General features: G+C 40.3%; 2 protein-coding genes across 18 annotated transcripts; both read left to right on the top strand.

The window, feature by feature from the left end:
- Nucleotides 1-33,330: 33,330 nt before the first annotated feature.
- ARMCX4 (armadillo repeat containing X-linked 4) lies at nt 33,331-62,493 on the top strand. Of its 7 annotated transcripts, none has more exons than XR_014136742.1 (6): nt 33,331-33,618; nt 34,184-34,257; nt 35,076-35,165; nt 35,504-35,587; nt 46,996-47,176; nt 62,417-62,493. XR_014136742.1 is itself a non-coding variant. In XM_081792850.1 (6 exons), the coding sequence occupies exon 6, from the start codon at nt 36,458-36,460 to the stop codon at nt 44,558-44,560; it is 8,103 nt and encodes a 2,700-aa protein (XP_081648976.1). In that variant the 5' UTR covers nt 33,331-33,618; nt 34,184-34,257; nt 35,076-35,165; nt 35,504-35,587; nt 35,868-35,958; nt 36,314-36,457; the 3' UTR covers nt 44,561-44,907. The 7 variants fall into 7 exon arrangements, 5 of the variants coding, with proteins under 5 accessions (XP_081648976.1, XP_081648978.1, XP_081648975.1 ...); XR_014136741.1 differs by having other exon boundaries at nt 57,420-62,493; XM_081792850.1 differs by lacking the exons at nt 46,996-47,176; nt 62,417-62,493 and adding exons at nt 35,868-35,958; nt 36,314-44,907.
- Nucleotides 62,494-67,300: 4,807 nt separating this feature from the next.
- ARMCX1 (armadillo repeat containing X-linked 1) lies at nt 67,301-71,488 on the top strand. Of its 11 annotated transcripts, none has more exons than XM_081792861.1 (4): nt 67,301-67,520; nt 67,825-67,880; nt 69,229-69,331; nt 69,583-71,488. In XM_081792861.1, the coding sequence occupies exon 4, from the start codon at nt 69,708-69,710 to the stop codon at nt 71,082-71,084; it is 1,377 nt and encodes a 458-aa protein (XP_081648987.1). In that variant the 5' UTR covers nt 67,301-67,520; nt 67,825-67,880; nt 69,229-69,331; nt 69,583-69,707; the 3' UTR covers nt 71,085-71,488. The 11 variants fall into 11 exon arrangements, with proteins under 11 accessions (XP_081648987.1, XP_081648983.1, XP_081648986.1 ...); XM_081792857.1 differs by having other exon boundaries at nt 67,825-67,892; XM_081792860.1 differs by having other exon boundaries at nt 67,822-67,880.
- Nucleotides 71,489-72,089: the final 601 nt, after the last annotated feature.

The following is a 72,089-nucleotide window of genomic DNA, read 5'->3' as shown; positions in this document are numbered from 1 at the left end:
CTTGAGAGAGAGTGAGAGAGACAGCATGTGTGTGCACACAAGCAGGGGAGGGGCAGAGAGAGAGGGAGAGGGAGAATTCCAAGCAGGCTTCGGTAGCCTGATGCTGGGCTAGATGTGGGGTTCCAACTCATGAACCTTGAGAACATGACCCGAGCCAAAATCATGAGTTGGAAGCTTAACCAACTGAGTCATCCAGGTGCCCCAACAGCCCCCCCCCCCCCGCTTTTTTACAGAGAAAACTGGAAAGTAAGCAATTGTGAACTGTCTGCCACAAAGTACCATTCTGTAGCAAATATAAGACTACATCATTTCAGGGGTGTCTGGTTCAGCAATTAATGTTTCAATATTTTATCTTATTTAGAAATGACCTTGATATTTAATGAACATCCATCATTTAAATTAACATAGTATAGCTTTAGGGTTTCAAGTTATCAAAAAGATTTTTTTTTTTTTTTATTTATTTTTGGGACAGAGAGAGACAGAGCATGAACGGGGGAGGGGCAGAGAGAGAGGGAGACACAGAATCGGAAACAGGCTCCAGGCTCCGAGCCATCAGCCCAGAGCCTGACGCGGGGCTCGAACTCACAGACCGCGAGATCGTGACCTGGCTGAAGTCGGACGCTTAACCGACTGCGCCACCCAGGCGCCCCATCAAAAAGATTTTTGAACCTACTTTTAAGTAGATATAAAACATAATTATTGTCGAAAAGTTCATTGATAAACTGTTATCCCACTTATATTTAATTTACTTGTTCTTAACAATTATGGCATGAACTGGTTATGAAAATTTCATGAGGGGGCTCCTGAGTAGCTCAGTCGGTTGAGCATCTGAATCTTGGTTTCTGGTCAGGTCATGATCTCATGGTTTGTGAGTTCGAGGCCTGTGTTGGGCTCTGTGCTGACAGCATGGAGCCTGCTTGGGATTCTCTCTCTCGACCTCTCTCTCTGACCCTCCCCTATTCGCATTCACTCTTTCTCTCTCTCAAAATAAATTAAAAAAATAAAGATAAAAAATAAAAAAATCATGAGACATTAAACAAAATTAGCCATCATATTCAGTTATTTTTCTCATTGACAAGTATCAAAAAATATAGAATCAAAGATCCTGAAAAGTTAAACATATGGTTCTTCCATTCTTTTTTCTTTTTTTTTACTGGCATGCTTGACATGTATCAAGTGATTGATATTTATTTTACATTTTGTTGTTAGTTTGGGTTTGTAGTTTTATAATTTTTAACATTCAGTAACAATAACATAAGCTTGTTTGAGGAGTAAACCTAGGTAGAAAAATTTTTATGTCTGCATTATATTTCATGCTGACAATTCTTAAGACATACTTATTTTGATTCTACCAATAATTGTATTGTATTTTAAAAATGTTTTATTATTATTTTATTTTAGAGAGAGAGTGAGAGTATGAGTGAGGGAAAGAGGCAGCGGAGAGAGAAAGAGAATCTTAAGCAGGATCCATGCTCAGTGCAGAGCCTGACACAGAGCTCGATCCCACGACCTTGGAATCATGACCTAAGCCAAAATCAAGAGTCGGATGCTCAAACAACTGAGACACCCTTGTGCCTGTGATTTTACCAATAATTTTAAAACTAGCTTTATTTACCAAAGATTGTCTTAGGTCATGTGAACTTTAAAAACACATTTGGGTTAGTTTCTATATTTCAGAGAGTTTGGAGAATACTTAATTTATATAAATGCTCATTTATCACTAAGCCAATTTGAATAGAAGTCCTTTAAGTGATTTTATAAATTATTTTGGTAATATCATTCAGAGGTAGAAAAATAACACTTATACACAACATTATATACATACATACATACATACATACATACACAGACACAAATAGAGATCTTATATCTTTCACTCTAAAATTTTAGCCATCAGTCAGTTAAATATAGGAATACAAACTCATTGGTTTATATAAAATAATTACCTCTCATCTTTTCTCCACATTATGTTTTTATTTAAATAGTGTTTCTGGGCGCCCTGGGTGTCTCAGTCAGTTGAGCATCTGACTTCAGTTCAGGTCATGATATCATTCATGGTTTGTGCAATTGAGCCCCCCATCGAACTCACTGCTGTCAGCACAGAGCCTTCTTCAGATCATCTGTCCCCCCGCCATCTCTCTGCCTCTCCCTGCTCATGCTCTCTCTCTCAGAAATAAAGAAAAAAAATTTAAAAAAATAGTGTTTCTGGCAAATGGGACAAGTTAAGGTCACCCATTTACTAATATTTTGGAGTAGAGACTTATGATTTTCTTTTGCCCTTATGTGTAACCTTTGGAGGCTGTGGACCAAATTTTAGGCAAGTGACTGAGGAGACATCTAGTACCTGTCTAGATGTCTCTACAGCCATCTGAGTAGACAAAAGACCTAGTTATGTTTCCAAATAATCTTTTTTTTCCCTTTCAACTTCAGGTGGTTGCTTTTGGGGGTCCTTGAATTCCTTGGGAGACCTCAATAGAGTTAGGGCCCTAAAGTTCAGGTGGCTGTGGGGAGCCAAAGTGGGAAAGTAAAAGGTAAAAGTCTGATAGAGTGGACACAGGGATGCAGGAGGTAAGAGTTTAAGGAAGACATAACAAAGGATTCAAGGGAACTAGAAGAAAGATCAAAAGTGAAATCAGGAAGGAAGAGCAGAGGTGATAGGAAGGAAAAGGTTTTAGAGGAGGCAGTTTGGAGGAGATCTTAAGTTTCTCAAAGAGTCTTTGCAGTTTCAAATTATCTTAATAAAAGCATGCCAATAAGAAAAGAAGCAGGCAGAGTTGGAAGAGCATATTGTGAGCAGGGTTTCAAGAAGCGAGTTTTCAGTCAGCTGAGAAGCTCCCATATTTTTACCTAGTGATAACTCACAAAGAAGCTTAGGTTTTTAACCCCACCTCTATATAGTCTGTAACTCCAACCCAGCTTCTGGAGCATATCCAGAATCTTAAGTTTCAAAATTTGTCCTTACTGTGCTTTACTGGGTTAAAAATGCCTAATGTGTTTCTTCCCACTGAATCAGGAGTCAGACTCACCAATGGATCCCTAATTAATCATTCAGGAGTGAAGACAAAGGCATAAAATGTATGTACCTGGATTTGTGAGTGAGAAATCCGTGGGTCCAATGATGACTCTGGTTCTATGTAAGTCTTGGCACCAGATTGGTAAAAAAAAAAAAAAAAAAAAAAAAAAAAAAAAAAAAAAAATTATTGTGATACTTGTTAAAATTGCAAACAGGGGAGGTAGGGAAGATGGTGGCGTAGGAGGATGCTGGGCTCACCACACATCCTGCTGATCACTTGGATTCCACCTACACCTGCCTAACTAACCCATAAAACCACCAGAAGACTAGCAGAACGGAGTCTCCAGAGCCAAGCGCAAACGAGAGGCCCACGGAAGAGGGTAGGAAGGGCGGAGAGGCGGTGCGCGCTGCATGGACTGGCGGGAGGGAGCTGGGGCGGAGGGGCAGCCTGCCAGCCAAGCAGAGCCCCCGAGTCTGGCTTGCAAAAGCGGAGGGGCCAGACGGAGTGTGTTCTGACAGCAAGCGGGACTTAGCATTTGGGAGGTCATAAGTTAACAGCCCTGCTCGGAAAGCGGGCTGGAGGACAAAGGGAGGGAGAGTTTCTGAGCCCCAGGACGACAGAGCTCAGCTTGTTGGGGAACAAAGGCGCTCTCCAGCGCCATCTCCCTCGCCCATCCCCCAGCCAAAATCCCAAAGGGAACCAGCTCCTGCCAGGGAACTTACTTGCTCCACGCAAACACCCAACGCTGTGCTTCTGCAGAGCCACCCCTCCGGCAGCAGGTCTGACTCCCTCCCGCTGCCACAGGGCCCCTCCTGAAGTGGATCACCTAAGGAGAAGCGAGCTAAGCCTGCCCCTCCTGCCCCCATGCACCTTGCCTACCCACCCCAGCTAATACGCCAGATCCCCAGCACCACAAGCCTGGCAGTGTGCAAGTAGCCCAGACAGGCCACGCCACCCCACAGTGACTCCTGCCCCTAGGAGAGGGGAAGAGAAGGCACACACCAGTCTGACTGTGGCCCCACCTGTGGGCTGGGGGCAGACATCAGGTCTGACTGCAGCCCCGCCCACCAACTCCAGTTATACACCACAGCACAGGGGAAGTGCCCTGCAGGTCCTCACCACTCCAGGGACTCTCCAAAATGAACAAACGGAAGATTTCCCCTCAAAAGAATCTCCAGGAAATAACAACAGCTAATGAACTGATCAAAAAGGATTTAAATGATATAACAGAAAGTGAATTTAGAATAATAGTCATAAAATTAATTGCTGGGCTTGAAAACAGTATAGAGGACAGCAGAAAATCTCTTGCCACAGAGATCAAGGGACTAAGGAACAGTCACGAGGAGCTGAAAAGCGCTTTAAACGAAATGCAGAACAAAATGGAAACGACGGCTCGGATTGAAGAGGCAGAGGAGAGAATAGGTGAACTAGAAGATAAAGTTATGGAAAAAGAGGAAGCTGAGAGAAAGAGAGATAAAAAAAATCCAGGAGTATGAGGGGAAAATTAGAGAACTAAGTGATACACTAAAAAGAAATAATATACGCATAATTGGTATCCCAGAGAAGGAAGAGAGAGGGAAAGGTGCTGAAGGGGTACTTGAAGAAATAATAGCTGAGAACTTCCCTGAACTGGGGAAGGAAAAAGGCATTGAAATCCAAGCGGCACAGAGAACTCCCTTCAGATGTAACTTGAATCAATCTTCTGCACGACATACCATAGTGAAACTGGCAAAATACAAGGATAAAGAGAAAATTCTGAAAGCAGCAAGGGATAAACGTGCCCTAACTTAGAAAGGGAGACCTATAAGACTCGTGACTGATCTCTCTTTTGAAACTTGGCAGGCCAGAAAGGATTGGCACAAGATCTTCAATGTATTGAACAGAAAAAATATGCAGCCGAGAATCCTTTATCCAGCAAGTCTGTCATTTAGAATAGAAGGAGAGATAAAGGTCTTCCTAAACAAACAAAAACTGAAGGAATTTGTCACCACTAAACCAGCCCTACAAGAGATCCTAAGGGGGATCCTGTGAGACAAAGTACCAGAGACATCGCTACAAGCATAAAACATACAGACATCACAATGACTCTAAACCCGTATCTTTCTATAATAACACTGAATGTAAATGGACTAAATGCGCCAACCAAAAGACATAGGGTATCAGAATGGATAAAAAAACAAGACCCATCTATTTGCTGTCTACAAGAGACTCATTTTAGACCTGAAGACACCTTCATATTGAAAGTGAGGGGAAGGAAAACTATTGGTCATGCTACTGGAAGTCAAAAGAAAGCTGGAGTAGCCATACTTATATCAGACAAACTAAACTTTAAGTTAAAGGTTGTAACAAGAGATGAAGAAGGGCATTATATAATAATTACAGGGTCTATCCATCAGGAAGAGCTAACAATTATAAATGTCTATGCGCCGAATACCGGAGCCCCCAAATATATAAAACAATTACTCACGAACATAAGCAACCTTATTGATAAGAATGTGGTAATTGCAGGGGACTTTAACACTCCACTTACAGCAATGGATAGATCATCTAGACACACAGTCAATAAAGAAACAAGGGCCCTGAATGACACATTGAATCAGATGGACTTGACAGATATATTTAGAACTCTGCATCCCAAAGCAACAGAATATACTTTCTTCTCGAGTGCACATGGAACATTCTCCAAGATAGATCATATCCTGGGTCACAAAACAGCCCTTCATAAGTATACAAGAATTGAAATTATACCATGCATACTTTCAGACCACAATGCCATGAAGCTTGAAATCAACCACAGGAAAAAGTCTGGAAAACCTCCAAAAGCATGGAGGCTAAAGAACACCCTACTAAAGAATGAGTGGGTCAACCAGGCAATTAGAGAAGAAATTAAAAAATATATGGAGACAAACGAAAATGAAAATACAACAATCCAAACGCTTTGGGACGCAGCGAAGGCAGTCCTGAGAGGAAAATACATTGCAATCCAGGCCTATCTCAAGAAACAAGAAAAATCCCAAATACAAAATCTAACAGCACACCTAATGGAACTAGAAGCAGAACAGCAAAAACACCCCAAACCCAGCAGAAGAAGAGAAATCATAAAGATCAGAGCAGAAATAAACAATATAGAATCTAAAAAAACTGTAGAGCAGATCAACGAAACCAAGAGTTGGTTTTTTGAAAAAATAAACAAAATTGACAAACCTTTAGCCAGGCTTCTCAAAAAGAAAAGGGAGATGACCCAAATAGATAAAATCATGAATGAAAATGGAATTATGACAACCAATCCCTCAGAGATACAAACAATTATCAGGGAATACTATGAAAAATTATATGCCAACAAATTGGACAACCTGGAAGAAATGGACAAATTCCTAAACACCCACATGCTTCCAAAACTCAATCAGGAGGAAATAGAAAGCTTGAACAGACCCATAACCAGTGAAGAAATTGAATCGGTTATCAAAAATCTCCCAACAAATAAGAGTCCAGGACCAGATGGCTTCCCAGGGGAGTTCTACCAGACGTTTAAAGCAGAGATAATACCTATCCTTCTCAAGCTATTCCAAGAAATAGAAAGGGAAGGAAAACTTCCAGACTCATTCTATGAAGCCAGTATTACTTTGATTCCTAAACCAGACAGAGACCCAGTAAAAAAAGAGAACTACAGGCCAATATCCCTGATGAATATGGATGCAAAAATTCCCAATAAGATACTAGCAAATCGAATTCAACGGCATATAAAAAGAATTATTCACCATGATCAAGTGGGGATTCATTCCTGGGATGCCGGGCTGGTTCAACATTCACAAATCAATCAACGTGATACATCACATTAATAAAAAAAAAGAGAAGAACCATATGATCCTGTCAATCGATGCAGAAAAGGCCTTTGACAAAATCCAGCACCCTTTCTTAATAAAAACCCTTGAGAAAGTCGGGATAGAAGGAACATACTTAAAGATCATCAAAGCCATTTATGAAAAGCCCACAGCTAACATCATCCTCAATGGGAAAAAACTGATAGCTTTTTCCCTGAGATCAGGAACACGACAGGGATGCCCACTCTAACCACTGTTGTTTAATATAGTGTTGGAAGTTCTAGCATCAGCAATCAGACAACAAAAGGAAATCAAAGGCATCCAAATTGGCAAAGATGAAGTCAAGCTTTCGCTTTTTGCAGATGACATGATATTATACATGGAAAATCCGATAGACTCCACCAAAAGTCTGCTAGAACTGATACATGAATTCAACAAAGTTGCAGGATACAAAATCAATGTACAGAAATCAGTTGCATTCTTATACACTAACAATGAAGCAACAGGAAGACAAATAAAGAAACTGATCCCATTCACAATTGCACCAAGAAGCATAAAATACCTAGGAATAAATCTAACCAAAGATGTAAAAGATCTGTATGCTGAAAACTATAGAAAGCTTATGAAGGTAATTGAAGAAGATTTAAAGAAATGGAAAGACATTCCCTGCTCATGGATTGGAAGAATAAATATTGTCAAAATGTCAATACTACCCAAAGCTATCTACACATTCAATGCAATCCCAATCAAAATTGCACGAGCATTCTTCTCGAAACTAGAACAAGCAATCCTAAAATTCATATGGAACCACAAAAGGCCCCGAATAGCCAAAGTAATTTTGAAGAAGAAGACCAAAGCAGGAGGCATCACAATCCCAGACTTTAGCCTCTACTACAAAGCTGTCATCATCAAGACAGCATGGTATTGGCACAAAAACAGACACATAGACCAATGGAATAGAATAGAAACCCCAGAACTAGACCCACAAACGTATGGCCAACTCATCTTTGACAAAGCAGGAAAGAACATCCAATGGAAAAAAGACAGTCTCTTTAACCAATGGTGCTGGGAGAACTGGACAGCAACATGCAGAAGGTTGAAACTACACCTCTTTCTCACACCATTCACAAAAATAAACTCAAAATGGATAAAGGACCTGAATGTGAGACAAGAAACCATCCAAACCCTAGAGGAGAAAGCAGGAAAAGACCTCTCTGACCTCAGCCGTAGCAATCTCTTACTCGACACATCCCCAAAGGCAAGGGAATTAAAAGCAAAAATGAACTATTGGGACCTCATGAAGATAAAAAGCTTCTGCACAGCAAAGGAAACAACCAACAAAATTAAAAGGCAACCAACGGAATGGGAAAAGATATTTGCAAATGACATATCGGACAAAGGGCTCGTATCCAAAATCTATAAAGAGCTCACCAAACTCCACACCCGAAAAACAAATAACCCAGTGAAGAAATGGGCAGAAAACATGAATAGACACTTCTCTAAAGAAGACATCCGGATGGCCAACAGGCACATGAAAAGATGCTCAACGTCGCTCCTTATCAGGGAAATACAAATCAAAACCACACTCAGCTATCACCTCACGCCACTCAGAGTGGCCAAAATGAACAAATCAGGAGACTATAGATGCTGGCGAGGATGTGGAGAAACGGGAACCCTCTTGCACTGTTGCTGGGAATGCAAACTGGTGCAGCCACTCTGGAAAACAGTGTGGAGGTTCCTCAGAAAATTAAAAATAGACCTACCCTATGACCCAGCAATAGCACTGCTAGGAATTTACCCAAGGGATACAGGAGTACTGATGCATAGGGGCACTTGTACCCCAATGTTTATAGCAGCACTCTCAACAATAGCCAAATTATGGAAAGAGCCTAAATGTCCATCAACTGATGAATGGATAAAGAAATTGTGGTTTATATACACAATGGAGTACTACATGGCAATGAGAAAGAATGAAATATGGCCCTTTGTAGCAACGTGGATGGAACTGGAGAGTGTGATGCTAAGTGAAATAAGCCATACAGAGAACGACACATACCATATGTTTTCACTCTTATGTGGATCCTGAGAAACTTAACAGAAACCCATGGGGGAGGGGAAGGAAAAAAAAAGAGGTTAGAGTGGGAGAGAGCTAAAGCATAAGAGACTCTTAAAAACTGAGAACAAACTGAGGGTAGATGGAGGGTGGGAGGGAGGGGAGGGTGGGTGATGGGCATTGAGGAGGGCACCTTTTGGGATGAGCACTGGGTGTTGTATGGAAACCAATTTGACAATAAATTTCATATATTGAAAAAATAATAAAATAATAAAAAAATAGAATAAAATTGCAAACAGGACTTTATTTAAGACTATTGCAACAGGGAGAAACAATTGCAATAGGAAAGACAGACTGAACTCAACTCTGAATATGGCAAATACAGCTGGGGATTTATAGCCAACGAGCAGAGTGAGGGGGTCAGTGGATGAAAAATTATTCAGAGAAGTCACCAATGTGAGAGATATTCCTGCTTGACTATCTTAACAGGATTATACAGACAGGACAATGTTGAAGCCTAGTCAAGGAGAGGGCTCACAGGAGCTCAACTAAAGTTTGGCCAAGGAGAGTGTGTTTGTCAGTAGCAATTTTAATTTTAACACACATGTGAGTTTAGTATTATTGAATTATAGTAGGAATGAGAACACCATGATCTTTATAGTTCTTAGGGCTTCTGGTCTTGGGAAGAGGGAAAAGAGATTTGGAGAGAGTCAAAAGATATTAATGCTGTAGAAATAGTAAGATTTCATAAATAATTAGGGATAAAGGAGAGGGATAAATGAAGAATTACTCCAGTTTTCTAGCTTCTGCAACTGATTGGATGGTAGTGGTCATGATATAGGTAACATTGGCATAGGAGTACATTTGGAAATAAGATGATGACTCTACTATCAGACATGTCAAGTTTAAGCACCCAAAAGACACCAATTCGAGATGATAAGTAATCAGTCAGTTTTTGAATTTAAAGCTCAGGAGAGTGGACTGGGCTGCAGTTATTTGTTTGGGAGTCACTAGTATATAGAATGTAATTATAACCCTCAGAGAAAGGGTATACAGTAGCAAAAGAGAAGAGGGTCAAGACAAGAGACCCAAGGAACCCCATCACAGGGAACAATCCAGCAAAGGAGACTGAGAAGGAGTGGTTAGTGGGGCAAAAGGAATATTAGTAGCAATGATATCCCAGAATTCAAGAGACGTAACTGTTTCAAAAAAGGAATTTTCAAGTAAGGTGATAACACAAGTAAGGTTTCCACTAGATTTGGCAAAATGGAAGTCTTCAGTGGACTTCACAGAGGTAGTTTCAGTGGCATGATGAAGATGGGTGCTATTTCGGAGTGCACTGAAGAGCGAATGGGATATTAGGAAGATGAGTCAATGAGAATAGATCATTATTTTTTTAAATAATTGTATTTATTTGATAGAGAGAAAGAGAGAGAGAATGAGCGGGGGAGGGGCAGAGAGAGGGGGGGGGGGGGACAGAGGATCAAAAGCAGACTCTGCGCTGAGAACAGAGAGCCAGATGCAAAGCTCAAACTCACGAACCGAGAGATCATGATCTGAGCTGAAGTTGGACGCTCAACTGACCTAGCCACCCGAGTACCCCGAGAATAGATAATTCTTTGGAAAAACTTCAGTCTCAAGAACTGTTGAGAGATTGGGTCGTGGGTAAGTGAACAGGAATATGGATCAAAAGAGGGCTTTTCAAAATGAGTGATACTAGAGCAGGCTTACTATAATCTATTAGAATGATCTAGTAGAGATGGAGAAATTAACAAGGCAGGCAAAGTCCCTGAGATATTGGACAGGAATGGATGCAGAGTACAGTTAGAAAATTGACTTTAACAGCAGGCATTCATAATGTGTAACCTCACTTGTTGGCGTAAGTCTTATTGATAGACTGTCTCACAATCTATGGTTAAGTGGAGCATCAGGACAGAAAAACATTATAACATTTAGACTTCTGATGTTTGTTGAACCAGTATCCTATCTCTTCACTAGTAAAGCAGTTATGCCACCTTCAGACCAGGGAACGCACCAAAACAACAAGGGGATTATTTGTCTTTCGTTTTAACAACTATTTTTTGAGTACTTACATTATGTCATGCAATGTGCTAAATCCTGGAAATAAAATATTGAACATACATGATTATTTATCTTATGGAGCTTAGAGACTAATGAGAGAAAAGTATATTAAACAAATAATTATAATGCAGAGTGATAAGGGCTACAGTGGGAGAAGTAGTACTCTGTCAACACATAGGAAAGGCATTTTACCTTATGTGGGATTGGAGGAGTCAGGACTCCTTGAGAGATTTATTAGGGTGGTACTTGAAGGATAAATATTGAGGATAAATAAAAGATAAATAGGAGGATAAATAGAGGAATGTGGTTAAGAAATAGGGACCGAAGAAATGCTCCAGGCAGAGGTTTTTGGCTTGAGCAACTGGTTGGATGGGATGATGGTAGCCTTTACTGAGATTAGAAAAGTAGGAGAGGAGGAGGCTGAGGGTAATGTAGAGGCTTCAGATGATGAAAGTTTTAAAAATATTTTTATTTGTTTATTTTTGAGAGACAAAGAGAGAGAGAGAGAATGGAGGAGGGCACAAACAGGGAGACAGAGAATCTGAATCAGGCTTCCAGCTGCCAGCACAGAGTCCTATGTGGGGCTCAAACTCATGAACTGGGAGATCATGACCTGAGCCTAAGTCAGATGCTTAACTGACTGAGCCATTCAGGTGCCCTCAATTTTTTTTTTTAAAGCACAAAGTCATTGTCATCATTCTCTAACCAGGTGCATAGACTCCAATCCAATAAAATACCAAGAATATCTAAAAAGACCTATTACTACTTTTAATATCTAAAAAGATATATTACTACTTTTACTTTCTTAATATCTTGAGTGCCTATGGATGATTTATGGGTTTAGCTTAATTTTTTTGACTTGCTATGCTTGACCTTTATAATTTAGTTATACTTCCTTTTCCAACGCCATTAATGCCTTTCAGAATCATTTCCAACAAACTAGACCAATGGTACATTTCTGTCCATGGTGAGTTTAACTCTTACTAGGGACATGAATATCCATGGTGAGATTAACTCTTACTAAGGACATGAATTTATAGAGTATGCCTCTTACTTTTTATATGGACTTTTCCAAACACACATACATAAAATGAGAATGGTAATGAATTACCACATTCTCACCAAGCAACTTGAACAATTATCAACATCCCTGTAAACTGGTAGACCTAGAGTCTCCATCTGATTCAGGATCAATTTTTTTTTGTAAGAATGTTTCATAAGTGTTGTGTGTATTTCCATTTAGAGATACAGAATATCTGGCTGAATTGTTTTTTTGTAATATTAGTGGCCATTAATAATCATTATCTAGATTCATTATTTTTTAGGGGTTTATAAGATAATATTCAAATTCTTTAATTAATTCTTTATTTATTAATTGCAATACTTCTATAAAGGGAAAATTCTTCTAAAAAATTATTTAGTCACTGTGAGATGCAGTTTGGATTCCCTCAGCACTATCCTCCAAAAGTGACCTATGAGATTTTGTTTCAATATCTTGAACTCATGGATTTTTAACATATTTGATGTGTTTCAATCAGTTCATTGCAGTTATTAAACTTTTTTTCATAGAGTTCTCAGAAATTTTGATATATTGATGCAAGTTTTTAAAGTTTTAATTTTAATTCCAGTTAGTTAACATACAGTGCTACATTAGTTTCAGGTGTCTAATACAGTGATTCAACAATTCATCACCCAGTGCTCATCACTACAAGTTACTCCTTAATCCACATCACCTGTTTAACCCATCCACCCCCCCCCCCCATCTCCCCTCTGGTAGCCATTAGTTTTTTCTCTCTAATTAAGAGTCTGTTTCTTGGTTTCTCTGTCTCTCTCTCTCATTTTTCTCTTTGCACATATGTTTTGTTTCTTAAACTCCACATATGAGTGAAATCATATGGTATTTGTCTTTCTCTGACTGGAATTATTTCACGTAGAATTATACTCTCTAGCTCCATCCATGTTGTTGTAAATAGCAATATTTCATTCGTTTTTATGGCTGAATAATATTTCATTGTATATCTACCACTTCTTTTTTCTTTTTTATTATTTTTTAACTTTATTTTTTAAAATTTACATCCAAATTAGTTAGCATATAGTGCAACAATGATTTCAGGAGTAGATTCTTTAATGCCCCTTACCCATTTAGACTATCTCCCCTCCCACAACCCCTCCAGTAACCCTCTGTTTGTTCTCCATATTTAAGAGTCTCTTATGCTTTGTCCCCCTCCCTGTTTTTATATTATTTTTGCTTCACTTCCCTTATGTTCATCTGTTTTGTCTCTTAAAGTCCTCATATGAGTGAAGTCGTATGATTTTTGTCTTTCTCTGACTGACTAATTTCACTTAGCATAATACCCTCCAGCTCCATCCACGTAGTTGCAAATGGCAAGATTTCATTCTTTTTGATTCCCAAGTAATACTCCATTGTATATATATACCACACCTTCTTTATCCATTCATCCATTGATGGACATTTGGGCTCTTTCCATACTTTGGTTATTGTTGATAATGCTGCTATAAACATGGGGGTGCGTGTGTCCCTTTGAAACAGCACACGTGTATACTATGGATAAATGCCTAGTACTGCAGTTGCTGGGTCGTAGGGTAGTTCTATTTTTAGTTTCTCGAGGAACCTCCATACTGTTTTCCAGAGTGGCTGCACCAGCTTGCATTCCCACCAGCAGTGCAAAAGAGTTCCTCTTTCTCCACATCCTTGCCAACATCTGTTGCCTGAGTTGTTAATGTTAGCCATTCTGACAGGTGTAAGGTAGTATCTCATTGTGGTTTTGATTTGTTTCCCTGATGATGAGTGATGTTGACCATTTTTTCATGTGTCGGTTGGCCATCTGGATGTCTTCTTTGGAGAAGTGTCTATTCATGTCTTTTGTCCGTTTCTTCATTGGATTATTTGTTTTTTGGGTGTTGAGTTTGATAAGTTCTTTATAGATTTTGGATACTAACCCTTTATCTCATATGTCATTTGCAAATATCTTCTCCCATTTTTTCAGTTGCTTTTTAGTTTTGCTGATTGTTTCCTTTGCTGTGCAGAAGGTTTTTATTTTGATGAAGTCCCTGTAGTTCATTTTTGTTTTGTTTCCCTTGCCTCTGGAGACGTGTTGAGTATGAAGTTGCTGTGGCCAAGGTCAAAGAGGTTTTTGCCTGCTTTCTCCTCGAGGATTTTGATGGATTCCTGTTTTACATTTAGGTCTTTCATCCATTTTGAGTTTATTTTTGTGTATGGTGTAAGAAAGTGGTTCAGGTCCATTCTTCTGCATGTCTCTGTCCAGTCTTCCCAGCACCACTTGCTGAAGAGACTGTCTTTATTCCATTGGATATTCTTTCCTGCTTTGTCAAAGATTAGTTGGCCATACATTTGTGGGTCCGTTTCTGGGTTCTCTATTCTGTTCCATTGATCTGAGTGTCTGTTCTTGTGCCAGTACCATACTGTCTTGATGATTACAGCTTTGTAGTATAGCTTGAAGTCAGGGATTGTGATGCCTCTTGCTTTGGTTTTCTTTTTCAAGATTGCTTTGGCTATTCGGGGTCTTTTCTGGTTCCATACAAATTTTAGGATTATTTGTTCTAACTCTGTGAAGAATGCTGGTGTTACTTTGATAGGGATTGCATTGAATATGTAGATTGCTTTGGGTAGTATTGACATTTTAACAATATTTGTTTTTCCCTCCAGGAGCATGGAATCTTTTTCCATTTTTTTGTGTCTTCTTCAATTTCTTTCATAAGCTTTCTATAGTTTTCAGTGTATAGATTTTTCACCTCTTTGGTTAGATTTATTCCTAGGTATTTTATGGTTTTTTTGTGCAACTGTAAATGGGAAGTTATTATTCTTAATGACACTAAAACTGGCCATTTTAAAACTGGTTCCTGAATTCTTTTGACACAATCCCAATTATCCTTCATAGCTTTCCTGATTTCTCATATGATAATAAATACAACAGCATGAATACATAATTTGAAATATTTGTGACATGTTAACAGTATGACTGTAAACTACAATTTAGTTATGCTTCATATAACAGGATATAAAAACTACCCTTGTTTCCAGTCTATGAAATGCAGTCAAAGCCTCTTTGAATTCAATATCCCACTAATTTCCGGCTTAACAGAAAAACAAGCAGCCAGCACATGATCTCACCTCCTAAACAAAGCATTTACACTTATCTAAATATATATTTTAGTATCATAATATAAGGTTGTATTTAGTCCTTTAAAAATGTGTTTCTGGAGGTACTAAGAAATTTAAAATTTCAAAATGGGTGATAAAAACCATTCATCTGTACTGTAAAAGAAGGGGCATACTGGGACAGCTGATCAGACTTAGAATAACTATGCCAGTCAGATTCAACTTCTTTCTTTCTTGATGAATCAGAGACCATGCTTTCCTTTTTTTTGTTTCTTCTTTCCTGAATATTTAGTGTTTTTGTTAGCTGCTCCAGTGAATTTCCCTTTTTTCTCTTCCTTTTTCTCATGTTTGCACATTTTTCCTAAAGGTTTACCTTTTTTGCCTGTGGATCTCCTCTTGGGCTCTTTCTTTACTGTCTCTTCAGCTGAACTGACCTTCTTTGTAAAAATCTGGGTGGTGGCCTCATTGGGGAAGATGGGTGTCTAGATGCCTGTGGATCTTTGCCAAGCTGGGCCACCAGGCTGTTGCCACTCTCACAGCTTGAATTCCAGATGGAAGTGGATTGGGAGTCTGCCTATTATCTTGATTTGATATAAAGGATCTATCTATCTATCTGTCTATCCATCTATCTATCATCTGTCAATCATCTATTTATCTATCATCTATCTAAATATATTATCTTCTACCTCTGTCATCTATGTACTCATCCCTCCCTCTCTCCCTTTTCAGATAAATGGTAACATACTATTTACACATCTCTCCACCTTGACAATACCTCAGTAGATCACTTCAAAGTAGTGTATAGAGTACATATTCCTCATTCTTTTTACAGCTGCATAATACTCCAACATGTGAATATATAGCAGGTGATCCAACTAGTCCATTATTGATCACTGTTTTTTTTAATCTTCTGCTATTTCATATAAAACTGTGTATGTCTTAAATTTTACCAGTGTACTCTTGGGATAGACTCCTCGAAGTGGGAATACTCATGTAATTTTGCTAGATTTGACCATTTTCCTTCCACTGGGTGGTACTATTTTACATTCTCATGGTCAAAGCATAAGAATTCCTGTTCATAACCTCACCAAAGGACTATGTGATCAAACCTTTGAATTTTTGCCAGTCTGGTAAGTGAGAAAGTGTATCTCATTTTAGTTTTAATTTATATTCCTTTTATTATGAGTAAGGTTGAATATTTTTTCACATTATGCAAATGTGTGCATCTTTTACTTCTTGCTTACATTTTCAGATGCTATGATAGCTATGTTCCGTGTAGTTTATTTCAAAGTCATCTCTTTTACGTAAGAGAAAAATTAAAATAGGCCAAGACTAGTATTTGTTGAAGTGCTATTGTGTGCCAGACATTATAAAATAGTTTTCTCACTATATTTTCTATTATAGTCACCTAGAAGAAAAAGTAAGGACAAGAAAGTACATTTTTAAAATAATTTATTTTTTAGGGTAGTTTTGACAAATTAAAAAAAGGAAATGGATGGGGTACCTGGGTGTCTCAGTCGGTTAAGTATCTGACTCTTGATTTCAGCTCAGATCATGATTCCAGAGTCATAAGATCGAGCCCCATGTCGGGCTCTGCACTGGGCATGTAGATTATCTCTCCCTCTCTCCCTCTTCCTCTGCCCGTTCCCAGCTTGTGTGTGCATGCGTGTTCACTGTCTCTCTCTCTCTCTCTCTCTCTCTCTCTCAAAAAAAAAAAAAAAAAAACCTTAACATAAAAGTAAATGGTATAAGGATTTTTTATTCTTTTCCCAGCTCCAGGAGGTAATTCATCTTACAACACAGAAGTATCAACAGATACCATTTGCAATGGATTTCCCATTTATTACTCTCACCACTGTGGTGAATTGGGGGTATTTTTCACATTAACTGAGGAGACTGAGGATCAGAGAGGTGATAACATATAATAAAAGTCTGTCAGTCATTTCTGGACTAGAACAGAGGATTTCAAACATTGCTTTTTATCACCTGTAGGACATGTAAATACTAATTACTTGACTGAAACTGGGAAAGGCCCAAGGATATGCACTTCTAACAAGTTCCCAGGTACTGCTGATGCTGCTGGTCCAAGGACAACCGTTTGAGAACCACTGATGTGGCTAATAGAAAAATAAACAAAAGCATCAATTAGCCAGGCTTATTATTTGGGCTGTACACTCAGGCAGTGGGTGATAGTATGTAATACCTTTAAAGTGTGAGGGGACCAGGGGCGCCTGGGTGGCTCAGTCGGTTGAGTGTCCGACTTCGGCTCAGGTCATGATCTCACAGTTTGTGGGTTCGAGCCCCACATCAGGCTCTGTGCTGACTGCTTGTTCAGAGCCTGGAGCCTGCTTCAGATTCTGTGTCTCCTACTCTCTCTGCCCCTCCCCCGTTCATGCTTTGTCTCACTCTGTTTCTCAAAAATAAATAAATGTAAAAAAAAAAATTTTAAAGTGTGAGGGGACCAGTCACTGGCCTACAAAGTAGCTCATGTGACATTGTGATGTCATCATGTCTCCCACTCTGGAAAGCCCTGTGTGTGAGGGACTAAGCACCAGGCTTCCAAGATCTCTTTTGATCTTAACAGCTATTCAAGCTACTTGTTATGAAATCACCAATTCAGATCAGGCTACAGGAAATTAGGAGAGTTGAAGTAAATCAGGGAACTGCCCTTGTAAATTCTTGGTTAGTAGTGAAACCTGGAATTATGCTAAAGTTTTCCTACTGTGTCTTGAATCTGCCAGGGCTTTGAATGCTCTAATCTCCTTGGGCAATTGATGCTGGCCTGGGTATTGCTTTTTTATTTTTTTAATAGGGAGTTGTATTGCTTTTAAATTACAATATTACTGAAAACTTTAATTTTTTTTACATTTATTCATTTTTGAGAGACAGAGAGAGACAGAGCACAAGCGGGGGGCGGGCAGAGCAAGAGGGAGATGCAGAATCTGAAGCAGGCTCTAGGCTCCCAGCTATCAGCACAGAGCCTGATGAGGGGCTCGAACTCACAAACTGCGAGATCACGACCTGAGCCAAAGTCGGATGCACAACCGACTGAGCCACCCAGGCGCCCCAAAACTTTAAAATGCTGTATGTCAAAGGGGCACCTGGGTGGCTCAGTTGGTTGAGCAGCTGACTCTTGATTTCAGCTCAGGTCATGATCTCAAGGTTTGTGAGACTGAGCCCTGCATCAGGCTCCATGCTGGATTCTCTCTCCCTCTCTCTCTCTGTTCCTTCCCTGCTTGTACTCTCTCTCTCTCTCTCAAAAATAAAACAATAAATAAACTTAAAATGCTGTCTGGCAAAGAAATAAGCCACGCTTGTCTGAAATGGTTAGAGTAAATATTTGCAAATTACCTGGGGCTAATTTTCACGATATGTGAAAACATTCCCAGTGACCAATCTAAAGAGATTGGGAAAAATTGTAGTAGGCAGTCCCTAAAATGGACCCAGTGAGCCATGCCTCCTAGTATTCATGCATGTGAGTAATGTGCAATCCCTATCACTGAGTGTGGGCTGAGTTAGCAGAGATAAGTAGTTAAAGCTGGAATTACTCTAAGCCCTTGCCCTTTGTGTCCTGCATCCTCCAGGTTCTGAGTGCTCTAATCTCCCTGGGGGCTAGCATTTGATGCTTGGCAGAGTATTGCTCAGTTTCTGTTAAATGGACTGTAATATGTACTTATTACATATTACTTATATGTACTTATATATGTATGTATTTATAAAATAGACATTATGTAAATTTACCATTTGAATCTTTTTTTTTTCCTGTATATGGTTCAGTGGCATTAAATACATCTATTTTGCTGTAGAGCCATCACCACCATCCATCTCCAGAATTTGTTTCATCTTGCTCCATATCCTCTATATAGCAATTTCCTATTCTGCCCTCCTCTCAGCCCCTGGAAACCACCATTCAGCTTGCTATCTCTATGAATTTCACTATTTGAGGTACCTCATAAGTGGAATTATATGGTATTTATCTTTTTGTCTCTGGCTTCTTTCACTTGGGATAATGTTTTCAAGGTTCATCCATATTGTAGCATGTATCAGAATTTTATGTTTCGTTGTACGAATGTGCCATATTTTGTTTATACATGTATCCATCAATGGGCATTTGGATCATTTCTATCTTTTGGCTATTGTTGTTAAAGAAAAACAGCTGTATAGTAGTTAAAGTGGTAACAACAGATTTTATTCAGGAATGATTGTGATGATAGAAAGAGACCTCAGTATAGAATGGGGCTCAATTGTGAATGAGGTTATAAATCTTCCTTGGAGATTTATAGCCAAGGAGCAGGGTAGAGATCAGGGTGGAAAATAGAAGAGGAAACCTCAGGATTATGGTAGGGATTCTGTTTAAATTGACATAACTAGAATCCTTGCTGAAGGCAGGCTTGGGGTGATGCATTGATTGTAGGGATTTGTGCTGAATTGACTTAGCAAGATTTTTTGCTAAAATTAGGCTATGCAAAAATGAACATGGAAGTCCAAAGGTTGGGAAGGGGGTTCAGAGATGCATGACTAAAGTTTGGTCCAGGAGATAGTCCTGTCAGTGTGAATAATACTGTTATGAACATTGGTGCAGAAATATCTGTTTGAGTCCCTGCTTTCCACATCCTCACCAACACTTGTTATTTTCTATTTTTTAAAAAACAATATCCATCCTAATGGATGTGATGATTTATTTTTTTAAGTTTATTTATTTATTTTGACAGAGAAAGAAAGCACGAGTGGAAGAGGAGCACAGAGAGGGGGAAAGAGGCTGAATCCCAAGCAGGCTCCACACCATCAGCACAGAGCCCGATGTGGGGTTCATACCCACAAACCATGAGATCATGACCTGAGCTGAAACCAAGAGTTGGATGCTCAACTGGCTGAGCCACCCAGGCACCCCTTGTTATTTATTTTTAACATAAACTTTATTTTGTAATAATTTTAGATTTACAAAACTGTATAATTTTAATTAATAATATTCAAAATTTAAAACACTATGTATGACAGGAAAAATGTAAAAGTTATATAAAAAACAGAAATAATATTTGCACACTCTATGGAGTTCACATATGTGGTATATTAGGCAGATAGGTAGGTTGAAGATATCGACAGAATATTCACCTAAAGGGCAATATTGTGCACGATAAACACTAGTTAATGAAATAGTAGTGAAAATCAGAGATTTTCATATTAAGTGAAATAGGAAAATTGCGGAAGAATATGTATAACATGATTACAATTTTGAAGAACAGGTGTACTTCAGGATATTTTATGAATTTTTGCTTATATGTAACTACATTAATAAACTATATACAGAGAAACACACCTGGAGAACATTCACCTGTTTATTTTCAGTGCATATCTTTGGGTCAGGGACTGAGGGTTAAGCAAAAGAGATGTTCAAGATAATTTAATTTACACATATATATTTTTGTCATGCTTAAAATTTTGTAATCAGGAAAATTTATTAATATAAAAATTATAAAGAGTAAAAATATGTAACCCAACTGACAAAATTTATGTACACATATGTTTTGGGAATGTGTTCACAATATACTGGTTTGTTGAGAAAAGAACAGATTAACTGATTTGACACTGTATCTGTGAATGTGTTTCTATGTTTCAAACTTCTTCACTCCAAGTAATAATACACTCACATATGCAGCTTTCTCTTCAACTCAGGGAGGAGACAAATGTCTAATTTTAGGGATTAGAGACCACAGAAGGTCCTATATTCAGAGAGATTGCTACCAGTGGATGGTAAATTCTAGGAAGACCTGGACAAGGCCACATGCAAGTCCCTCCCTTTATTTCTTCCTCCCCTTGAAAAGCCTCTTGTCCTGAATCTTTTAGTACTGCAATTCTGATTCTGATCACCAGGGGGCATCCGTCTCCATTTTTTTCTATTTTTAAATGAAGCGACATTAATTTTTTTATTGAAGTATAATTGACATACAATGTTATATTAGTTTTAAACATACAACCTAGTGATTCCACAATTCTATATATTATGCACGCTCACCATGATAAATGTAGTTACTATTTGTCAACATACAGCTTTATTACAATATTATTGACTATATTCCCTGTGCTGTACTTTCATCCCCATGATTTATTTATTTTATAACTATAAATTTGTACCCTTAATCATCTTCATCTATTTCACCCATCCCTCCAAGATGTAGTGTACACACACACACACACACACACACACACACAGGAATATTACTCTGTTATAAAAAGGCATTTTTAAAGAAACAATGTTATTTTTAAAGCCTTTTATTAAATATTACATAGTATATATAGGATGGTACAGATTGTGCTTGAAAATGTTTTTTGATATACAAAGACTTAAAAAGGCTATCCATTCACTTTCATATATTCTTTATTCTTTGATATCTCTCTCTCCTCTCTTTCCTTTCCCTCCCGCTTCTCTCTCTCTCTCTCTCTCTCTCTCTCTTCATCAAGGTTTGCTAACCTTTCCACATTGTAGAGAGGGCCCTCTGGGAAAAAAGCAGGTGGCTTAAGCTTCAAGTACCAACCCCCTGTGATGGCTTCCCAAATCTTGTACCTGCCTCTTTCCAGGTCATTACGCACAGATGCCAAGAACAGTTTCTTTTTAAAAATTTTTTTAAACGTTTATTCACTTTTCAGAGACACAGAGAGACAGACGATGAGTGGGGGAGGGGCAGAGAGAGAGAGAGAGAGAGAGACGGAGACACAGCACCCAAAGCAGGCTCCACGCTCCGAGCTGTCAGCACAGAGCCCGATGTGGGGCTCAAACCCACGAACCGTGAGATCATGACCTGAGCCAAAGTCGGGTGCTTAACCGACTGAACCACCCGGGCGGTCCCAGAACAGTTTCTTTGAAACTGACTCTATAATTCCCATAGAAACACCCTTAGAAGCAATCCACCATGAGAATTGCAAACTCCTTTCCCCTGCTGATATTCCTTACCTGGTAGATCCAGACTACATATCCAGCCTTGTCTACCAAATCTTATGTGGTCTGAGCAGCTTGAACCATGGGCTGTTTCCTCAAGGGACTCCTGTGTTTTCTGTGTGTGCCTCTTTAATTGGGTGGGGAGTAATTTGCACAGAGCTTGGCCCTTGCACACAGATGGTGGCATTACATACTCAGATCAACCCTTTGAGGGAGGACTGTTATCCACATATTAAAGGTGTAGAAACTTGAGTCCCAAAGAAGGTGAGAACCAGTCTTGTGTTTGGAAAAGATATTGGGGTTACAGAAGATATCCAGTGATACCTTAGTAGTGATAATGAACTATATTATTTTGCTCTATAACAAGAATAGGTATGGTGCTCACCACTATTAAGTGTCTGCTATGGGTGATAGTAATTTTATTTTTCCTAGAATTTAAGTGATACATGTTCTTTGTAAACATTTGGAACGTACAATAAGACAAAAAGAGAAGAGGGATAAACACCCACAATCCCACAACACAAACAGCCCATCCTTTTCTAGAATTTGCTGACATCTAGTGGTAGAGTCAAGAATGTCAAATTGTGCCTATAAATGAAGAGAGGATAAAAACATATCCAGGTTACATCCAGACTGGGTTCTTACCTTGTCTTTGATATGCATATTTTTGCAATTTTACCACATTGCTTCCCTTTTTGGATGATGAACTTATAGGGATCAGGATTTGGCTGTGTTACAGCTGATTGGAATGGTGCACATATATCATGAGATGACACGTACATATGGATACTAGTTGATCAACTTCTCTTGAGATGAGAAAGGGAGATAAAAATCCTTTCCGTGTGCTAAAGGGCTAAGGTATATAACCATCATCATTTGGTTTCCAAGGCAGTGATGTATGGAGGAAAAAGCACAGGCTTTGGAATCACAGAGGGGACTGAGGAATACAGCCAAGTGATCTAAAACTTATTTAGGAGTGCTCTATACCAGACAGAGGAAAATGGACTTCTAAAAAAGTCAAGCAATCCAAAAGAGGGAAAGAGAAAAGAGAAAAAGCAATACAGCATAGGCAGAGCAAATAGAAAACAAATAGTAAAATGGTAGATTTAAGCCCAAATATTCCAATAATTACATCATGGATGAACCGCCTAAACATTCCAATTAAAAGACAAAACTTGTCAGACTGGATTAAAAAAATAACTACATGGTGCCTAAAAAAAGATCTGCCTTCAATACAAAGCCACTATCCATTTCTCTACTTCTACACAAATATTAAGAATTATATTTCTGGTAAGAAAATACAATATTTCACTGTCACTTGATGTTGAAGGTTTTTGATCATTAGTGAGATTGAATTCGCTTTTAGAGTAAGCCTATGAAAATATAACAGAAAGTGCAGAAACCATAAATGTACACCTTGATAAATTTTCACAAAATGGACATATTTGTGTGGTCAGAACCCAGGTCAAGAAAGAGAACATTATCAGCACCCTAGAAGCTCTACTGGTGTCCCCATCCAGTAACAAAACTCTCTCCCCCTAGCAAGAATAACCATTATTCAGACTTCTAGAAACATATATTACTTTTGCCTGTTTTTGAATTTTATCTAAATAGAATCATCCACTCTGTGCTATTTTGTATCTGCCTTCTTTCACTCAATATTGCATTTGTGAGATTTATTCATTTGGTTGCATGCAGTTACAGTTTGTTCATATTGTGGAATAATATTTCATGGTAAAAATAATGGGAGATTTTTAGCAGGTCTCCCTCCGTATTGATAAAATTATAATAAAGGCAAAAAACCCAGTAAGAATACATATTTGAATAGCAAAATTAATAATATTAACATAACCAACAAATGTAGAACCCTGTACTCTAATCATAAACATGGAGAACAAACTGAAGGTTACTGGAGGGGTTGTGGGAGGGGGGATGGGCTAAATGGGTAAGGGGTATTAAGGAATCTACTCCTGAAATCATTGTTGCACTATATGCTAACTAATTTGGATGTAAATTAAAAAAAATAAAATTAAAAAAACAAACAAACAAAACAAAACAAAAAAGTATTAGTGGGGTATCTTGGTAGCTCAGTTGGTTAAGTGTTTCACTCTTCATTTCAGTTCAGGTCATGATCTCACAGGAGGTTCATGGGATCAACCCGCTTGGGGCTCTGCCCACACAGAAACTTGGGATTCTCTCTCTCCCTTTCTCCCCCCTCCCTTGCTTTTGCTCTAAATAAACAAATAAATAAACTGAAGAAAAGAATTGGTTTGAGTACATAGTGCTAAATTTTTAAATTAATTAGATAATACTAACCTATATATTTTCATATAGATCCAAATATATATGGGAATTAAATATATGGTAAAGTTTGTACTTCAAATCAGTGGGAGATGACAAATACCATATGATTTCATTTATATGTGGAATCGAAAAAACTAAACAAATGAGGGGCACCTGGTTGGCTCAGTCGGTTAGGTATCTGAATCTTGATTTCGGTTCGGGTCATGATCTCATGCATGGCTCATGGGATTGAGCCTTCTTGGGCCTCTACGTGCTGACAGCACGGAGCCTGTTTGGGATTCTCTCTCTCCCAGTCTCTTTGTCCCTCCCCCACTGGCACATTCTTTGTCTGTCTCTCTCTCTCTCTTTCTCTCTCTTTCTGTCAAAATAAATAAATAAAAATTTTAAAAGAATGAATAAACAAACACAAAGCCGAAACCATCCATAAATAGAATAAAATGACGGTTGCCAGATTGGAGGGGGTGGTTGAAAGGTGTAGAATATATAGGCTTCCAGTATGGAATAAATGTCACGGGGATGAAAGGTAGAGCATAGGGAACATAGAACATAGTCATTGATATTGTAATACCATTGTATGGTGACAGTTGGTAGCTACAATTGTGTTGAGCATAGCATAACATATTTCCTTGATGGATCACTATGTTGTACATGTGGAACTAATGTAGCACTGTGTTTAAACTATACCTCAATAAAAAAATTAGTGGGAGAAAGGATAAACTCTTCAATACATGCTTTTGGGAAGATGGATATCTATTTGGAAAAATGACATCAGAGACTATCTCATGTCTCTTATTACATTCTAAGTTGATTTTTAAAACTTATAATAGTATCATAAAAATATGTGAGAGTATTTTTGTGGGTTTCAGTTGGGGAAGAAAAAATCTATAAATTAAAACATGAATTTGGTTACATCAAAATTGAGAAATTTCAGTATGTGGAAAGACAACATAATATCAAAAGAAGCTGTATACTAGAAAAAAAAAATTTCCAACATACAAAACATAGAAACAAGTGCTATCTGCACTAAGTGCAGGTCTTCTGAAAAAACAAGATAAAAATAATGCAACAGAAAAATATGAAAAAGATGTGAGCAAGCAATTTGTGGTGCTACAAATGACTAACAAACATGTGAATAGATGTGCAATATCACTACTTAATAGCAAAATGTAATCTACAACAATGGTATACCACTTCTCAGTTTTCTGACTGGCAAAATTTTCAAAGATAATTTTTGTAACTTGTTATGAAAACAAAATTAAAAAATTAAAGAAAACCTAAATGTCTATTAGTAAAGCAATGGCTAAATAAACCAAACTATAACCACACTATGCAATACAAGAGTTAAAAAGATCCACATTTACTGACATGGAAAGAGCGCCAAGATATGTTGATGAGTGAAAACTATCAATTTGTGAAACATATGTACAATATGATGTCCCCTAACAATATTTCCATAGGCACATACATGTGTATGAAATTCACAGAAAAAAGTTTAGTTTGCCCAAACTAATGAAGCAACTCTTTCTGGGGATGAAATTGGGATGTATTGAGATAATAATTTACATGCAATATATCACACATATCTTAAATGTTTAGTTTGAAGAGCTTTAACAATTGCATATAACCATGTAAACACCACACAAAATAAGATATAGAACATTTCCATCATTGCAGAAAGGTCCCTTATATATTTTTCCAGTTATTTCCTTCTATTCCCCGGACAACCACTTACTGGTTTTTATCATCACAGATAGTTTTTGTTTGTTCTTGGGTTTCATTTAAATAGAATTCTACAGTATTCCTTTGCATCTGACTTCTTTCATTCAGCATACCGCTTTTGAGATTTATCCATGTTGTTGCATTTATCATGATCTTATTACTTGTTATTGCTGAGTAGTATTTTATCGAATATATATAAATATACATATAAATATAAATAAATAGATGTCAAAAAGTAACTTAAGATCTACTACTTTAAAAACATACAAAAAGGAAAAAAATACAATTATCATCCTCAGAATGTTTTCTAGCAAAGTTTTTCCAACTTTCAAGGAGTAGAAAATTTTCTTGTTATATAAATTATTTCCAGAACATAGACAACTTTCCAGTTCATTTTACAAAGCTAGTATATAATCTTAGTACCCAAACTGGAAAAGGATGGTGGCACAAAAAGAAAATTGTAAACTGATCTCATCAACAAACATGTACAAAAAATATAAAATCAAATATTAGCAGTATTTTAAAAACAGTTGCTACCATGTGAGATTTATTGTAAGAATTCAAGTGCAATTTATTATTTGAACAGTTTTGTTGTAAACCACTGTGGTAAAATAATATGTAAAAAATCATGTAAAATAATATTAAATAGTAAAATTATATTAAAATATTAAAATATGATTATCCCAATAGGTACATAAGATCATCTGTTGAAATTAAACCTCCATTCCTGATAACAACTTTTAGCATTCTAGGAATAGAGGTTTCTTTAATTTGCAAAAGGTTTGTGCCAGAGATGTACAGAAACATTGTATTTAATGATAAAAGACTAAGCATTCCTATTATAGTCAGTAGCTAGACTCTGACTATTCTGAAGTTCAGAATTCAACACTATTTTTGAACACTTTTCTGAAGTTCTTGTTCTGTCCATAAACTAAAAAGAAGAAATGAGCGGTACAAAATATTAGGAAAAATACCAAATTGTCATTTACAGACAATTTAGTTGTCTTTTTAAAAAATCAGAGAGAATCAACTGACAAACTTTTGGAACTAATAATATTCACGAGGGTGGCCTGATATAAGAGCAACATACAAAAACTGTAGCCTCATCTTGCATCAGTAATGACCAACTAGAACATTAGGTTAGAAGAAACTTCAGTGTTAGAATAGACGAAAGACGCTGCCTTACCGAATCTGTCCCAATACTTGAAAAAATGCAAAACAAAAGGAATGAAAAAACAGCAAGGGTGAAGTCGGAGTCATCGGCAAAGGGGCACATCCCAATTACACAATCTTCAAAAAGTCACAGGCAAGTAAAGAAAGAGAAGAGTGCAGAGCTAAGCCCAGTGGAGGTGTGCAGCCAGGTCCTTAACCTTGCCCCTCAGGAGCTATATAAAACATGGCATATGAAAGGCAAAGAATGTAAATGTGAAAAAACATACATCAAAGTACAGAAGGAAATGTCTATTTTAAACTATGGAAAGGGGCGCCTGGGTGGCTCAGTCGGTTGAGTGTCCGACTTCGGCTCAGGTCATGATCTCAGTCTGTGAGTTCGAGCCCCACATCGGGCTCTGTGCTGATGGCTCAGAGCCTGGAGCCTGCTTCGGATTCTGTGTTTCCCTCTCTCTCTGCCCCTCCCCTGCTCATGCTCTGTCTCTCTCTGTCTAAAAAATAAATAAAAACATTAAGAAAAAAAATTTTAAAAAAAACCTATGGAAGAACTTACGAAGAATATAGATTTAATAAAAAAAAAAAAAACCCAAGAACTCAAAGATGAGATAAGACTGCAGAATTAGATAAAAAGGAAGATTGCAAACTAAGGAACAAGTTAGGCCCAAATAACATTATCATAGAAGTAATAAATTATAAACAGCTGAAATGGAAAGACATGGCTAAAAATTGAATTGCGGACAAATGGAGAACTTGAGATAATCACATGACTAGAGATGAGAAAGACAGAATAAATTAAAGGAAATAAGGAGATATATGTACACAGATATTAATAATATATTCTTAAAGGATGAAATGTTCAGATCTAAATAACATATCATGTTCCAGGACATTTGATTGTTCTTTGAAAGTTTGATGGTTATTTCACAGTATTGGAATCTGAGTGATAGTTTACCTTTCTTCTTTGTACTTTACTGCATTGCATCGCTTATAGTTAGCATGCGTAATTTTTATAAAAACTGAAAATATTTTCCTAAAAAGCAAAAAAGAATATCATGTGCATAAAACTACCATTCATAATGTTAACAAAAAATATGAAATATGTGGGAATACAGCAAACAAGAGATATGTACAATCTACATGAAGAAAACTATACAATTTTACAAAAGGGCACAAAAGCTATAAATAAATTTAAAGAATACTACATGGCCCTGGATGAAAATAATTTATTATTATGCTTTTAATTATTCCCCAAGTTAATCTGCAAATCTAATGCAATTGTAATAGAAGCCAAACAGGGTTTTTAAAAAAATTAAACTTGGAACTTGAAATGTCCAAGCATATCCAAACACATTTTGAAAAAGCAGAGCAATGAACGCTTTGTCCTCCCAGACACCTAAACTTGCTGCAAAGCTATACCAATTCAAAATGTGCTATTGAGGCAGTTATACATATATGTGTGTGTGATATTATACATGTATATGTATATATACATATATTAAATATGTATATTATATATATATATGTCTCAGTGGAACAGAAAAGTCAATTTATGAAACATATCTGAGTAGAAATGAGAATTTACCACTAGTCATTTTATTTATTTTTTTATTTTATTAAATTTTTTTTTTCAACGTTTTTTATTTATTTTTGGGACAGAGAGAGACAGAGCATGAACGGGGGAGGGGCAGAGAGAGAGGGAGACACAGAATCGGAAACAGGCTCCAGGCTCGGAGCCATCAACCCAGAGCCTGACGCGGGGCTCGAACTCACGGACCGCGAGATCGTGACCTGGCTGAAATCGGACGCTCAACCGACTGCGCCACCCAGGCGCCCCACCACTAGTCATTTTAAATTGGTTGAGGAGTAATGGACTATTATATGAATGGTACTGGGATTTGGCCACACATTTTAATATATATGGACACATATATATCATACATGTACATATAAACACATGTATATGATATATATGCATATATGTATTTGTGTATGTGTGTATGTATTCAAATATGCATGGATTACATACCCCAGAAGCCAAAGGAAAAATTTAATATATTTGACTACATCAAAATATAAAAATTCTGATATAAAAAAATACCATAAAATTAAGATGTCAGGGACAGATTGGTAGAATATATGTCCAACTTATATAACAGAAAAACAACTAATGTATAGGTATGCACAAGGAACTACAAATCAGTGAGAAAAATACTAAATGAAAAAATACTCAAAGGATATTTTGGAGAAGAAATGCAAATGACCAATAAGCATATGCAATGATGCTCAAACTTATAGATATTTAGGAAAATGTGAATTAAAAGGACAACCTCATACCTTTTTTTTTGCCTCTTATATTGGCACTAATTGCTAATTTACAGTGTGCATGAGAGCATGGGGGAAAGGGTCCTGTCATGTGCTTGACAAGGGTATAAATTACCTGGTGTCTTTGTAGAGCAGTTTGGTGGCATACCCATTAAATATATAAAATCTCATATTCTTCATTGGGCAGCATTGAATGTATAACTTAGCAATTCTATTTATATGAGAATATCCTGAAGAAATCCTTCCACCTGTGGGCAAAGGTGTATGTTCCAGATTGATTATTGTAGCCTTGTTTTTATTAGCCCCAGACCCAGAACAATTTTATGTTCATTAATTAGTGTGGGGGAATGAAATTAGATACACAATAGTGTAGCCAAGCTGTGGAATAGTATGTAGCAATTAAAAATAATAAAACAGATATAAATGTACTGGAACTTAGAGCTCTCTGAGATACAATGTTAAATGGGAAAAAAGTTGCAAAACAGTATGTTAAATATGATACCATTTATATATTTCAATAAGTTGTTTGTATATAATGTATAGAAAAGCATTTAACACAGCATTTTTTACATTTAATTTATTTTTTAAAATTTACATCCAAGGTAGTTAGCACATAGTGCAATAATGATTTCAGGAGTAGATTCCTTAATACCCCTTACCCATTTAGCCCATCCCCCTTCCACAACCTTTCCAGTAACCCTCTGTTTGTTCTCCATATTTAGGAGTCTCTAATGTTTTGTCCCCCTCCCTGTTTTTATATTATTTTTGCTTCACTTCCCTTATGTTCATCTGTTTTGTCTCTTAAAGTCCTCATACGAGTGAAGTCATATCATACTCGTCTTTCTCTGACTGATTTCACTTAGCATAATACCCTCCAGTTCCATCCACGTAGTTGCAAAGGGCAAGATTTCATTCTTTTTGATTGCCAAGTAATACTCCATTGTATATATATATACATCTTCTTTATCCATTCGTTGGTCAATGGACATTTGTGCTCTTTCCATACTTTGGCTATTGTTGATAGTGCTGCTATAAACATGGGGGTGCATGTGTCCCTTTGGAACAGCATGCCTGTATCCCTTGGATAAATACCTAGTAGTGCCATTGCTGGGTCATAGGGTAGTTCTATTTTTAATTTTTTGAGGAATCTCCATACTGTTTTTCAGAGTGGCTGCACCAGTTTGCATTCCCACCAGCAGTTAACACAGCAAATTTATAACAATGGGAGGTAACTGCGCTTTGGGTGAAGACAGTGGATTTAAAGTGATACTAGTGTTTTCCTGGGTTTGACTCTTATACCAGAATATATTATTGTGGAATTTGCATGTAATTACAGAAAAGAAACAGCAAATAATAAAATACCCTAAGTATATTTACATCAGAATACACACAACTAAATCTTTTTATTAGCCATATTGTACAATTTTTGTAAAGTTTATTATTTTTTTTTGTGTGTGTGTGAGAGAGAGAGGGGAGAGAGAAAGAGCACAGAGGAGGGACAGAGGGAGAGGGAGGAATAGTATCTTAACCAGGCCCCACACTGTCAGTGCTGAGCCTGACATGGGGTTCAAACTCACAAACTGTGAGATCATGACCTGAGCCAAAATCAGGAAATCAAGAGTCAGATGCTTAACTGACTAAGCCACCCAGGCGTCCCCATATCGTATAAATTTAACATGATGTATTTAATTTTTTCCTTATTGATGGACATTGTATGTTTCTTCAGCTTTTTTAACCTTTATAGGTACTGCAATAGATATCCAATAGATATTCTTTACTAGATATACATATACATATATATGTATATATATATACACACATACACACAGACACATATATATAAATACAATGTATATACAATACATATATACAATGTATATATAATACATAATACAATGTTTATACATTACATATATAAAATGTATTTATAATACATATATACAATACATATACATTGCTTTGTGAAACTGTGTAGGTATATGGGCTGGTTAAATTCCTAGTAAAAGCATTGCTGGGTCAAAGAATTTATGGGATATTGTATTTATCATTTAATAGATTTTGTCAAATTGCTCTCTGAAAAAAGTTTGCATCACAATATGTGGCCCAACAGTGTGGGAGTGCCCATTTCCCCACAAACCAATCGACAACATTATCAAATTTCTATATTTTGACAAACTTCTAGCTGAAACACGTAAGACACAGTTGTTTGGATTTGCATTTCTTTCAAATTGAGCATCTTTTCATATATTTATCAGTTATTTGTATTTCTTTTCTGACAACAAATCTGTTCATGTCTTTGGTTCATATTTCTACTGAGTTCTCATTTTACTAGTGATTTGTAAGTTTTTAGATTACCACAAATTAGCCATTTGTCATCCTATGCTTGTGGGGTTTGTATTTTACTTTAATAAAATATTAAATGTTTATGTAATCAACTTATGAATCTTTCAATTTGATGGAGAATATAAGTTAGTCATGAGCAATTGAGTTCTGAGAAGTCATATCAAGGTTCTAGAGCACTCTGGGCTCCTTGGCTCACTTCCTAGAGGGGCCTCCCCCACACAGAGGCCCCTTGTAGGGAGAGCTTCCTGCTAGAGTGTCATATTTCAGCATTCAAGGAAAGAGGCTGCTTAAGGGTCTATATTTAGAGTATGACTCCCTAGCTGGGACAGCTGAATGGGGACTAATTTCTGCATACTTTGTCCCTGAGTTCTGGGATTATTCTGAGGTGCTTGTATGGGTGGTACAGTGAAATTGTCACAGAAGGCAGCGAGTGAAAAGGCCTCTTTCTCCTGGTGACTGCTTGGGATCCTGTAAACTGTGCTTTTTGTGAGGGAAAAATGACAAAGATTTCATTTACAGACCCTCACCACTTTCTACACTGGAAGGTGCTGAACACAAGCTGCTGCTAGGGTGACATATAGTACATGAACAACAGATACTGGAGATATCTCACCAATGTCGTGATTAAATGAACATTCCACCTGCTAAGCCTCATTTCCATCAGTGGGATAATAGTTGGTCCTGTCCAGGGTGTGAGGAGACATGCTTGTGTAAAATCCAAATAAAGCCCTGAAAATGGAAAACAGGTTAATCTCGGAAGTCACCAGTTTTCAGGCACTGGGTTCATCAGGAGCTGGGTCTTCATTCAATCATCCAGGAGTCATCTATGAGGAAGTTCCCAGACACCTGACACAAGATCATAGTTCATTTCAGTCAGAACCTCAAAAGGTTGTAAATCACTTGTGGGAAATTGAAACTTTTAGAAAACTGAACGTTTTCCCACAGATTATAGATGACATTGAAACCGTGATTTTGTTTGACATTTGTATATAAAATGTCAGTAATTACTAATATGTTTTGAAAACTGAAATAGTTCATAGCAACTAATGTGGCACAAAATAATGTGTTTTGTTATTTTTGCGAGCTAAAATTTAAATGTCAAATGAAAATGGCTTGACTCCATTTCCCGATTACAAAAACCATGAGTGAATTGTTAAAATAGAATTAAAAAAAGAACATAAAAAATGTTAAGCGTCCTTTCTAAATGCATTCTCTGCCTCCTTTCCTGACATCCCTTCCCTGGCCCATTTTGGTGCAGCACTGTTGGGGACTGTTGGTCTTATAGTCTAAGGCAGAAACAGAGGATTCCTCTAAGAATCCAGAGAAAAGACTAGAGCAAAGGCCTAGGGGAGGGTGAGATGCAGACCCTCCCCAGTAACCCTAGAAGGGCAAACCACAACCGCAAGACAGAGAGGCTACTCAGATTGGAGAGGACAGAGCTGAGTGACTGGGCGGTGCACGCTAAGGCCCACCGCAATGACGGGTGGAGGGGGAGTTGGTGCACCGTGAGGTGGGGGGTAGGGTCCTGCAAAACTCCCGGCCGTCCAGAGAGGGTGGGGTGGGAGGGGAGAGAGCTTGGTGACGCGAGGCCCTCACGTGACCTGGAGCTGCAGAGCTACGCAGCTCTCCGTGCAGTCGTCACTCCTTTCTAGGTATCAGCTCCCCGCTGCCTTGCGCCTGGCGGGCTGGCACTGAGTCCGAGGAAAGCGGAGCAAGTAAGGGGTCTGGGGCCCGCGCGCTGAGGCCAGGGGGGCAGCCGCCCACCAACCCCGGTAGCTGGTTCGGGGATACCGGACAAAGCGGGTTCAAGTTCCAGGAGCCTTCGCTGTGATTCTCCCGAGTCCCCTCCCCCTGCCTACGTCTGTGCTGGGGAATCTTGGGCTCTGACAAGGCGGATAGTTGGCGGGGGGTGGGGGTGGGGTTGGGGGGATGGGGGTGGGGGGGGTTGGGGGGGTGGGGGTGGGGTGGCGGGGAGGAGTGTCTCGAAAGGGAAATGCAGAGATTGAGATGTCCCATCCTCTCTGATTCTAATCGCTGACCGCACACTTCCGTCCAGATTCCTGCTCCTTTCATTGGAAGGGACATGTCGCCGTGGCATTTACACAGAAAATGGTGGGCCTTGGTGACCGGACGGTGGGGTTGGTGGGATGGCGTTTTGGAATGCGGGAAGGGACATTTGATAACAGGGATCCTGAATCCAGAAAGGTGAGTATTAGGATCTGTGTCCTCGGTGCTGGTCCAAGCACTCAGCGCGTTTCCTCTCTTCTGTCTGATGGACAGTAGATCGGTGTGGCACTGTTTTGTGGCTAGGCAAGGGAAGAAAGAGAGAAGAAAACTGCACGGGATCTGTGGAGGTTAGTGTGAGCACAGGCACTGCCTATGGACAGTTGAAGTTCTGTGTGCATTCTCTAAGGCAGGAACTTAGGTACCACTGTCTGATTGGGATATAGGGTGGGGCTAACTAGGGGACTTTCCTTAAATTGCGTTTACTTACCCAGCTTCGGATTTTTAACTTAAATTGTATGTTGAAGACCAGTAAAGACAGCAAACTTTTCTATGGATGCTTTAATTTGCACTCCAGATAATATTGAGAAAATGCAAATTATATCAAAGAACATTATTATTATATTTTGAGATAGCCTTTGCCAGGAGGCATAGCAATTTTACAAAAGAAAAAGCCTTTCCTCACTCCTTGTCTGTTCTGCTGGAGACTCCTAGAGATGTATTTAAGGAGAAATAGGTGGCAGTCTGCTATGTATGATTCTAGAGTAAGGGATCTGGGGGCCTCCATCTCTTTCTCCATTTTCCAGTTTTCCAGATTCCCCTGTCTGAACACCTTGGTGAAAGAAATGATGGACTTTTGGGAGAAACCCTAGAATCTTACAGGTGGTTTTAAAATAATTTCCCTCTGTCTCTTCCCTTTTATTTTTTCTGCCTCCCTTTTACTATGGACAAGTAAACAAACAGGAGGTAACAGACACTAAGTCCTCATAGAACACACAAGTGCCCTAATCACTGACCCCATTTCAGTGCTGGGGAAGCCACAAGCTCTGCTTTTCAGAGAATGGGTTTCTAGATCTAGCACAGCAGGTACTGGGACCCCTGTTTTAGATATTGGGATGTAACAAGCACTCAACAGTTAACCTTCCCCTTCTTCTCTGTTTGTTCCTAGGTCTTCCCATAGGCCCACAGTAGGGCTGTTTACCATTGGAAGCAAGGGAAAGGGGGAGACCGGCCTGGAACCATGAAGGTTGGTGTGAAGGTGAGCAGTGCCTTGCGATAACAAGAGGGTGAGCACAGAAGGTGGCTGAGACTTGAAAGCGTCTTAGTGGAGGGTATTTCTGCCTCTCCTACACTCTGTCAGATTTCCACAGTGTTGCCAATCCCTTGGTGATTTCTGTCCTGGAAACAGGAGTAATATTGGGATAAGGGTGGGCTGGAGTGGACTGAGAAGACAAGAGGAGGGATCACAAGATGGAACACATTAGCAAACTGGACATGGGCTCTGGCAAGGCAGGTACTGGGGTCAGTGATTAGGGCACTTGTGTGTTCTATGAGGACTTAGTGTCTGTTACCTCCTGTTTGTTTACTTGTCCATAGATCTGCCTGCAGGTCTGCTGTAGGACTTGAGATTACTGGAAGCAAAAAAACAACGAGGAAATTGCCTCTGATCGGTATAGACTGGTAAGAAGATGGGGAATACCTGTAGATCTCCAGGGTGGGTTGGTGGAGACCAGTGTGCATCTAGTAGGGTCAGTGTGCAGTCTGGAGGATCCTTAGCCTCTCCCTTTCCCCGCCACCTTTCCTACCATCTCTGTCACTTACCCCACACTCTTACCTTTATTTTGGTACAGAAAGTGGGGTAAACTGAGCAAGATAGAAACGTAGTTTGATAATGTGCCTGTCACATTAAGAACAAAATCTCCAGTCCCATCTGTCCCTCCGTCTGTCTGTCTGTCTCTAGGTCCACAGATCTCATGAGTTTATAGATCTACTTTAGGGTATATCACCAATCAAAAGAAGGAAAGAGGAGGGAACTGCTTTGATCATTACAGGTTGGTATGAAGGTGGGGACCTCTGGGAGTGGTGACAAGAGTAGGTCCAGTAAAAATCGAGGTCTGAGGGCTTCTCAGTCTCCCCCATTCATAGTCAGCACCACACTCCAACATCTTTTTCATTATTCATTTGGTGTAAGGAAATGTGTATGGATGTACCTTAGGGGAAAGTTGTTGGGCACTGGGGAAAATGGGGAGGGGAGAAAATAAAAGGGATGGAGAGAGAGTTTGCTCATCATCCTCTTCTCCCACCAAACACATCATTTCTACACTTTTCTGTCCTTCTGTATATCTATCTGTATGATGCATGAAATTAGAAGAGAAATTTTAGTCCATTTCCTTCCTCCACTTCTAGGTCCACCTCCAGTGGCAGCTGTAGTGGCCTCTAAGTGGCTGAAGACCAGCGCCCTCACAGGCCTACACCCAGACCTACTACCCTCTTTCCCCATCCTGATTGAGCTCCCCGTACCTTGTTCGTGCCTTCAGTAGGGGTGATTACATGGGTCGCATTCAGGAAGTGGGTTGGGTGACTGCAGGATTGGTGATCTGGGCTGGTACCTGCTACTGCATTCACAAACTAACCAAAGGAAGAGCCCAGGGAGTGAGGAAACTTTCCAGAAATGGGTCCAGAGTCAAGATGGAGACTGTGGTTGGGGTACAGAACCAGACCTTGGCCATGAGTGAAGCCATGGCTGGAACAGAGACTGACACTAGACCCATGGCCAAGACTGGAGCAGAAACTAGAGCAGGAGGTAGGGTTGGGGTTGAAGTAGAGACTACCACCATTGCTAAGGTGATCTCTCAGGCCAAGACAATGGCTGAGGTAGACGCAGAGAACCAGTCTGAGGCCAAAACAGTGTCCACAACAGGGGGCATGATAGAGGCAGTGACTCTGAATGTGGCCCAGCTCAAAACTGGGGAAGTGGCCATGAAAGAGGCAGTGACCCAAACTGACTCTGAGGCTGGGAGAGTAGTCAAGAAGGAGGCTGTGACCCAGACCAAGGCTAAAGCTTGGGCACTGGTTGCCAGGGCAGAAACCAAGAAACAAGTAATGACCCAGACAAAAGTTGAAGCTTGTTTACTGGCTGAAAAAGACACGAACAAAGTAATGGTGACACAGAATGAGGCCTTGGGAGTGACCAGGGAAGCAGCCAAGATGGGTGCCATAAATAAGACTGGAATTATGGCTGAAACCAAGGCAAGAGCCCTGGATGAGACCGTGAATGTGGCCAAGACTCAGTCTGAGGCCAGGCCTGGTCACATAGTTGATGCTAAGGGAAATCTTAATACCATGTCCAGGAAAGAAGCTGGAGTGGACATGAAGTCCTGTGCACCATCTCAGGCTGTGGCCAAGATCCAGGTTGACAACATGCCTGGTGCTGGGGTTGAGGCCAAGGGGAATCACAAAACAGTGTCTCAGGCAGAGTCTAGGGCAGACATGAGGGCTTCTGCTCAGCCTCAGATTGTAGCCAAGACCCAGGCTGAGGCTATACTTGGGGTAAAGTTTGATGCTGGGGGTAATACCAATGCTGTGTGTAAGGCAGGGGCAGGGGCAGATATGAAAGTTTCAACACAACCTCAGACTGTGGCCAAGAAACAGGCTGAAGCAATGTTTGGGGCCAGGGATGATGACGGAGGAAATACCAATGTCACATCTAAGACAATGACTGGAGGTGACACGAGGGCTGCTGCTCAACCTCAGGCTATAGCCAGTGCTCAGGCTGAGCCTATGCCTGATGCCAGAGTTAAAGGTAGAGGCAATTCCAATGCTGTGTCTAAAACAGGGGTCAGGGCAAACTTGAGGACCAATTCCCAGGCTGAGGCCTTGCTTGATGCCAGGGCTAAGATCAGAGACAATCCCAATACCATGTCTAAGATGGGGGCTGGGACAGACATTGAGCTCTATACACAGCCTCATCCTATGGCCAATGTCCAGGTTGATGCCTTGCCTGATGGTAGGATTAAGGCTAAAAGCAATGTCAACACCATGTCTAAGGAAGGGGGTGGGACAGACACAAAGGCACAGTCTCAGGATTCTAACAAGAGCCAGGTTGAGGTTTTACCTGGTACTAGAGGTAAGGCTAGGGGAAAAGCCAAAAGCAAGTGTAAAGCAGAGGTGGGGATAGAAATGAAAACCTGTGCGCAGCCTCAGGTTGGGGTCAAGATCCAAGCTGATGCTTTACCTGATGGCGGGGATGATCCTAATGCCATTTCTAGGTCAGGGACTAAGGCAGACCTGAGGGCCTGTGGTCAGCCTCAGACTATGGCAAATTCCCCGGGTGAGGCCTTGCCTAGTGCCAAGAATAAGGTCTGGGGCAATTCCAATGCTATATCTATGTCAGAGGCTGGGCCAAATACAATGGGCTCTGCCAAGCTCCATGGTATGTCCAATTTCCAGGATGATGCCTCACCTAATACTAAGAATAAACTCAGGGGCAATCCCAGTGCTATGTTTAAAGCAGGGACCGGGCCAGATTCAATATGTTCTGCCAAGCCTGAAACAGATAAAACAGACTCTGCCCAGCCCCAGGCTGTGGCCAATTCCCATGGTGAAGCCTTGTCTGGTACTAAGAATAAGGTCAGGGGCAATCCCAATGCTGTGTCTAAGACAGCAGCTGGGCCAGGTGCAATAGGCTCTGCCCAGCCTGAGGTGTCTAATATCCAAGATGAAACCTTGCCCAGCACTAAGAATAAGGTCAAGGGCAAGTCCAATGCTGTGTCTAAGACAGGGGCTGGGCCAGATACATTGGGTTCTGCCCAGCTCCAGGCCGTGGCCAATTCCCAGGGTGAAGCCTTTCCTGGTATCAAGAATAAGGCTAGGTGCAAGTCCAGTGGTGTGTCTAAGACAGGGGCTGGGCCAGATGCAGTGGACTGTGCCCAATCTCCGGTTGTAACCAATTCCCAAGGTGAAGTCTTGTTTGGTACTAAGAACAAAGTCAAGGGCAATTCCAATGCTGTGTCTAAATCAGGCACTGGGCCAGATACAGTGGGCTCTGCCCAGCTCCAGGCTGTGTCCAATGCCCAGGTTGAAGTCTTGTCTGGTACTAAGAACAAGGTCAGGGTCAATCCCGGTGCTGTGTCTAAGGCAGAGGCTAGGGCAGATGCAATGGGCTGTGCCCAACCTCTAGCAGATACAACAATCTCTGCCCAGTGCCTCACTGTGGCCAATTCCCAATGTGAAAACCTAGTGTACCTGCCTGGTACTAAGAACAAGGTCAGGATCAATCCCAATGCTGTGTCTAAAGCAGGGACTGGGCCATATATAGTGGGTCCTTCCCAATCTCAGATTGTGGCCAATTCCCAGGGTGAAGTCTTGCCTGGTACTAAGAACAAGGTTAGGGGAAATTCCAATGCTGTATCTAAGATGGGGGCTAGGCCAGATACAGTGGGCTCTGCCCAGCTCCAGGCTGTGGCCAATTCCCAGGGTGAAGGCTTGTCTGGTCCTAAGAACAAGGTCAGGGGAAATCCCAGTGCTGTGTCTAAAGCAGAGAATGGGTCACATATAGTGGGTTCTGCCGAGCCTCAGATTGTGGCCAATTCCCAGGGTGAAGTCTTGCCTGGTACTAAGAACAAGGTCAGAGGAAATTCCAATGCTGGGTCTAAGACAGGGGCTGGGTCAGATACAGTGGGCTCTGCTCAGCTCCATGCTGTGGCCAATTCCCAGTGTGAGGCCTTGCCTGGTATCAAGCATAAGGTCAAGGGCAATCCCAGTGCTTTGTCTAAAGCTGAGACTGGGCCAGATACAGCGGGCTCTGCCCAACCCCAGGCTATGGCTGATTCTCAGTGTGAGGCTTTGCCTGGTGTGAAGAATAAGGTCAGCAGCAATCCCAATGCCATGTCTAAGGTAGAGGCCAGAGCAGATATAACAAGCTTTGCCCAGCCCCAGGCTGAGTCTGATTCCCAAGGTGAATCCTTTTCTGGTGCCAGGAGTAAGGTCCAAGGCAATCTGAGTGCTTTGTCCAAATCAGGCACTGAGCAAGATATAGTGGCCTCTGCCTGGCCCCAAGCTGTGACTAATTCCCAGGATGAAGCCTGGTCTGGTACTAAGAATAAGGTCAAGGGCAATCCCAATGCTGTATCTAAGGCAGACACCAGTGCAGATATAACAGGTTCTGCCTGGCCCCACGTGGTGGCCAGTACCCAGGGTGAAGCCTTGTCTGATATTAAGAACAAGGTCAGGGTCAATATCAACACTGTGTGTAAGGCAGAGGTCAGGGCAGATACAACAGGCTCTTCCCGGACCCAAGCTGTGACCAATTCCCAGGGTGAAGCTCCAACTTGCACTAAGAATAAGGTCTGGGGCAATCTTAGTGCTGTGTCTAAAGCAGGGATTGGGCCAGAAACAGTGGGCTGTGCTTGGTCCCAGGCTGTGGCCAATTCCCAAGGTGAAGCCTTGCTTAGTGTCAAGAATAAGGTCAGAGGCAATCCCAATGTTGTGTCTAAGGTAGAGGTCAGAGCAGATACAACAAGCTTTTCCCAGCCTCAGGCTGTGTCTGATTTCCAAGGTGAAACCTTGCCTGGTGCTAGGAGTAAGATCCAGGGCAATCCCAGTGCTATGTCTAAGGCAGGCACTGGGCCAGATACAATGTGTTCTGCTCAGCTTCAAACAGATGTAATAGACACTGCCCAACCCCAAGCCAAGTCTAATTCTCAAGGTGAATCCTTGTCTGGTGCCAGAAATAAGGTCATGGACAATCCCAATGTGGTATTTAAGGCAGGGGCTGGGCAAGATAGACGAGGCTCTCTTTCACCCCAAGCTGTGGCCAGTTCTCAGGGTGAGGCCTTGCTTGGTGCCAGGAGTAAGGTCAGGGGAAATACCAATGCTGAATCTAAGGTAGAGGCTGGGGCACATATGATGAGCTCTGGCCAGCCTCAGTCTGCGGCCCATTCCCAGAATAAGATCTTGCTTGGAGCAAAGGACAAGGCTATACCCAAGTCCGAGGCAAAAGTCACAGAAGATGAGGGCTATGTAAAACCTAAGACTGAAGCCATGCTCACTTCTGAGAGTGGCGGTGGGACAGGCACTCAGGCCTGCAGAAAAATTCAGCCTAGGGTCCATGACTATTACTGGAATGGGATTGGTATTGAGGATTGGATTGCTTCTGAGCGATGGATAAAATTTAGGTTTCAGGCCAGGGATGGATACTGGGAGAATAGCATGTCCTGGGCTGATGATGAGAATGAAGCCAGGGTCGAGTCCTGGAGTGGGGCTAGTAATAAGTCTGATATTAAGTCCTGGGCTGGGGCTAAGGCTGACAATGAAGCTGGTTTTCCTTCCTGGGCTGCAGCTGGCGACCAGGCTTGTGGGGGGCTCTGGGGTGGGAGCCAGGCCAGTGAAGAGTCCTGGGCTGGGAACAAGGCCAGTGGGGGTTCTTTGTCAGAGGTTGGGGACATGGCCATTGGAGGGTCTTGGATTGGGGTTGAGAACCAGGCCAGTGTGGGATCTTGGGCTAGTACTGGGAACCAGGCTATTGGTGAGCCCTGGGCTGGAAGTCAGGCCAGTGGGGTGTCCTGGGCTGGGAAAGATGCCATTGGAGGGTCCTGGACTAGAGTTGAGGAACAGGACAGTGGAAGGTCCCAGGATGGGGCTAGGATTCAGGCTAATGGAGGGTCTTGGGCTGAAGCTAGAGCTGGGAATGTGGCTAGCATTGGGTACTGGGCTGAGGATATGGACCAAGCTAGTGGAGGGTACTGGATTGGGAACAGTGATCTGTCTGCTGGATCTAAGCCTAGTTTTGAGGATCAGGCCAGTGGAAATATGTCCTGGTCTGTGGCTGGTGGCCAGTCCAGTGGAGGGTCTAGGCTCAGGCCTGAGGATCAGTCTTGTAGAAAGTCCTGGGCTGACACTGCAGACCAAGCCAGTGGAGGGGCCAAAATGAGGCCTGTGGACCAGTCTGGGGGTGGGTCCTGGGCTAGGGCTGGGGAACAGGCCAACAAAGGGTCTAGGCCAGGGTTTGTGGACCAGTCGAGTAATGGGTCCTGGGCTAGCACTGGCAGTCAGGTCATTGGAGGATTCTTGGTTGGGACTGTGGACCAGGCCAGTGGGAGTTCCTGGGCTGGGACTGGTGATCAGTCTGGTGGTGAGTCCAAGCCTAGATTTGAAGATCTGGTAAATGAAGAAGAGTCTTTGGCTAGGGCTGTTGGCCAGGCTGGTGGAGGGACAAGGTTGGGGCCTGAGGACGAGTCCAGCAGAAGGTCCTGGGCTGACTCTGAGGACCAAGCCAGTGGAGGGTTCTTGGTTGAAGCTGTGGACCAGGGCAATGGAAGGTCCTGGGCTGTACCTGGGGATCAGGCTGGTGGTGGGGCAAAGCCTAGATTTGAAGAGCAGACAAGTGGAAGAGGGTCTTGGGCTGACAATGGGGGCCAGGCTAGTAGAGGGTCTAGGCTAGGTCCCAGGGACCAGTCATTTGGAGATTCCTGGGCTGGCAATGGGGACCAGGCCAGTGGAGAATCCAGGTCAGGGCCTAAAGACCAGTCCAATGGATGGTCCCGTGCTTGCCGTGGGAGTCAGGCTAATGCAAGAGGGTCCTGGGATGGGGCTGGTGGCCAGGCTGTTGGAAGATCTAGACTAGGGCCTATGAACCCATCCAGTGGTGGGTCCTGGGCTGATACAGGGAGTCGGGTCAGTGGAGGGTCTTGGGTTGTGGCTGGAGATCTAGCCAGTAGCTGTCCCAAACCTGGATTTGAGGATCAGGCCAGTGGAGGAGGGTTCTGGTCTGGTGCTAAGGACCAGATTGTTGAGGGGTCTAATACAGGGCCTGCAGACCAATCTAGTGGTGGGCCCTGGGCTGGCACTGAGAGTCAGGCCAGAGGAAGGTCCTGGGCTGGGGCTGGGGATCAGGCTGATAGCTGTTCCAAACCTGGATTTGAGGACCTGGCCAGTGGGGAAGTCTCTCAGTCTGGCACTGGGGATCAGGCTAGTGGAAAATCTTGGCCTGGGTTGAGGCCTGGTAATGAGACCAGTAGAGGATCTAGGCTGGGGCCTGAGGATCAGGCAAGTGGAGGGTCCTGGGCTAGGGCTGATGACCAGGTCAGTGGAAGACCACAGGTCAGTGCTGAGATGGAGGCCAATGAAAGATCCTGGTTTGGGACTAGAGCTGAGATTACTACAGGGTCCTGGTTCAGGAGAGGGCAAGAGGCTGCTGGTATTGTGTCCAAACTTGGAGGTAAAAATGAGGCCAGTATTGAATCCAGATCAAGGGCTGAAGAAGAGGCCAATATTGAGTCCTGGACCAGATCTGAAGAGGCAGCCCATGTGGATTCCTGTGTGGGAACCGGGGCTGGGGCAGAGGCCAGGAAGGAATCTTGGCTCTGGGATGGAGATGCAGCCACTACAGGGTCTAGGCTTGGGGGTGAGGAAGAGGCTTGCATGGGGTCCTGGTCTTTGACTGAGGATGTAGATGAGGATGAGCTAAGTAGAGTGTCCAGCCCTGATATTGAGGAAATCAGTTTAAGGTCCTTGTTTTGGGCTGATACTGAGAAGAGTAATGAGTTCAGATCCAAGAGTGAGAGAGATGTCTATAAGGCCAGTGCCAAGGATAACCTTGAGGCTTCTGGTGGAATTGATGTAAGGTCTTGGTTCTGGCATGGTAATGAAAACAAAAGTGAGGACAAATCTGCACCTAAGACTAAAGCCAAAAAGTCAATTGAGTCAAGAGGCACATATCCATCCATGGTCCCTGGGGCAGGAATGGGGTCATGGGCGGGAGCCATGATCTGGACGGAAATGAAATTTCCATACCAAAATGAGTCTTGGTTCCCACCTGAAGATGAAATCAGAAAGATCAGGTGTGAGGAGAAAACTCATCCCTGGACCTGTCGCTGTAAACGCGAAGCTAATATGGATCCACGAGAACTTGAAAAACTTATTTGCATGATTGAGATGACTGAAGATCCTTCTATTCATGAAATAGCCAATAATGCTCTATATAACAGTCCTGATTATCCATTTTCCCATGAAGTCATTCGTAATGCAGGTAGAATATCAATTATTGAAAGCTTGCTCAATAATCCCTATCCCAGTGTTAGGCAGAAGGCTTTAAATGCACTGAATAACATCTCAGTGGCTGCTGAAAATCATAGGAAGGTGAAAACATACTTAAACCAAGTATGTGAAGACACAGTGACCTATCCCTTGAATTCAAATGTGCAGCTGGCTGGACTAAGATTGATAAAGCATTTGACTGTTATTAGTGAATATCAGCATATGGTTACAAATTATATTTCAGAATTTCTTCGTTTGTTAACTGTGGGAAGTGGAGAAACCAAAGACCATATTTTGGGAATGCTTTTGAATTTCTCTAAAAATCCATCTATGACAAAAGACTTACTCATTGCCAATGCACCAACATCACTGATTAATATCTTTAACAAGAAAGAGACAAAAGAGAATATTCTTAATGCTCTTTCACTATTTGAAAATATAAATTACCATTTTAAAAGAAGAGCAAAAGTATTTACCCAGGACAAGTTCAGTAAAAATTCCCTTTATTTCATATTCCAACGACCTAAAGCATGTGCCAAGAAACTTCGAGTCTTAGCAGCAGAATACAGTGACCCTGAGGTGAAAGAAAGAGTTGAGCTATTATTAAGTAAACTCTGATTAGTTATATGTTTCCAAACAAATCTGAGTAATATTTTGGTTTTGCTGCCTGGAGGTAATGCACATTGTAAATTGCATTATAACTTTGAAACTGATGTTACTTATGATGGTCTATAGCTGGATCACTTTATGAACACCAAATGAATTCAAACTTGTACTGAAAATACATGTGTTGATTATTACCTTGTCTGGATCAAGATATTTTTAGTATGCTTCATGAGCAGAAACTGACCTGATTTTTCATAAGTAAGGTAATTTTTGGTCCTTTGTGTGGACTTATGTTTATACATTTGAGGCTTTATTTTTATGTCATCAATAAAGTTGTGTGTCATAAGCAGAAAAAAAGAGACACATCTTTGTCCTTGGGTTTATGATCTATTTGGAAAGGCAAGATGTATGGAAACAAAAATATACTACAAAACCATGAACCTCTGATCATGGCCAAACAGTGCAGAAACTTCTGCAGGCAACAGTGGTCAGAGAAAATTTTACAGAGGAGGGGGACACTTGATGAAGCTGGGCTTGAAGGATAGGATAAAAATGGGGTGGGAGAGCATTTGGAGGAGGGATGAGTGGTGGGAAGAAATGCATGGAGGTGGAAATCCTGCTCCATAGAGGAGGCTGGCCTGCCTGGAGTTCCACGTGTGGGGAGGGGAGTGATGGGAAATGTAATCCATCAGTTTGGGTGAGCCCTTTCATGGAGGATCCCTGACTGCTAAACTGAGTTGTCTTAATGTTACTCCATCCACCCCTGGGTGACCCCACAACCTTTTGTGACCAAAGGAATGAGCAATTAAAGGAAAAGAATGTAGCTGATCTGTGTGCAGGATGGGTCAGAGTTGGGGTGGGGACAAGAGTGGCCACTGGAGATTGGAACACCAGTTAGGAAGTTACTGCCATGGTCCAGGTATGAGATGATAAAAGTGTGAGACTTCACTACTGGCCATGGGAATAGCAAGGGGAGGAAGTAAGTGATACACTCTTTGAACAAAGAAATGATGGAACTTATCTTGAGGGCATACATAGAGGGACAATTTTATTTTAGGGTCCTGGTGGTATTTAATAGGAAAACATTCTCTTTGTTGACTAACTCTGGTGTCTGTGTAAGGTAAATACATTAGTTATTATTTTGAAGTAATAAAATATGATAGAAGAAAGAACAATGTTTAGTGCTTCTATTAGATTTCTTTTAGAAGTTTGATTGAGGCAGGGCCTTTATGGAAACACTGAGAGTGGTGTTTATATCTTCAGTATATCAATATTCAACTGATATATTGATTCAGTATATCAATACTGAAGAATATCCACCTTTCTCCCACCCCAGATTGTGGTGAGGGTGTGGTGGGAGGGGCACTCTCAAACTGGGCTGGTGGGAGCATACATTGGTACAAGATCAATTTGGATACATGTTTCAGAAGTCTTTAAGATACACATGATCTTTGACCCAGTAATTCCACTTGTAGAAATTTATCTATAGAAGATGATCAAATAATTGGCTTGTACAAAGCTGTGTATCTTCATACTGTTTTGAAGAGTGAAAAATTGTGAATGACCCAAGTGTCTCAAAATAGGCAATTGGCTAAACAAATTAGGGTGTACCTACACATAGAAACATCTTGCAGCTACTGAAAATTGTGATGGGCATCCAGACTTATTTACTTGGAAAAAACTCAGCATTAATCTTAAGTGGGAAAAATAGGCTGCAAAAACACATGCTATACTTTTTATAAAGTAAAAGTATATATCTAAATTATCTCCTGTATAAACTTTGGTGTATACTCTGAGAGTGTTAATAGTGTTCTATGGGTGTTAGATTAATGGGCAGTTTTATCTCTTTTTTGCTCATCTGTATTTTCTGATTTTTATATACACCACAAATTTTTGCATAACTTGCCAAGAGGAAATGGATGGATTTGGATTAAGCAGACCTGTCAATAGTATATCAGGGAACTAGGGCAAAATTATAAATAGAGGTTCACATATTGATGTCTAGATATTTGGAAGGTATAAATTAAATTTTTGAATAAATATTTAAATAAAGCTGTAAATGTAAGTGTAAATGTTTGAAAATTTAAATCTTGTTAATCATTTTAAAAGTAAAACTGTTCTCAATTCTATTATTCAATGGCCACTAAGTTTCTAGTGGAAAAAATGATGTCACATTTGTGGTAGATTCTGCAGTCTGTTGCCCTAAATCCTCCTTCAGGAATAAAGAGGTTATTATTTAGTTGCTAGGAGTGCTGCCAGCAGACAGCCCTCAGCTGTCATCCCTTTTCAGGAAATGCCTCAGCTGGGAAGTCACATCCCCCAAGGTCATGCCCTCTTCCTGGGGGTACTTTCATCCAATGGCTGATTGACATGGCCTTCTTGCCCCAAATGGGACAGCTAAACTTCTCCTTCTGTCCAATCCTGCTTCCTTCTTTTCCCTTCTACAGATTTTGATCTCAAGAGCAATTCCTAATAAAAGCCCTTCATGCTGAACTCTGAGTCTGCTCTCCAGGAAGCCAACCTACAACAGTTGATATAAGCAGTAGTTCAGGAAGGCAAACACTGTGATGAAATTTTGGAGATGAATCACCTGCTGCCCATCTGGCAAGGAGGACCCCATCACTGATGGTAGGTGGAGTAGATAGGCACCTGAAACATGTGGCAGAGGAATTGTCAGAGCTTTCAGCGATGGTGAACTGGGATGGCACTGGTGGAAGGAGATGCATTAGCTGGTTCTATGTAGCAGACTTTTGAGAAATATGTGGGAAATATTAAATATAAAGAATGCCAGAAAATTGTGTAACTATTTCTATGCTTGACTTCTAGAAAAAAAATAATGAAAAGCCAAATTAAATTAATCAGCAATTAAATGCTGTATGTGAAAGCCAGAAAGTTTCATTCATAACCTATAAAGAGGCCCTCTTCTTTTCTAGGTAGAGGGTAGAGAGATCGTAGGACCAGGCCCAGGACTTATTGAAAGCAAGCTTCAAAGAAAGTTAGAATCCCAACCAAGACAAGTCTGCTATTCTGGTTAGGAAGGAATGGGACCCTGACACGTGGGATGGGGACTTATGGATTGATATTCCTAAAAATCTTGTATTCTCAGATTTCCCTGGTCACCTTGAGCATTCAGAAGTGTCCCACTCCTTCCTATTTAGGGCTAGTATTTCACTTTGTTTGAAAATGCAGTGTCCTTTCTCCTGTAAGGTAATGTGTGTTTCCTTCAGAACCTACCCCACTTCTCATCCTGGCCACTGGGCCTATATATAAGATTAAGTCACAGCATAACCTCCCTGGGGATGTGCTGGGCCTAAGAAGAAGGAAAGAAAGGGAATACCCCAAGAAGAAGCTATAGGACTTAGCCAGCATGTACTAGAAAGTGCTGAGGGGGAATCATGGGACTAAATTCTGAGGGCCTTGATCAGGGGAGATGGAATATAAAATTGAATAAGGGAAAAATTAATTGTATTGAGAGTCATCTCCCAAGATGCAGTATTTAACATCCTGGGAAAGACCCCAGGAGATCTGTGAACTCACTAGTAGAATGGCGTCTCAAAGTATGGAAAAAAAGAAAAAAGAATTAAGTGAGGTTTAAATGCCAGAGTTGTCATAGCAGATGGCAGGGAAAGGGTTAAAGTCTCAAAGAAGTGGGAATGATAGAATAAATATATCATGAAAACCCTCTGGAGGAGTATGTTCTTCAGGAGGACCCAAAGGACACACTATTTGCTGGAGCTATAAGGAATGCACTGATGAAAGGAGCAGCAGCAACACTAAGTTCAGGGGCGGCTTGCCTCTGGAGGCCAAGGCTCAGAATAGGAGAGGATGTTACAGGATGAGGAACACTGATAGAAATGGTGATAGTTCAGGGCACTTGGGTGGCTCAGTCGGTTGAGTGTCCAACTCCTCGTTTTGGTTCAGGTCATGATCTCACAGTTCGTGGGATTGAGTCCTGAGTCAGGCTCTACACTGACAGCATGGACCCTGCTTGGGATTCTCTGTATCCCTCTCTCTCTCTTTCTCTGTCCCCCACTCTGTTCATACATGCATGCTCTCTCTCTCTCAAAATAAATAAAATAAATATTAAAAAAAAAAAAAAAAGAATTGGTGATGCCTCTGAAACAATAGAGGCAGGATGACTGCATATAACCATCAGAAGTCGGGTCAATGCAAATACCATAATGTGCTGCAGAATCAGAGTGATAGGCAGGGAGGCCTAATCTGCAGAGAGCTGTGGAGATGATTAATAGAACAACAGTGCCCTGGGGAAAATAAGCAGCCAACAATCTGTACCGAATGTGAGCAATCATCAAAGATGGTTCAGAAGTCTGAGGGACAGTGCCTAGATAAAAAGTCACAGTTCCTTGCTCAGCTTCTGACCCTAACTCAATTTTTGATCCAGAGTGCATTGTTTGAAGGAGAGGCTTGGTGCAGAGGAAGAAGAACCCTACAACATTAGTAATTATTTCTCCAGTCCTTCCATTTATGCATGTAGCTGTATGCAGGGAAAAGAGGAATACTCAAACATTTTGAGGACTTTTGGACGGTAGTTATGAGTTGATTTACCCAAAGACCTAAAATGTCAACATGTTCTCCTTCTTAGAATAAGGGCAGATGGGAACCTGGTATTAAATGGACTCCTGGCCTATGTTGAATTCAGAGTGGCTCCACTGGGTCCACAAACCTACCTGATGGTTATTTTCCTGGTCTCTGAATATATAATTGGAATATAAATTTTGGTAGTTGGTATAAACCCTACATTTGTTTCTTGGCCTGTGGATTCAGACCTGTTTGTAAATGAAAAGTGAAGTTTCTGAGACTGCCCTCACCTTCCTTGGCCAAGATAATAAACAAAAACATATAGCATCTTGGGGAGGATGGCAGAGGTTAGTGCCACTATTAAAGACCTAAAGAATGCTGGAAAGTGGTCCCCATCATATCTACATTTAATGCACCAGTTTGGGCCCCTGCAAAATGTGGGCAGAGCCTGGTAGACGATGGTAGACTATTACAGACTCAACCATGTAGTGGTACAAGTGCAGCTACCATGTCAGATATAATATATTTGCTAGAGCAGAATAACATGAGCTTAGATACTTAGTAATTAGCTATTGATTTAGAAAATGTAGTTTTCTGTCCTGATCAGAATAAAACATCAGAAAAAGTTCACATTCATGTAGAAAAGACAACAGTATACACATACAGTTTTTCCTCAAAGGCCTACCAACTCTTCTGTCCTCTGTCATAGTCTGAAGATAGCTGGACCATCTGAATATAATACTAAACCGCTATATTGATGACATCATGCTAATGGGACCAAAATGAGTAAGAAATGGTTAGCACATTACAAGCCTTGGTAAGACACATGTACTCCACATGATGGGGGATAAACCCTACAAAGATCCATGGACTGGCTACGTTAAGTGCAGGTTTTAGAGGTTGAATGATCTGGGGAGCATGCCAGGGGATCACCTCTAAATTAAAGGACAAATTATTGCATTTTTCACCTTCCCCACAAAGAAGGAAACTCAATACCTGGTAGGCTTCTTTGGGTTCTGGAAATACCATATTTCACACCTGGAATTACTGTTTCTACCCATATACTGGGTGACACAAAAAGCTGCCAGCTTTGAGTGGAGCCTAGAGCAAGAGAAGGTCCTAAGCAGGTCCAAACTTTGGTTCCAAGTAGTCTTGGCACTTGGTCTATACAATAGACAGACCTTATGGCATTAGAGGTATCTGTGTTGGCAAAAGATGCTATCTGGAGTTTTTGATAAGCCCCAATGGGAAAGTCAGAGCTTGGTCCAGAATTTAGGGTCTGGAGCAAACCAATGCCATTTGCAGTGGAGAATTATATATCATTTGAAAATAGCTCCTCACATGCTACTGCATCCTGATAGAGATGGAAAGCCTGGCCATAGGACATCAAGTGACCATGTAGCCAGAACTGCCCATCATGAACTGAATTCTGTCAGATACACCAAGGTATAAGGGTGGGCAGGCCCAGCAACCAGATGGAAGTTTTACACGCGGGATCAAGCATAAGCAGGGCTGGAGGACACATGCACCTGCACAATTAGCTAGAGCAGATCCACCATGATAGCTACCACTGTTGCATTATCATCATTAATTCACCTTACACCAGTGCCCCCTTGGGAAATCTCTTTTGACAAGCTGACTAGGAAAGAAAAACCCAAGCATTGTTTATAGGTTGGTGGGCTTGGCTTGTGGGTATCAGCAAATATAGCAACTCCAACCTAAGAAAGCCATGGTGACCAGGAAGGAGGGTCTGAGTCACACTACCAGGCAAACCACCAAGACCCTAAGACTGATGAGGATCTATAACTGTTAGTTGAAGTGGGAGATGATTATTTGCAGCTTTGAGACCAGCTACAGTACCGAAGGTTGTAGTTTGTCCAATGTTTCTCCTAGGAAGAGAGGTCCACCAGACTCCTGGAAGAGTTGATCCCAGAACTTATATGAAGTGGATCTGGGAGGCACAAGGTCTGGACTGTGGTGGACATTGTAATGCCTTTCCCAGAGCTCCCTTTAGCAATAAAGGCCTTATTACTTCAGTTGTTAGGAATTCTGCCATCAGAGAGCCCTTAGTTGCCTTCAGGGATTACGTTAGCTGAGAGTTATCTTGTTCAAGATTACATCCCATTGTCAGGGTGACCCACATCCAATGACTCATTGATGCTGTGTATAAAGGCCTGGCGCTCTTTCCCCTGAGATAGTTTTGGAGTTTCACTTTGTCTTCAGAATTCCCTTCAAAGTATGCTGAGGCCTTCCATTGAGAGCGCACTAAAATTTGATTTCTCCCTTTTCCAATTCCTGCTTTTTTATTCCCTTTCCTTCCATAAGTGTTGATGCCAGGAGCACTCCCCAGTAAATCTTCTATTCTCTCATCTTTGTCTCAGAAAATGACTCCTCGAACATCCAATCTGTGACAATGCTTTACATATGTTACATCTATCTATCTATTTATCTATCTATCTATCTATCTATCTATCTATCATTTATCTAATCTAGCCATTCTAAAATCAAGAGTAATAGGTGTTGTTTAATGTGAAATGTTCTTTAACCTCTATATGCAACTGTTGCAAATATTGCACTGATTTTTTTATTACTTCTGGAGCCACAGGCTGCAAATTAAAGATAAGCAAGAAAATGGACACTTTTGGGAAATGATAGTTTGTTAAGCAGAAACCTGTTGTATTCATGTATCTAAGAAGGCTTTGACAAGTTAGTTTGTTTCTTCTCTTCCATAAGTGCTTCCACTGCTTGAATCTTCCCTGCCTTCTGAAATAATGTCTGCCTCTTAGGTCAGCAGTGGCATGGTCTACAAATCTTCATGACATTTGGACACAGTTGCCTTTTGTTTAGAGGATAGAGGGGAACAGGTGTGGAGAAGTACTTTCCTGGAGCCTGAACAGTACTAGCCAAAGTGCATATGTCTAGGGTTATAAGTTGCACTGTGCCAACAATGAGCACGAGATCCTGTGTCCTATGTGTTATTCTGTGTGTGTGTATGTGTATGTGTGTGTGTGTGTGTGTGTGTGTGTGTGTGTGAGAAAGAGAGAGAGAGAGAGAGAGAGAGAGAGAGAGAGAGAGAGAGAGAGATGAAGGACCCTTCAAAACATGGGATTTAGAGAGGGCCCCTCACGCCCAGTTCTAAGGGCAGTGTTGAGAGTAGGATAGAAGTGGATGACACTCCTAGATATTTGGGGGAGTTAAGTGGTATTATAAGCTAATTTCTGGGTTCCAATGTGGCCCAAAGTCCTGATTCTTACTCTAGTGCTGTTTTAGCAGACTCAGGGCTCAGGGGTTGGCTTAAGGTTTTGGATACAGTGGCCTTGCTGGATCATGCACATATGAGGAATAGTTTAACATCACTTTTTGAAGATTAAATGCAGTTCTTTTTGGACAAAAGGCCCAGTTCTGATTGACCCTTAAGGCAGTGTAGCGTAGGGGAGAGATTGCAATCTGGAGCAGAGGATGAAGCAGGAAGGGTGTTACTATTTCTCTTCATTTTTATGTTTCAAACCTAAAGGAGCATATTTGAGAGGGGAATGGAATGAATCTGGTTTAAACTATATGAATTTGAGGTGCTTATGGGACTTTCAAGTGGAGATGCTCAGTGTTTATTTGACGAGTATGGATCTAGAGCTCAGAATAAAGGTCTGACCAAAGATAGGTATTTTAGATGATAACTAAAGCCAGAGAGTGAGTCAGGTGGCTCCAGTAAGGGATACAGACTGAAAAACTGAGGACAGAATGCTAAGAAAACTCAACACAAGTGGGACTTTGGCAGAGAGGAGTGCAGAATTGAAACTGAGGATATGGCTTCCCATCAGCATTACAACACATATCAAGGGGCTTCTGGGTGGCTCAGTCGGTTAAGTTTCCGACTTTGGCTCAGGTCATGATCCCCATGTCAGACTCTGTGCTGACAGCTCATAGCCTGGATCCTGCTTTGGATTCTGTGTCTCCCTTTCTCCCTGCCCCTCCCCTGCTCTTGCTATCTCTCTGTCTCTCAGAAATAAATAAACTTTAAAAATTTTAAGAAAATATTACAACACATATCTCTATATATTCTTTTTCTTCCCTTTTAAACAATGTGGCAAAGTACACCAAACATTTACCATCTTCACCATTTTTAAGTGTACAATTCATTGACATTAAGTACATTCCCTTTGTTGTGTAACTGTCACCACTATCCATAAGTACATTCCCATTGTTGTGTAACTGCCACCACTATCCATCTCCAGAAGTCTTTCCATCTTCCCAAACTGAAATTCTGTACCTATTAAATAATAATTCCCCATTATTCCCTCCCTCAGCCCCTGGCAACCACCATTTTACTTTCTGTCTCTATGAATTTGACTACTTTATAAGTGGGATCATGCAATGTTTGTCCTTTTGTGACTGGCTTATTTAATTTAGCATAATGTCCTTGTATTAGTCTGCTTGGGCTGCTAGAACATAATACCACAGACTGGGTGTTTTAAACAACAGAAACTTATTTTCCAAAAGTCTTGGAGACTGAGAAGTCCAAGATTAGGTGCTGGTAAATTTGGTTTCTGTGACAGATCTCTTCCTGGCTTGTAGACAGTCACCTTCTTGCTATGACCTCACATGACCTTTCCTTGATGTGTGCACCTAGAGAGAGAGTGAGTGAGCTCTCTGGTATTTCTTCTTATAAGGACACTAATCCTATTGGACAAGCCACCAGACAGCATGACTTCAAATCCTGGTCTTTTCACTTAATAGCTACATGATCTTAGGCAAATATTTTCATTTCTCCTCCTCGTTTTCCCTATATTTCAAATGGAAATAACAAAACCTATTTTATAGAATTGCTGTGATAATTAAATGATTAAGTGCTCAGAGTAATACTTATAAATTGGCATATATTATATATTATTGTTATTCCTTCTATATATTTTTGTTTCCCTTCAATTCTGTCTGGTTTTGCTTCATGTACTATGGGGCTTTGTCATTAGGTCCACATATTTATATTTATAATTGTCATATCTTCTTGATGGACTGACATTTTCATCATTATAAACGGCCCTTCTTAGTTTTTAATAACAGTGTGTATCTTAAGGCCTAATTTTTCTGGTATTAATACAACCATTCCAGGTCCCTTCTGGTTACTGTTTACACATATAACTTTCTATCCTTTGATATTCAACCTATTTGTGTCTTTGAATCTGCATGTCTTTTGTATACAACGTATGGTTGGATCATATTTTTAAAATGTATTCTGCAATCTCCGCTTTCAAATTGGAGTGTTTAATACATTTATATTTAATGCAATCACTGATAAGGTATAATCTGCCATTTTGCTATTTGTTTCTATATGTCTTATGTCTTTTTTGTTCCCCTATTCCCCCATTGTTTCCTTCTTTTATGTCAAATAGGCATTTTCTAGTGTGCCATTTTCATTCTCCTGCCATTTCTTTTACTATATTTTAAAATAAATTCTCCTGGGTGGCCCAGTCAGTTAGGCCTCCAACTCGATTTCAGCTCAGGTAATCATCTTGTAGTTTGTGAGATCAAGCCCTATGTCCAGCTCTGCATGTGAAGCCTGATAGGGATTCTCTTTCTCCCTTTCTCTCTGCTCTTCTCTCTCTCAAAATAAATAAGTAAACTTAAAAAAAAAAGATACTCTGTTAGTGGTTGTCCTGGAAATTACAATGAACAACTTAATTTATAAAAATCAAGTTGAGATCAATACCAGCTTAATTTCAAATCTTTTCTCCTAATAGTTCCATTCCCTAACCACTCCTTTGCACTGTTATTGTCATACAAATCATATCTCTATATATTGTATGTACATCAACATAGATTTATTCATATTGCTTTATGAAGTTGTCTTTCAAATCAAATAGAAAAAAATAGTTACAAAAATACATTTATACTGTCTTTTATGTTTACCTATATAGTTACAACTATATATTTACCTATATAGTTACAACTATATACTATATATGTATTTTAATATTTTGTTGAGAGCTGGATATTTTAGGTAATATAGCAACCCTGCATACTGATGCTCTTCTCAGTGGTCATTGTTATTATTTTATCAGTTATTTGTTTATTCGTTGACTTAGTAGGACTAATTCTGTGAAGTTTACTTCCTCCACACTCATAATGTGCATCTCTGATGTCCCAGCTCATATCTTTTTCCTTTGTTTTTATCTTTGAGCTTGGCTACTTAGGTTTTGCCCGTGGATTAGCATAAGTCACTTATTGGACAAAAGTTGTGCTTAAGTTCCCTTAGCCAATTAGATATTTACCCTTTTTTAATGTTTATTTATTTTTGAGACAGATAGAGACAGAGTGCGAGCAGGGGAGAGGCAGAGAGAGAGAGAGGGAGACACAGAATCTGAAACAGGCTCCAGGCTCTGAGCTGTCAGCACAGAGCCTGATGCAGGGCTTGAACCCATGAACCGCGAGATCATGACCTGAGCCGAAGTTGGACGCTTAACCAACTGAGTGACCCAGGCACCCCTAGATATTTACCCTTTACCGTTAGATATCTGTGTAGCTGCTCTCACATTTCAGTGAATTTACATATTTTGCCTCTCTCCCATTCAGCCAGGGAGTAGTAGCTTGGAGGTTTCTTTTCTGATTGCTACTGAAAGACTATAGACATTCACACATTTTTCCAGACTGCCAAAGATGACTGTGATTTTATTTTTAATCTTGGCTTTCTAGGATTTGTCCCTGGGCCAGAGTAGCTTATGATTTAGTCAGTGTTTGGTCAGAGGTTGTGTTTAAGTTCTTTGTGCCAGTGAGGCTTTGTGCCCTGTGTTTATGGGTCTCTATATGGCTTGGGGAATCCGTTCAAGCCTGTTGCATGTCTTTCTCTAATTTTCCCAAGGGGATACAGCCTAGCATATACCACAATCTTCCTGACCACCACAATTTTATATGTTCTCAAGAGGGCTCTTACTGGTTGTCTCCATGGTTCTCTCTAGGAAACTTGTGATTGTTCTGACATTTTTCTTGTATTAGTGGTATTAGCTTCCTCTTAATTATTCTGCACCAAGATCTCCATTGTTTTTTGACAGTGTCTGTCAAAATGCATGGAATTTTCTACTACCATTTCCAGATTATTTCAACCCTTTCAGGCAGACAGAGCATTCAGGCAGAGCCTCAGCATTCTTCATCCTTGTGCCCTGCCTTTCTTCTTGGGACAAATGCTTCAACCGATGCACCAGAGCAGAAGGCAGGTACTTTTTTTTTTTCCCCTGAGTGACACTCTTGCTCTGTGAAATGGTGCTGGGAAAGGGTAGCATTTCCTGTTCTTTTCAGCCTTCCTTTCCTAGAATAGAAAAATTATTTGAGGATATAATTGTCAAAAACTTCCTAGACGCTTTGAAAGTCATAAATTTACAGATGCAAGAAGGTCAATAAATCCCAAGCAGGATAAACTCAAAGAAAACTATGCTTAGATACATCTTATCAAACTGCTGGAAACCAAAAGTAAAGAAAAAAACCTTGAAAGTTGCTAGAGGAAAATAACACATTACTTATAGGGGAACAACAATTTGAAAGACTGTGGTTTTCTTATCACAAACAGTGAAGGTCAGAAGATAGTGGAATAACATGGTTGATGTGTTTAAAGGAAAGAATTGTCAACGCATAGTTACAGTTCAGGAATGGAGTATGGAGATGAAAATAAAGATGTTCCTTGATGAGGGAAAACCAAGAGAATTTGTTGCCAGCAGACATGCTCTAAAAAAATGCTAAAGTAAGTTCGACAGCCTAAAGGGAAATCTGGAATTCAAGAATGAAGAAGCAATAGAAAAATGGTAAATATCTGGGTAAATATAAAAAATTTCTATTCTTTGAAAATAATAGCGATATTGTATTAGTTTCCTACTGTTGCTGTAACAAATTATTGAAAACTCAATGGCTTAAAATAAGACACTTTTATTATCTTAACAGTTCTGGAAGTCAGAAGTCTAAAATGGGTTTACAGAGCTATGTTTCCCTGGATGCTGTAGCAGAGAATCCATTTCCTTGCTTTTTCCAGCTTCTAGAGGCTACCTGCATTCCTTGGCTCATAGCCCCACATCACTCTGATGTCTGATTCTGTCATCATATCTTATGCGGCTCTTCTGCCCCCCCCCCCCTTATCAGGACCGTTGTGATTACACTGGGTCCACTCAGCCAATCTAGTATAATCTCCCTATCTCAATATCCTTAATTTAATCACATCTGCAAAGTCCCTTTTGCCATATAAGTTAACATAGTCACAGGTTCCAGTATGTAGACATCTTTGAGGAGACATTCTTCTTCCTACCACAACATCATCAAGGATCCACTAATTTTTTTTTTTTTTTTATAATTTAAGGTGTTCTAGAGCATAAGAGAAGGTGGAAATCTACTGAATTAATTCTATAAGGCTTCATAAGACTTATACCAACACAAAGAGGAATAGAAGTAAAAATGTAAACCAGAGGTTAATCTAAATCATAAATATAAGTGCAAAAATCCAAAGTAAAATATTAGTAAATTCAATATAGCACTGTAGTAAATAGAATTGTAATAATATTCTCTATTTTTTGTGCTATCTGTATTAGATTAGCATCAATGCTATGAAGGCAATGCATGGGCTTAATAACATGGACTTCCACTCACCAAGGTTGATTTTGTACTAACACTAGCAACAAAAGTGCCCAAACTGGCAACAAAATAAGATGATGATAAAGCATTCAATACAATAAGACAGTATTTCTTGGGGGTACCATTCAGCTCCATGGTGGTAGGATTATTATATGGGACACCTTTCATCATGGTGAGAACATAAATTTTTCCCTATGGAAATAAATATATATTCCAGATGCACATTCACCTTCATTGCTTACAATGATTCTGTCAGTGCCACCATCCATGGACTTCCAGAATGCCTTAATCATCATCAGGTTATCCTATACAACATTGTCTCTAAGAAACTCATTTAATGGTAGACAAAGTACAATAATGGAGTCATATCCAAAGATTCACTGGTCTGTATTACTTACTCCATCATGCAGAAGCAGCTTGCCTGATAGAAAAGAAAATGAATTTCTGAAGGCTTAGTTATAGGATCAGATGTTCCAGGTTGAGACTGCTATACTACAAGAATACAACAGCTGCTTTAAAACCAGTGACCATGACAATTGTCAAATTATGGAAATAGCCCAGATGTCCATTGACTGACAAATGGATAAAGAAGATATGGAATATTACCTGGTGATCAAAAATAATGAAAGCTTGCCATTTGCAGTAATGTGAATGGAACTAGCGTGTATTATGCTAAGTGAAATTAGTCAGTCAGATAAAGACAAAAATCATATGATTTCACTCATATGTGGAATTTAACAAACAAAACAGATGAACATAGAGGAAGGGAAAGAAAAATAAGATAAAAACAGAGATGGAGAAAACCATAAGAGACTCTTAAATGCGGAAAACAAACTGAAGATTGCTGGAGGGGTGTTGGGTGGGGGAATGGACTAAATGGGTGATGGGTATTAAGGAGGGCACTTGTTATATGTAACAACAAGAGCACTGGGTGTTATATGTAAGTGATGAATCACTAGATTCTATTTCTGAAATCATTATTACACTATATGTTAACTAACTTGGATTTAAAGAAAAAAAAAAGAAAACCAGTGACTAATATATGGTGTTATTTCCCTCATTTAGTGAAGATACACAAATCTGGGAATGAAGGGGTGGAGGAAGGAGTGCCCCTTTCTCTCTCTCTCTCTCTCTCTCTCTCTATATATATATATATATATATATATATATATATATATATATCCACAGCCTTGGGCTCAGCAGATATGAAGGTTCTATTTTATAGGGAATGAATGTTTCCAACAGGGAATAAAGCCACGGTTCCATTAAATTGAAAGCTGAAACTGCACCCTGGCTATTTTGGTCTCCTCATGCTATTGAACTGAGAGGCAGAGAAAAGGGTTACTGCACTGCTTGGAATGATTGAATACCATTACCACGGGAAATAGAGTTGTTTCTATACAATGAGAACAGGAGGAGAAGTATGCTTGGAGCCCAGGTATAGTCATTAGGGCACCTCTTAATACTCATTTGCCCAATAGTTTTGGTCAATGTGAAAATGCAAAAATCCAATAAAGATAGGATTGAAGGTTAGGGTCACTACATCAGGGAAAGAACTGTGGAAAACTAAAGGAGATATGAAATGGATTATTGACTTTGGCCTCATGACCAGCTACAGAAGGGAACTGTGGCAGCTAGGTGTACCTTTATTGATAATTATTTTTTTCCTTCATTTCTCTTATGTGTGAAAAATACTAGATATTGTTGTTATAATCAGGTTTCAAGTGGAGAGTATGACTTAATATTACTCCATGATAGTACATAGGCTCATGGGTCTTTTTGTCTCTGCCTCCTTGTTGGAGATGAGAGTTTCTTTATTGGAGTGAAGGGCAAGAATGGAAGCTGAGTGGCTAAAGGGTGGTTTGGGTTGGTTATCCTTTATTTTACCTCAACTCCTGATCAATTTTCTGCTCCTTAGTCCTTTTCTATGCCCTCGAAAGCTGACTCTTATGGATTATAATCCCCAGGCACCATTCTTCTTTGGATTTGGCCAATGGAATACACTTACAGAAATTTGGAGGAAGAGAGAAAACAATTTTTTTTTCTGTTCCATCACTGACTTGGGCTGTGTTTTATTGGCAGTAACTGCCAATAAGTATACTGGCAGTGATAGGCCAAAACTTCAGCTCCTACAGTAGATCCCTCTTCCATGGCCGTAGCTCTCACCAAGAAGTCCCTCATGCTTGAAGGACAAACACCAGAAGCATTCCCATAAAAATCAGGAAAAAGGCAAAGATGTCAATTTTTCCACAATTATTTAACATTGTTCTGTAAGTACTACTTAATGCAATTATCGGAGAAGGGAATACAATATTAATATTGGAAAGGAGGAGACAAGATGATCATTACTGCAAATGAAACAAATCTAAGAGAATCAATCAATGAAAAACTATTTTAAACTAGGAATTCCATAAAGAGGCTGATTATAAAATTAACTGCAAAATCTAACCACTTTCATATACAAAAAGAATAAATAGAAAATGTAAGATAAAGAAAAGATTCAACTTATAATAGCCATGGTAAAAAGTAAAGTACTTAAGAATACACTTAACAAAGTGTATTTAATTTAAAAAGTATTTATTGATAACCTATAGTATGCCAAGCAATGTTCTAGGAGTTTTTTTTTTTTTTAATTTGGAAATGCTACTAAGGAAAATTAATGAAGACAACTAGCGAAACTGTGTTCTTGTGTAGAAAGATATTCTTTTCCTCCTAGCTTTATTGAGATATAATTGACATATGATATCTAAATTTAAGGTGTACAATGTGATGATTTGATACACATATATATTGCAAAATGAATATCACAATATGGTTAGTTAATACATCCATCATACCATATATTTACACTTTTTTTGTTGTAGTTGTGAGAGCATTTAAGATCTACTGTCTTAGCAACTGCCAAGTATACAATACGATACTGTTAACTATAGTCACCATGCTGTTCATTAGATCCCCAGAACTTACTGACCTTAAAACTGGAAGTTTATGCCAATGTCTCCTCATTTCTCCCTTTCCTCAGCCTCTGGAAACCACCAATCTACTCTCAGTTTCTATGAGTTTGGCTTTTTTAGATTTCACGTATGAGTGATATCATACAGCACTTGTATTTCTTTGATTTATTTCACTTAGCACAATGCTCTCCAAGTTTATCCATGTTATTGCAAATGGAAAGATTTCCTTTAAAAATTTTCAAAAATGTTTTATTTATTTTTGAGAGAGACAGAGTATGAGTGGGGGAGGGACAGAGAGAGAGGGAGACACAGAATCTGAAGCAGGCTTCAGGGTCTGAGCTGTCAGCACAAAGCCTGACGCAGGGTTCCAACTCATGAACCGTGAGATCATGACCTGAGCTGAAGTTGGATGCTTAACTGACTGAGCCACCCAGGTGCCCCAGAAGGATTTCCTTTTCTTAATGAATGAATAAAATATACCAATATAAATATATATGTGTATTTTAATCCAGCAATCCATTGATAAATACTTTGGTTGTTTTCATGTCTTGGCTATTGTGAATAATGCTGCAATGCACATGGGGGTGCAGATATCTCTGAGATAGTGATTTCACTTTCTTCAAAGAAATACCCAGACATAGAATTGCTGGATCATATAGTATTTCTATTGTTAATTTTTTGAGTATCCTCCGTGCTGTTTTCCATAGTGGCTGTACCAATTTACATTCCCACAACAGTGCACAAGGGTTCCATTTGTCTCCACATTTTCACCAGCAGTTGTTCTCTCTTGTCTCTTTTCTTTCTTTCTCTTTCTTTCTTCTTTCTTTCTTTCTTTCTTTCTTTCTTTCTTTCTTTCTTCTTTTTCTTTCTTTTCTCTTCCTTCCTTCCTTTTTTTCTTTCTTTCTTTTGAGAGAGAGAGAACGAGTGAGAGACATAAGAGGAGAGGGCCAAGAAAGAAAGAGAGAGAGAGAGAATCCCAAACAGGTTTCGCTCCGTCAGCGCGAGCCTGATGTGGGGCTCAATCTTATGAAACAGTGATGTAATGACCTGAGACAAAATTAATAGTGGGGTGTCAGCCACCCAGCACCCTGTGTATTTTTAATAATAGTCATTCTGACCTGTGTGGGTGGTAAGATATTCTTTTAAAGATGCCAATTATCCTTCAATTAACTTATAAATTAGATGTAACCAAATTGAAATAAGGACAGGATTTTAAGGGAATGTAACAAAATAATACATTTTATGTCTAAATAAACACATGTGAATAGGCAGGTAAATTATGAAAAAGAGTGATTAGAGAGGCTTTACCCTCCCAGATATTAAAACATATTATAAAGATACTATAATTAAAACAGTTTGGTACTTAAAAAGAAAAAAATAACATTCAAGAAACATAATAAAGAATCAAATATATCAAATATATGTGGATGGTTAGCTTATGATAAAGGTGACATTTTACTTATTTATTTATTTATTTATTCTTTCAGGTTTTTATTAATTTTCTAGTTAGCATATAGTGTTAATATTAGTTTCAGGAGTAGAATTTAGTGATTCATCACTTACATATAACATCCAGTGCTCATCACAAGTGTGTTCTTCAATACCCATTATACATTTAGTCCATCTCCCCCACCCCCCGCCCACCTCCCCTCTAGCAACCCACAGTTTGTTCTCTAGAGTTAAGAATCTGTTTGGGGGTGTCTGGGTGGCTCAGGTGGTTTAAACACCTGACTCTTGGTTTCGGCTCAGGTCATGATCTAACTATTCCTAGGTTCGAGACCCACATCAAGCTCCATGCTGATGATGCAGAGGCTACTTTGGATTCACTCTGTCTCTCTCTCTTTCTCTGTCCCTCCCTGCTCTCTCTCCCTCTCTCTCTCTCAAAAAATAAATAAATAAAATTAAAACAAGAGTATTTTATGGTCTGCACCTTTCTCTCTCTCTTTTTTTTTCCCCCATAAAGGTGACATTTTAAATCAGTGAGCTAGAGAAAGATTATTAGATAATTTGCATTGGACAGTTTACTAACTATTTTGAAAAAATAATTCTTGTGTTCAGTAAAGTTGGAAAAAATATATTTGCGATAACATTGAGATGTTATTTGCTTTATTCACCATGTTAACATTTATACAAATGGTTCAAAAGTAATGGTGGGTAAAATTGCTGGTGCTTTACTGGTAACAAAGGCAATGGCACCAAAAAAAAATTCCATGTGGACCAAAAATTTAAATACTAAAAATACACATAAAAATTAGAAGAAAATACATGACTTCCTAAGCAGGACACACAACGCAGAAAATGTAAGGAAATAATTGATAAATTTTGTATCATAAAGATTTAAAAATTCCATATTGCAGAAGTTCAAAGAAAATTATAAACAGGGAATATATTTATAAAACTTATGATTGTCAAAGAGCTCATTTCCTTGATTTACAGAAAGTTCTTATGTACTAATAAGAAAAAGATGAATAACCTAAATGGAAAAATGGGGAAAGACAATTCATAGAAAGAGAGATACAAATGGTTAACAAACCTATGTGAAGATGCTTAATCTCACTTATAATTAATGAATTTCAAAATTTTTGGAACAGAACATAGAATATATACATCACAATTTAAAAGGTGAAAGTTGGCAACATGGATATGATTTAAAATGAACACCCACTTTGACCCAATGATTTCACTTCTAGGAATTTATCATAAGGAAACAATGCCACAATTGTCAAAATACATGTGTACAAAGGTCTCCACTTCAGCATTTTTATAATAGGCAAATATTGGTAAAAGGCCAAATATCAATCAGTAATAGATTGGTAAAATTTTGGTAAATCCACGCTACAGAATATTATTGTATCTGGTAAAATAATGTACATGATATATTAGGTGAAGAAATAATTTGCATTTTATGATACAAAATTATTTTTAAAAATATATATGTGTACATACACTCACATATAATGTGTCTACCTACTTTTTATCTATTTACCTATCTTCTATCTATCATCTATCTATCTATCTATCTATCTATCTATCATCTATCTATATTGTTGTTATTTGTACATATAAAACAACAACAAAACCTGGAGAGTCAATTGAAAAGTTAACAGTGATTTTCACATGATTTATCCTAGGATTTAGGTATATGGGTTATCACAGTGGTTATCATGAATGTGGAGAATTTGAACATTCTTATTTTCTGCTCCCCTCTTTTCCTAGTTAACACCTGCTTTCTTTCATCTCAGTTCAAAATTTCACTCCCTTTCCCTCCTCAAGGAAGTCATCTTTGATCCCCAGATTCTGCCACTTGTTTTAATATATTAATAATGTTCCTTTATTTCACAATATTTTTTCGATTTGTATACATGTATAATTGTTTCATTAAAGTTTTGTTTCCACTATGAAGGCAGAGTAAGTGTCTGTTTTTACTCACAATAAGCACAGGACTTATGGTAACTCTCCTTGGTACCCTCTCCATCTCAATATTATGACGTGGACAACTGAGTTTTTCTCAGTCTTATACAAAGGGGTATGAAAGTGTAGCTTTTAGACATCACCCTTCAGTCACACAAAAACAGATAAAGGAGAACACATCAGAAACAAACAGCAAACTCACACTAAATGGTGAAATATTAAGGGCATTTCCATTTACCTAAGGAACAAGGCTGGGAGACCCTCAATCACCGCTATTGTCAACATAGTTTTGGAGGTTCTGGTCAATGCAGTACATCCAGGAAATGAAAGAATAAGAGATATATAGATTGGAAAAGAAAAAATTTAAAAATCATCATTTGCAGATGATTATGTATGCATACCTAGAAAAAAACAAATATAACAATTGAAAAACTATCAGAAATATTATGAAAGGTCATTAAAAATAATAATTATTGTTTCCTTAGGTATTCAATAACCTGCTAGAAAATATAATAATAAAAGGAAATTTATTCTTCAAAACAACAAAACAATAAAATACCTAGGAATAAACTTAACAAGTAATGAGTATGACCTACCTAAAGAAACATAAAATTTGTTGAAGATCATAAAAGTAAACATGGATAAAAATAAATTTTTAAAGATGTTGGTTCTCAAATTAAAGTGGAGAATTCATTGCACTTTATGTCACTAAATGTCAACCATTTCGTTCTGTGTATGTTTTTCAACTTGGAACTTGACAAAGGCATACATATACTTTTTGTATTTGCATGAATAAAGGTGGAAATTGTTAAAAGTGGTTGGTGGTGGAACATGAATTTCAGGGCACTTTCACATTCTACTTTATACATTTCTGCATTGTTTGCACATTAAAAAAAATAAGTGTATGTAATGAGAGAGAGACAGGAAGAGAGAGAGAGGAAGAGATTGATTTCTGTTCAAAGTATATATCTTTTTTCCTAGGTAAGTACTTAGGCTTTTTTACTTTTTTTTAAGTTTATTTATTTGAGAGGGAGAGAGAGAGCACAAGCTGTGGAAAGGCAGAGAGAGAGAGAGAGAAAGAGAGAGAGAGAGAGAGAGAGAGAGAGAATCCCAAGTAGGCTCTACACCAATAGTGCAGAGCCCCATGTGGGGCTTGAACTCACGAACCACTAGATCATGATCTGAGCTCACTGAGCCACTCAGATGCCCTATTGTTTTCTAAAGTCATAGACGCCTGTGAGAATCTGCTGAAAGTTATGACTCCTCTCGCCACTAAAATGAACATATGTATATGCATAACTTTGATACAATTTCAGGTACAGCACAGAGGCAGCCTGTTAAGAATGCCTACTCTAGTTAATCAGTATGGTCAGTGAGGAGACTCCCTTGGACCTCAGCATACATTTGGCTGAGGGAGGACTAAAATGGGTGTGGGCTACAGGCAGTGACCCTGTAGAAGAGCTTGGTTCTCCCTGGGTGCCTGCAGCAAGGAGGCCAGAGGCAAGAGGCCCAGCTGGCTCCACCTCTCAAGCCAGGTGGGAGCAGCAGACAGTGTTAGCAATTTTAACTAAGGAACCATGGATGAGGGCAGAGCAGGCAGACCTGGGTGCTTTCCCCAGCCAGCAATCACTTTTTCTTCATGGAAACCTGCAGCTGCAGGGGTATGTGGGAACAGCAGTCCCTTCTGTGTATCCCTGAGTTACATCTGTGGGGATTTGGGGGAGGAGGGGAAAAAAGGAAGAAGCCAAAGGTGGTTACTCAAGTTGGTCACCTGAGTAAAGGTGACATTTACCACCTTGGTCACCTGTCCATGTGTACTTTCTTAAGCTTTTCTGTCCATTCTTTAAAATCAGTGATGCATAACTCTTATATTGAGAAAATAAAATTATGCTATTTTTTTAATTTAAAAAAAATTTAAGGTTTTATTTATTTTTGAGAGAGAGAATGAGAGAGACAGCATGAGCAGGGAAGGAGCAGAGAGAGAGGGAGACACAGAATTCAAAGGAGGCTCCAGGCTCTGAGCTGGAGTGACCAACAGAATCAGTGCCTAACTGTAAAGATGAGAGGTTTTGGAACACTGGAGAGCTGAGAGGGCAGCACCTTCATCCCTCCTTTGACAAAGCTGAGAGGATCAGACCATTTCTATACTCCTCACACCCTCAGGTGCCTCTACCTCAGTGGACTGGAATCTAATCCAGGGGCTGGTGTTCAGAACAACCATCATATCATAAGAGGTTGACACAGCAGTTAGCCAAGACTTTAGGACGTTAAATTACATGTCTTTCTTTAATGAAACAAGACAGGATTGTGTTGCTTTTTTAAACCAAATTGTAAGGTGATCCAAAAGTGGAAAAAGTAGATCATTCACATTAAGTGGCCAAAGTTAGACCACTAAAGATTAGATCTCCTTGTGGAGTAATTCATAGATTGTATGAAAAATTTGTTTCCAATTTTAAACCTAGTTAGTATGTTTTGAAAGCTGCTATTTGGCTATAACTGGTAGAAACATTTTTCTTATAAATAAATATAATGTAATTAATGAGGCCTTTTGGGTTTTCCCTACCTTTCAAATTGTTCTCCACTCCAATAAAAATAGCATCATTTTGGGGTGCCTGGGTGGCTCAGTCGGTTAAGCATCTGACTTTGGCTCAGGTCATGATATTACGGTTCGTGAGTTCAAGCCCCAGGTCGGGTTCTGTGCTGACAGCTCAGAGCCTGGAGCCTGCTTCGGATTCTGTGTCTCCGTCTCTCTCTGCCCCTTCCCTGCTCGTGCTCTCTCTCTCTCTCTCTCTCTCTCTCTCTCAAAAATAAATAAAACCTTAAAAAAATTAAAAAATATTAAAAAATAGCATCATTTTATTTTCTCAATATAAGAGTAATGCATCACTGATTTTAAATAATGGACAGGACAGTTTAAGAAAGTAAGATATTCCCACAATGTATGTTCTTTTCTGAAATCTTTCCTTCCATTTCATATAGGGGTGTCGGGAAAACGCTGGCCCTTAATGACTGGGGGTGGGAGAAGGTGAGAGAATGGGAGAAGCAATTGGAGAGGGAGTAGAGAAGGAAAAAGAACTGCTCCTCAAAGAGGGAAAAAAAAGACCAATGGACAGGGGAACAGATGCAGTTTCTCCCTGTTCACCACAGAAAGGCAAATTCCAGCCACAAGGAGCAGCTCTCCTCAGTCTCCGGGATTGGCAGAAGAAAATGAGTGGCAGGACCTGATGTAGCGGGGAAGGAAAGGGGTGGGCGGGTTCCTGCTGCACTGCCGATGGGATGGGAGAGGTAACTGGGGTCCTGCACTCGCGGGTGACGTGGCCCTCACGTGAGCAGCAGCCGACGTTTGCCGACGTCCTTCAAATCCTGGTCCTGGTTTTGTCCGGCTACCAGCTCCCTATTGCCCTAAGGGCGGGCGGGCCAGTGGCCAGGGAAGGAGGAGGAAATAACCGCCCGGATCCCAGCAGGTCTGTGTGTGGATGGGAGCAGCCCGGGGGGGATCCCTACGGTGTGGGTAGCGGAGGGTGGAAACAAAGCGGACTTTCTCAACACCCTTCCACTATCCCTGGCCCTTCCAAGAATAAAAATGGTGGACTTGGGGGCTGGATTCCTGGGGACATCCCGGACCAAGAGGGAGGAAATTTGAAAACTTTGGCATCCAGGGCCTTGAATCGGGCAGGGCAGATATTAAGATTCTAGTCCTGTGTGCATCCATCTACCAAGCCAGAATCTTGGGGCTGTGCATCTGTCATTCCCTATGTCTTTCAGTAGGGCGCTGTATACCACCCAGAGGAAAAGAGTAAAGAATCTGCTCCGAATCCCTGGAGGTCGGTGTAAAGGTGGGATCGCCCTGCGGCCCCTGGAAGGGTGGGGGATGGTTGAGGTCCTTGCCTTAACTTGGGCCCATTTCTGACTCCAGCTACCTTCGTGTTATTTTATGTAGGAAGAAGGATGTGACGGCGCCTACAAGGGAAAATGGCTGTCATTGGGGGTTGGAATGCATCGGGGAGGAGGCTCTTCTTTTGCTTCTCTACTTTTCCATACTCCCTCATCCGCTTCCTCCTTTTCTCCTTGTTCGAAAGGGGTGTGGTTTTTGCTGGGAAAATGGCCGACCTCTGAGGGTGGGTGCTGCAGGAATGGGTGAGTGGACGCTGGGCTTGAAGAGGGCTGATGTCAGCGGAGTCCTGAGAAGTAGGGGTAAGGATTAGAGACCAAAACATGAAATCCGTTTGACAACCAGAGTCCTGAATTTGGAAAAGCTGGTATTGAGACCTTCCGAAGTGCTGTTCTGTCCGCAAGCCGTTTGCCTCTGACGTGTGGCATGTGTGTCTATGGACACACTTTAGGGCCAATTCAACCGTAGAAGCAGGAAGAAGGCGACAATTGTCCAGAAAAAGTAGGCCAAAGTGAGGGTGGTGGCAATATTTGGGACTCCTGGGGTGGAGAAAAGTGGAGACTGCAAACCCCAGTGGCCTCATGAACCTCCTCTGCATCCCTCCTCCTTTCCTCCTCTTTATACCATTTTGGAGCGTTCAAAACAAAGTGCTCTGCAGGTATTAGACAAAGAAAGAAGTGGCTGGGGGGCGGGGCACGGGAATCCTGAAACGGGGGTGGGGAGATCTTGCTTCAAATTGCTGTTTGGAGTACTGTATCCTGGGTTTGTCTCCTTCCTGAAAGCACTAAGTCCCAGAGTTCTCAGTCCTTAGGTTTAATGGGGGAGACAGAAACTGAGATGAGAGAGGAAGGAAATTGCTCCAGAGAAGTGGAAGTTGGTATAATGGGTGAAGGGAGGAGTGTCCTGGAACCTCTGTGATGCTGGAGGTGGTGGAGGGAAGGGTGAGCTCCAAAACTTTGTGCATTTTATGTCTGTCCGCCTTCCAGACAATCTCTCCACCACCATCTGATTTGTTACAGAGAAAGGGCTGTGGCATCACTTTTGAAGGAAACAACTGACCTGGGTTGGGTGAGGATAGGGTGGAGACTTGAAAGAGATGAAGGAGATGGGGAAGGGAGATAATAAATTTCAAAGCCACAGCTCTGTGAGGAGGGGATGGTGATGTTGCGGTACACAGAGCGAGGGCCAGAGATGCAGGAAAGGGATGTGTATCTTTCCAGGATGAGGTCCTTCTGTCCCTTGATCATTCAGCATCCTCCTCCCCACCCGTTTGTATGCAGGTTTGCAGGACCCAGCGGACTTCCAGGCAAGGAAGAGAAGGAAGAAAGTGCCTGAACCTGTATGGGTGTATGTAGGGGCGCCACTACCCCCAGGACATCTGGGGTAAGGGAGGTAGGGAAATGATTAGGTACCTTAAATTTAACATACTGGGGTGGGATGGTTGAACATGAGGTTGGAGAATCTGGACGTGGGGACATTTTTCAGAATTACCTCCCCAATAGAGAAGAGGAATCAATGATCCAGCCCTGATTCCCTGTCATGTCCTCTACATTTGTCGGTCTGTAGTTCAGTCTGTCTGCATGCAAAGGCACAAAAAGAGAAACTGACGCCTTAAATCTTTCTTTCATTCCTAGGTTCCGCTGTATCTGTAGCTGCAGCAGGGCCTGCTGACTCTGTTCCCAATATAGGAGCACCCCTCCGGGCCAGAGCAATCTCATTCTGCCCCAGTTAAGAATTCGGCTCAGACATTGTCCCCAGCATGGGCCGTACTCGGGAAGCTGGCTGCGTGGCCGCTGGTGTGGTGATTGGGGCTGGCGCCTGCTACTGTGTATATAGACTGACCTGGGGAAGAGATGAGAATGAGAAAATCTGGGACGACGATGATGAAGATGATGAGGAGGAATCTAGTGATATTGTAGAGACTAGGATTGAGAATGGGAAAGGAGCTAAAGCTAATGCTGGGATGGGGTCTGAAGCTAGACTTCAGGGTGATTCAAAGGTGAAGGCTGAGGTGGGCATGGTACTTGAGAGTGGTTCAGTTGTAAAGGCAGAGGTCCACTTGGGGCCCCAGAGTGGAGGAGGCCTAGAGGCCAAGGCCAAAGCCCTTTTCAGCACCCTGAAGGAACAGGCAAGTGCAAAGGCGGGCAGAGGAGCCAGGTTGGGTACCATCTCTGGGAACAGGACCCTTGCACCCAGTTTACCCTGCCCAGGGGGCAGGGGTGGAGGCTGTCACCCCACCAGGAGTGGTGCTAGGGCTGGGAGTAGGGCAAGTGGAAAAACCAAGGGAAGAACCCGAGGTAAGAGCACCAGGACTCCAGCTACAGCATGGCCTGTTCGTAGGGGCAAGTTCAACTTTCCCTATAAAATTGATGATATTCTGGGTGCTCCTGACCTTCAAAAGGTTCTTAACATCCTGGAAAGATCAAATGATCCTTTTATTCAAGAAATAGCCTTGGTTACTCTGGGTAACAATGCAGCATATTCTTTTAACCAAAATGCCATTCGTGAATTGGGTGGTCTTCCAATTATTGCAAAACTGATAAAAACCAAAGATCTTATTATTAGGGAAAAAGCTTACAATGCCCTTAATAACTTGAGTGTGAATGCTGAAAATCAGGGAAAGATTAAGACCTATATCAGTCAAGTGTGTGATGATACTGTGATCTGCCGCGTGGACTCAGCTGTGCAGATGGCCGGACTAAGACTGTTAACTAACATGACTGTGACTAATCATTACCAACATTTGCTTTCCTATTCTTTTCCAGACTTTTTTGCATTGTTATTCCTGGGAAATTACTTCACCAAGATTCAGATTATGAAACTAATTATAAACTTTACTGAGAATCCAGCCATGACAAGAGAGCTGGTCAGTTGTAAAGTACCATCAGAATTGATTTCCCTCTTTAATAAAGAGTGGGACAGAGAGATTCTTCTTAATATCCTTACTCTATTTGAAAATATAAATGACAACATAAAAAGTGAAGGACTTGCATCATCTAAGAAAGAATTCAGCAGAAGTTCACTTTTTTTCTTATTCAAAGAATCTGGAGTGTGTATTAAGAAAATTAAGGCATTAGCAAATCACAATGATCTGGTAGTGAAAGTAAAAGTCCTAAAAGTATTGACCAAACTTTAATTGGGTGTATGTCCCAAACAATATCGAGATAATTGTTTAGTTTGCACTTGGGAACAATGCATTTTGTAAATTCTTTGTTTGCCATTGTGCTTATATGGCAAAGAGATCCTTTCAGCTGCCATTTTGGAATAATGAATATCAAGGATCATCAAGAGTGATGATGGTTGTGGTGGTTGGTTTTAGGCTGTACCATTTTAAGGATGCCAAATGAATACTAGAGCTTGTATAAAGAAAGCACTTATTGATTCCATCTTGCTACCTAGACTGAGATATTTTTTGCTCTTTCCTTTACCTAATTTGACAGCAAACTAATTATAAATAAGCTACACTTTTGTATTGGTTTACATTTGTTAATCTTAGACTTGTGTTTCATCAATAAAGTTGTGTGTTTTAACCAGAAAAAAGTATTGTGTCCCTTGAGTTTACGATTTAGAAAGGCAAGATGTATCGAGACAAAATTGTCCTAACAAAACCACGAACCTCTCTGATCATGGCCACACCCCTCCCATCAGTGCAAAAACTTCTGTAGGCAGCAGTGCTCAGGGAAAATTTTATAGAGAAGGGGGGCACTTAAGTAAGCTGAGCTTGAAGGATAGGATAAAAATGGGGATGTTTTGAGAATGACTGGTGACTTGGGAGACAACTTTTGTGTTCTGTTAAATATTGTCATAGCACAAAGTAGCACTACTGTATTCACTGATCATAAATAAGATAACTTCTTTCCCCCATAGTTTGGGATCTCTAAAGTTATGATGTATCTTACAGTTGATGGCATCTTAGCATTGTGCCATACTTTAATTAGAAGTATTTTTTTTCCTTTTGTAGTGGTACATAAAATAATGATGCATCTAATAATCAAAGGCATCTTAGATCAATGAAATTCTAGTCAATGAGAAAAATGTAAAAATGTATTTAATACATAAAGGATGTATTTGCTCCATAATAAGTACATCATTTTGTACTGATAGAGGTTCTGCAGTAGTTTGAGTTAGGAAACTGGCAGAG

This window comes from Panthera onca, chromosome X (genome assembly GCF_046562875.1).
Source record: "Panthera onca isolate mPanOnc1 chromosome X, mPanOnc1 haplotype 2, whole genome shotgun sequence".
Lineage (NCBI taxonomy): Eukaryota > Metazoa > Chordata > Mammalia > Carnivora > Felidae > Panthera > Panthera onca.
This window is presented reverse-complemented; position numbering and strand designations above follow the sequence as displayed.

What these genes read in the sequence shown, in the direction of transcription:
- ARMCX4 (XM_081792849.1), top strand. Translation starts at nt 36,458, where the DNA reads ATGGGTCGCATTCAGGAAGTGGGTTGGGTGACTGCAGGATTGGTGATC.
- ARMCX1 (XM_081792862.1), top strand. Translation starts at nt 69,708, where the DNA reads ATGGGCCGTACTCGGGAAGCTGGCTGCGTGGCCGCTGGTGTGGTGATT.